General features: G+C 37.3%; 1 protein-coding gene across 1 annotated transcript; it reads left to right on the top strand.

The window, feature by feature from the left end:
• Nucleotides 1-28,107: 28,107 nt before the first annotated feature.
• On the top strand, nt 28,108-39,134 carry LOC134749074 (uncharacterized). Its single transcript, XM_063683980.1, has 3 exons — nt 28,108-28,415; nt 38,137-38,573; nt 39,001-39,134. The coding sequence occupies exons 1-3, from the start codon at nt 28,108-28,110 to the stop codon at nt 39,132-39,134; spliced, it is 879 nt and encodes a 292-aa protein (XP_063540050.1).
• Nucleotides 39,135-72,089: the final 32,955 nt, after the last annotated feature.

Here is a 72,089-nt window from a genome sequence, read left to right as displayed (position 1 = left end):
TTTCCAAACCTCGCGTGATAAATCTTACGGGGCACGTTGTCTCCTGATTTATTCCGGCGATAATCTTCCCTTGTCATCGAAATTATTTTAAGAAGTCTCTTTCTTTAGTGTTGGACAAGCGTTTTGATATATAGGAAAGAAATCAAATTATTTTATGAGAATATTTTGATTTGTGTTATTTTAAGTATGCCTTGGTCACTTTTTCTTTCGAGTATGTTATATTTCAGTTTATAAACGTTTTGGTGTTTGTATATATATTATTATGTGTTGAATGGAACATGGGAAGGAAATAATTATAGCTTACTGTTAAGGCCCCGTGGGCTCAGGTTCTTCTCTTTCACTGAGAGTGAGCGAGATAGTTGTGCGTGCCCGGGAATGCGGATGTCATGTTTGTGAATTTTATTTTTGTATATTTGATAAAAAAGTGGGTTTGATCGAATTGATGAGTTTGACTAAAAATGAAATTGTGCATTTATTGTTTTTTTTTTAATTTTTTTTAGAGGCAATTTTCATATTTTAAGATTTGTGCAAACCAAATGACAAATTGTTAAGGTGCGTTTTAGAACTGTTCGTGTTTTTTTTTCTATCGAGTAAAAGTCAAGTAAAAGTCGAGTTTTGTCTACCTTATTGTGATCTAAAAAAGCGAAAACGCGCTACGGTTTCTCAATAACCCATGTTCAAACAGGCTACGATATTTAGGACAAAAGTCCTTACAGTTGTAGATAGCGGTTTAAAAGTGTGACATTTTTGCTGCATAAATAAACAATTTGTAAACAATTTTTAATATAAATTTTAAAGGGTGGCCACCACAAAATACGTTGACAATAAAATTAAGAAATATTTTTAGTACTTACACGTCTATTATAACATTTAATTAAAAATTAAAACTACAATCATTACTGAAACAAGACGTATTATAAAATATTTATCAGTACGGTTTTTACTCACTATTATTTTTAGTCGCTTTTGGCGACATGTTTCGGATTCTTTGGGAATCCATCCTCAGGCACGAGTGTCCGCGGCGGTTGTTCGTCGTGCACTGCCCGCGCCGCCCGCCTCGTCGCTCGTTGCGCACGCGCTGATGGGGCGGGGGCGGGGGGCGCGGGGCAGTCCGCAGATGGAGTCGTCAAGTGCACGACGAACAACCGCCGCGGACACTCGTGCCTGAGGATGGATTCCCAAAGAATCCGAAACATGTCGCCAAAAGCGACTAAAAATAATAGTGAGTAAAAACCGTACTGATAAATATTTTGAAATATGTCTCACGATAGTTTAAGTGCGAAGACGTATTATCTTTAAAATATTCTCTTATGGCTTTGATACACAATAAAACGCAAACGTCTGTTACAATTATCAACAAAATGTATGTTAAATAAAAATCGTCCTACGTAATTTTGGTCCGCCGTGTAAAAGACATGTCTCTTACTCTAATAACCAAAATTAAGGCCTATGGATAGTGGTATTTAAAACAGCTTGGATATTACATTATTTAACGGTTCATCATCATCACATCATCATGTCAGCCGATAGACGTCCACTGCTGGACATAAGCCTCCCCCAAGGCTCGCCACTTCGACCGATCCTGTGCCGCTCGCAACCACCGAATTCCCGCGACCTTCACCAGGTCGTCGCTCCATCTCGTCTCGTATTTAGCGGTTACATATTTTATAATTGAATGATTTTATTATCACTACACCTTATAAAACAAAGTCCCCCGCCGCGTCTGTCTATTTGTGTGTACGTACGAGTATGTTCGCGATAAACTTAAAAACTACTGAACAGATTTTCATGTGGTATTCACCAATCAATAGAGTGATTCTTGAGTAAGGTTTAGGTGTATAATTTAGTTTTGTGTAACCCCTGCGAAGCCGGGGCGGATCGCTGGTACTATTATAAAAATATGTTGTACTTAATACCAAAGACGCGATTGTTAAAGATGGGTAACACCTAAAACAATTTATTTATTTACGAACTTTATTGTGTAGCCTAAATAATTGTTCGCAGATAATAACGTAACTTTTATTGGCACTAAAGAGTCGAGTCATAAAGAAAGCATAAATCGTTCGGAAGTCACGTTCATCCCACAGTCAAGCTCTTTAACTGCCTCCGTACGGACCGCAGAGTGCCCGTTAATAATTTCGATGTTGTACCAAGTTCCCGACAAACACGAACTTCGTCAAAGGGATACGGTTAATTCAATTTCTATGTTCGGCCACCGCTACAGTAAGTACGTACAAGAAAATTCACAACATTTAATTCCAACGGCACCTTACGGATTGGAAGTTTCAGACCGCTAAGTTTGAGAGTTACGAATGGATTTGAAACTAAAACTGTCTCGTGGCAGATTTATTACGTAATAATATTGATTATGATTGGATAAAATAAAGTGTCAGGACTGTCAGGGATTTGGCTTAGTGGAACTAAGTCCACTTTGACTGCAATTTAGTTATATAGTATAGTTATTTAGTAATTTAGTAACATAGTTTGAATAGTGAAATTAGTTTTTGCTGGATTAATGTCGTTTGCATAAATTGTGCTTTCAGCGAACTTAGTCCAAAGTAAATCAAATTTCCCAATCATTGGGACTGGCAAATGAACTTAGAAGTGCAAGTATGTCCTTTCTAAGATAACGCTACCATATCACAGCTAGCTTATGTGGTAAATAATCATGTCCAGGACTTCCTAACTTAACATCAAATTGATATCTAAGTGATGTTAAGTTATCATTAACGCTTGCATTTCACTCGTACTTATCCGTACATGTATTTGGCGTAAGCGAAACTCAACCTCTCGCCGAATAGTAACAAAATTTTATCATTTAGATATCATTTTGATGTCCAAATGTAAACTTGAATTGGCCCCTTGGTCAAAGAATTTACAATTCACAATTTTTGATAGTTTGGATGACTATTTAACAAATCTAGTCACAGAAAATCTACATGGTAACCACATAATTTCATAATTGTGAAGCATAATAACTTCAAACTCGAATAAATCCTATAGACCCTCGTTGGTAATATCTACCCTATTTAACTATTCATAATACCAAAATCGCTAAATCTGACAGTTGGATTTATCCGAGTTTAAAGTTAAGCGACCATTCAAAAACAGCTTTGTTTCTTTAACTAGTTAGTTAGACTATGAATTTAGAATAGAATAGAATAGAATAATATTTATTCAGGCAACACATCATTATTACATTACAAAGATACATTAACAACAACAAGAAAGAAAAAAAACAAAGGTGAAAAATACAAAACTAACAGATAAGGATGTGAGGCTGAAATGGTCTCCACTCAGCAATGCAGTTGGCACGACTAAGCGTTGTCAACGGCGCTGGTTTTCTGTGGAGCCAGGAATTTAATGATTTTCTTTCACTCCAACAAAATTCGGTACTTAAATGTAGATATTTTACATAATAGTATGTACCTAGACCAAACTACGCTCGAACAATTAACAAGTTACGCGCCTATCCCTATTTAATTGTATGATTCTGAATATTATAGAGATCAATATTCCATTCAAACGAGCAGGCTGAGGTAAATAAAAGCTCGCTATGGCGTGTTTACTCGTAGGCAAAGGGGCCTTGGCAATGCGAACAAAAATCTCTCACATCGTTCAAAAAATCGATGACTCATATATTATACCTGCTCACATAGTGCGTAAACTAATCTAAACTTAAGTTTATTCTGATACATTTCAAAGACATAATACCAGTAACAATTATACAATTCTAAGATGTAAACCCCGGAGGTCCGAGCGGTATTATAGAGCTTGTCCTGGCATAATTAATGTATTGTTATCACATTACGGGGGTGACTAATGAAACGGAGTATTAAGTATCCTCATCTGCGAGATAATCCCTGAGGGTTACGTTTTACTTCTATAAAAAGTCGTATGATTTACATTCAAATGTGGCAGTTACACCCTTTTTCTGAACGGAAAGCGCTATTGTTTTGTCGTTGGTGCGGTAACTGTTTACCGCTGCGGCGGTGTGGTTATCTACATACAACCTACCTTATTATACAATTGTGGTGTATTTAATTGGAAATGTTTGCGGGGTCTAGCCAAGATGATAATCATATATCGACAAACACCAAACGAAAAGTAATTGAATCGTGATAACCCATGCTACGAAAAGTCACGTGAATGTTTCCATGCATTATTCAAGTCTCTATTGGCGTTTTTAGAAAATCGATTGTCATTTTGGCTAGGTCGTTTATCGTTAAACGCCGAAAAGTAAGAATATATCGCAATGACAGATGGGAAAAAATAGGTAATTGTTGTACATGGGGGCAAAGTTGTTGTTTAACATCTCGTGCTAATATTGATACCCAAGCAAGCGACAGATTCCAAAACTGAACCACGAGCGAGTAGCGAGTGGTTCGAAAAGTGGAATCTTGAGCGTTGTGATGATTTCAAGGCACGAAGGTTAAACAAATTTTGCAAACGTGTGAACACAAAATCAAACCAAATCAATTCAAAGTGAACATTAATCATTTAAAATCATCATTTAAAAGTCAATTCTACCAGCCAACATAAGGAAACAACTCAAAATTTGCATTAGATTTAGAGAATTAGTAATTTGGTTTCTTAATTTTTAAACAAATCTGCTTTTAAATCCATCCTTCTTTTCACCCCCAAATTGGTCCACTCTATAATTTTCCACCCCATTTTTTAACACCCTTAAAGGATGATTTCGGGAATAAAAATTATTCTATATCCTTCCCCACAGCTCAAACTATCCGCATACCAAGTTTTTATCTAAATCGGTTCAGCGGTTAATCAATAACCGCTGAACCCATACAAATTTCCACCCCCTTTTCACCCTCTTGAGTGGTGAGTTCATGGATAAAAAGTATCCTATATCCTTCCCCGGGACTCCAACTATCTCTATGCCAAATTTCAACAAAATCGGTTCAGCGGTTTAAGCGTGAAAAGGTAACAGACAGACAGACAGACAGACAGACTTTCGCATTTATAATATTAATATGGATATATAAATAAATAAAAATAAAAATAAAATAAATAAATATTATAGGACATTCTTACACAGATTGACCAAGTCCCACGGTAAGCCCAAGGAGGCTTGTGTTATGGGTACTCAGACAACGATATATATAATATATAAATACTTAAATACATAGAAAACACCCATGACTCGATATATATGGATTCATGATTAGATTCATCAGATTACCATCAAGAAATGTTGTGACTGCTACGGACCCGGCGCAATAGAAGTACCTATATATTAAGCTTCCTCAGATAACATCATGTTTACTTATGTAGGTATGTACCAGTATAAGACTATAAGAAAAAAAAGGGAAAATGGGATAAAGTACACTAAAAAGTATTTTCACTGCCGGTTTACCATTTTACGCCAGACTGGAAGGCCGGTTAGCTAATCCTTTAACTCTAAAAAGCCTTGTTTTTGCTGCAATCCCACTATTCCCACTGCATATTTTATGAGTGATTCTCAAAAGAGTGGCATCGACTAGTTAAAGTTAACGAAAAACTTTTTTTGTGCTTTTTTTTACTTTTAAGAATGAAAAATATGTTTTACTACTTCAAGTACCGCAAAATTTTAAAAGGGAAACGGAAAAAATTTCCGATTCCCTTTTGAAACGCCCTCGCCGTAAATATGTCATTTTGCTCCCTTGTGACACAATCTTATACTGACAGGCAAAATACTGGCGCGCCTTCAATGGAACTGAAATATTTAACAAAAGTTTTTTAATTTGTTTTGATTGTTAAAGGATAGGTACTTTTACTTTCCAAATTTAATATCTTGTACACAAGATGGCACTGCAGTGCTCCAAAGCAATACAAAAACGTTATCAACATTTTTCTCAGAATGGTGACCGCATTTGGCAATTGTTATTTATTTTTATTGAACCAAGCTGTAACTAATTGCATTAAAGCAATAAAAAAGTCAGAAATGATAGTCAAAGTCCGAGTAAACGTGACGACGTAGAGGTCACTGAGAGCCTATCTTGAAGTATGGACAAAACAAGAAAATTGCGTTTTTGTCGGTGAAATTTCGTTTATGTATTATCAGATTTGGTCAATACATTAGAATATAAATAAATTAGAAATTAAACAGAATTGAATAAGTGTTATATATTTAATAATTTGTAGATAATTCAAAATTAAAATTGCAATTAAATTGTCCAATGCCTTTATCACTAACTATCATAATTAACGAAGCTGGAGTGCAGACCGATCCATCTACGCGTCATCGATGAGTCCCACCCCCCAGCAAACACACTCAGGATGCTGCTCGGACTCCGAATCATCCTATCGAGCAGAGAGGCACAGCGTTTCCTTATAATCGCATGGAAGCCATCAACGCTTGCCTCCACAAACATGCCCGAGGCACTGCACCTCCGTCGAAGGCCGAGCAACATCCTGAAGGCATCATTATATTGAACACGAAGAGCGCTGTACGTCCTCTGCGTATAATTGACCCATAGGTTACAGGTGTAAAAGCACTGACAGTATGCCCTAAAGAGAGTTACTTTAACTTCCTTAGTGCACCCCGTAAACCTACGTGCCAACATGTTGCAGCGGACGGACAGCGCCCTTCTCTCCCTCTCGATGTCCATGTTGTCACAGAGATCATCAGTTACCCAGTGACCCAGATATTTGAAATTCTTGACTCTGCTCAGGTTTGTGCCACATAAGGTAATTGGTGGCAGGGTCTCATATGTTTTAGCTCCATCTCATTATCTGTCTCATTATAGTTGGAGAGTTGGGAGTTAGTAGTTTTTTTGGATAAAATGTAAGGAATCTAATGGTACCCTTACTTTTTTCCTTATTGGAAGTTAAAAAAAAAACATAAATTTTGAAACTTTCAGGTCCTGTGTTTATGTATTATATCAATATATTATTTTAATATCCACATTATTGTGATAAATTGCTCACTTGCTATCTATTTTACTATATTTTGTTATAAAATTCAACATGTGTCATCATCCCTATATTGTATAAACATAGGTTGCGTTTCTAGAAGGTTCCGCGTCGTCTTCGCAGCTTAACCCGCAAAGCCACACGAACTCGTCTTGTTAATTTTATGCGAAAACAGTTTGAAGTGACATCACAAATTGAACAATCTGCCTGTTGTTGATTTATTCAGATTGTGAATTACGTCCTATTCAAGCCTTATGTGGTTATCTAATGAAGCATTATGTTGATTAGAATTATACGGTTTATGCTAAAGAGTTTTGCTTGATATAAGTTGTGTGATTTAATTTTAATCAGGAACGTGCATGTCTGTATTCAAGTTGTATCGCGTTTTTATAGGATCCTTTATGTCCACTATGCAGCACATATTTATTGTGAAAAGCAGGCAAGATATTCGATGAGCTGTAGATAAAAGCTATTAGCTAGGACGAGCTATAAGGTGCTGCGGAAGAGTGCTCCAGTGTTCCTGTGGCCTCGCCTTATAGCCCTGAGGCGGTCAAGAGGGGTTTTTAGTGGGTAAACCGTGGGTCTCATGTATTGTATTAACTGTCCACTCAACAGAAGTCCATTCAACGTCTCTGCACAGATATTAAAATTCATAGCATTGAAAAGGCTCTGTATAAATCGCAATTTTTCCTCGCCACAAGTTTCCTAGAAACCTCCACTAATGTCCGGTTATCAGCTTCCCTAAATCTCTTTCATTGAGTTGAGCACGACGAATTTATTGCTCATAGGCGTACGGGGCCTATTTCTTCGTAGGCACACTTTATATAAACTGCTTTATATAAACTGTCAGATCTGGTTCCGTCGGGTCGCTGAGATTTGTGATAATGTTCGTGAAGAAAAAACTGCTTAGAGAGCGCTGGTGGCCTACTTAGCGGTAAGAGCGGGCGACTTTCAATCCGGAGGTCGCGAGTTCAAACCCCGGCTCGTACTAATGAGTTTTTTGGAACTTATGTACGAAATATCATTTGATATTTACCAGTAATATAACTCACAGTTTTAGGGGTCCAGGCACAGGCATGGGTCAGGTTCGCGTTGACAGACTGACTTTATCTAATTCATCAATAATTTATTACCTAATTCATAGTCATACTACACAAAAAATGCTGCAAAAATTGGGGCACCAACATCGACATTTGCGGCAGGAATGCATTCAGCAGTAATGTCGCGCTGCAATACTGCTGCAGTCTTGCTGGTGCAGTCTTATTCCGAACGGCGGTACCTTAAATCCGAATATTGTAGCCCTTTTCCAAATATTAGCTACGAGATAAAAATAACTCGCTCATTGAAGATAAACACAAATAATGAACACGCTTCGAATCGCAAATATTTGCTTTGGCATTTGACAGTTTAGCGTGGCTGCTCCCAATAATAACAGCATGCGTGGACTAATAGGAACGTTTGTCTGCATTATTAAGCATTAGTTGTTGTTTAAGTGACTTTTGTCGCGCCTATAACAGTGCAGTGTTTAATTTTGTAGCAGTTGGCACAATAGGGTATTTGTCAATTTTCAATTAATGTTATCAGTCGATCAGGTTTGTTTTGAGATTAAATGTCTATATGGGACCCATTGTCTTAAAGCAATACAAAAGTCACAAATGATGGTCATTCTGGCATCCGCACTTTACTGATGAAACGCTTCTAACAAAATGGCAATATTTACATCGTGACGTCACCATGGACCATGTAACGTCGCTATTGCTTAGAATCCGTATGGAAAACAAGGAAATTGCGATTGTGTCGGTAAAATATTGAGGTAATGTATATTGTTGCTGTACAATATTTTTTTTATAAAATGTAAGGAATCGAATGATACCATTATTTTTTCCCTATTTGAGAGGACAAATTTTTTTTTTAAACGTCTTGTAATTTTTTTTTTTATTCACATATATGATATTAGTTTCCAATTTATTGTAATAAATTGCTCATTTTCTATTTATTTGAGTAGATTTAGTTATAAAATTCGACATGTGTCAACAAACCTATTACGGGCTTCCTCGCGTTTGTCCCGGCTTTTCACCACGGCTCATGGGAGCCTGAAGTCCGCTTGGCAACTAATCCCAAGAATTGGCGTAGGCACTCGTTTTTACTAAAGCGACTACCATCTGATCTTTTAACCCAGAGGGCAAATTAGACCTTATTGAGATTAGTCCGATTCCCTCACGATTTTTAGGGTTCCGTATCTCAAAAGGAAAAACCGGCCAAGTGCGAGTCGGACTCGGGTTCAAAGGGTTCCGTATATTACACAATTTTTAACAATGTATTTTTTTATGTGAAACGTGAGTGAAATGTCTTTAAAAACCCGTAGGGGTCGGATCAAAAACTAAGTAATTAAGTCCGACACGCTTCCAAAGGATTTCCTGTCATCTATAGGTAAAGAACTATATTGCGTATTTTGTTCATAATTTAGACCCAGTAGTTTCGGAGATAAAGGGGGGATGGTAATTTTTTGTCTCTTTATGCTGTTTATTTTACGTAAAAAACTTAGTAAACTAAAATATTTAAGTAATTTTTTAAATATCTACAAGCGTTTATTAGTTATTATAGATCATGAGCCCGTGTAAAAAAACTAAATGGAACGGAATAGATAAATAACAATGTTCCACTAAATACGTAGAGGACTTAACATTAAGTAATAGTTTTAACATCATCTGAATAAACGACTTGGTTCTTAGTCAGAACTGTCAGAAGTCGACAAAGTTTGGATCCGCGTATTAATAGTGTGATCAAGAGAATTCATCACAAAGTGCAGAAATTATGCAAATGAGACTTAAACTTTAGTATCGCGGCAATTAATCAGCACGACGCAAACAACACTAACTTTGAAAGTTTCTGCTAAAGGAAATCGCGGGATTAAATTGTTAGGGAATGACTATTGTGTTTTAATTTCTTTTTGTGACAAATTGAGCAACGCTATTATACCACGTATCGAGTGCTTGGGCATTATAAAAATTGCATTATTATATGCCAAGTAGCAATGGCATGTTAAAATATTTAAAGTATATTTACTTATTTGTGTAGTTACAGTATTCCGACGTCAGGTACGAATTTCAGCGTAAAAAAAGGCTAGACTAAGTTAGAAATGAAATGTAGGTATCATTGTCTAATTACTTAACAAATATGATATGTTTCTATATGTAGTATAATTAGACTACATTTGAAAGCAAACTGTAGAGATATTTCTCTATTTGGAAAGCTATTATAGGATCGCAGATACTTTTGGCGCGTTGTTTCATCCGCTACAGTGATGTTGACTGTACGTTGTCATGCGCAAATATGCTAAAGCAGGGATAAGACGCTTTTCACATAGATTTTTGTACATTGACCCGCCTGTTGTTATATATTCTCACGCGCATAATTACATTGTATGAAAATCTATCTGGAAAGCGTCGCTTCTTTAGAGTTGTCGATGGAAGAGATGATTATTGTCTTAGGATGTAGGCTATATGTACTTTTTTAATACAGTTGCTCAAAAAGTGCTACTTTCAGAGCTGTTTAGCGTGCGGAAAATTGGTTTTTCGCGAACTATTGCTTTTTACTTTTCCAATTTTTTTAAATTTATTCTTGTTCAAATTCATGATTACTTATTGATGAGTGTTAATATTAGTTTTCTTTAAACCTCGTAATCGACATAAAAACCTATTGTTAATGTAAGAATACGAAAAATATACATATTTCATATTTTATTACTTACCTCTTCATCATTATAACACGTCTATTTTTTTGTATATTGAATATTGAAAAACCGTTTTTAATAAGTTGTCTGAATGGAACGGAACGCCTGTCAAAAAAGAGGCGTTTTTTCTTTCTGCTTTAAGTTTCCAAAGGCAACATTCGATATTGTTTTTATAAATGTACGATACACAGATAATCGTAATTAACGATATTTGGATAATAATAGTACAGTGTTTTATATTTACAATTGTTTCTGTCTTATAGAACATGCATTTAAAAAAAAACATTGAAGTGGGTTCAATAATAATAACACCCAGCTAAAAAAACACCTCTTCATAATGACAATGTCAATGATGTCACAGAATTAATAATATAAAAGTTTCGAATTCCTTACTTGTTATTTTTCTTATTTTTTCGCAACTGTATTAAAAAACGTCGTTCGATACACGTGCGGAAATGTGATTCTTCACTCGTCCCGAGTCTCGTGGAGTACTGACATACTTTCCGCACTAGCATCGAAATGTACTATTATAACTTTGCCTGTAAATCTTATTGGCCTGTATCTGTTCTTTTCCCCAATAAAGAAAATAAATAAATATTAATCGGCTGTTAATTAAGTAGGTATAATTGCCTAACAACTAATATTGGCATATTTGGTTATTTCGTTTATTATAATTAGATAAATAAATACCTACCACTAAAATATAAATAGGCTGGAGGGCCTACCAACAAGCCTGTCCTCTCGGGGTCGGGGTGATCTGAGAAGCGGGTCCTTATTTGACATTTTAAATTTATATTTAATTATTGTGTTTGTATACGTCTTAGTTTAATTTAATCATATTTTATTATGTAATTAGTTTTAATCTCATATGAAAATATTTTCTGGAATAAATTAATTTCATTCATTAATTAATTTTTGCAACAAGAAAACAAAGTTCGATATTATTTCGAGTAAATAATCATTTTGAGCCCTAACAAGCGGAAAATTCTTATTTAGAATATTATTTCTGAAACTATAAAAGGTACACAAAATTGGCATAAAGTAAAAGTCGTAAACCTAACAACGTGAAGGTAATTTCTCAAAGGCAGAGAAAATGTTTCAAGTTTGATATAAGTACATAGAGAAATGAGTTATTTGGCGATTATACTTAGAATTTAAGATTTAGGCAAATATTTATAATAATCCAGCACTAAACTTATCAATATTTACAAATACGGAGATAAATCTTACGAAATTAATAATTAATTTGTAAATTTATTGAACTAAAATTATTAGTTCATACATTCATAAAAAATAACTTCAAGGTATAAACTATAATTCTAAATAAAATATCTTATTCCAAAAGACCTCCGCGAGCTGTACCAAGTGCAAAGATGCCCATCACACCTGCCGGGTTACGACATTGGATAGCGATGTCTAAACTTTGCACCCTTTGCCCGCTCGGGCTTCAGCGAACCCACGACGCGGCATTATTGATTATTAAATTTGTAATATTAAGATGAATTATTAGGTAATACGTTTTCACTAAGCTGAACTTTTATGACGAATAAAATATTAGTAAATAAATATTATTTTGGAAAAGTGCACTATGGAAGTTCGCAACGTGAATGGTGTAGGTATATCGGCAATATACGTTTTTGGAACAATGGTAATTTGGGTCTCCAGTTTTATGAGGAGTGAATTTTGGGCTAAATGCGGGGCCACTTAAAGGATGACACGTTAGAACGGGCAGGGTCCGGGCCGAGGTGTCCCACATTCGTTTTCTATGATGAATGATCGGTGATCACGTGATCATTTCATTATATCTTGGATCACTTACGATTTAGATTCATCTTAGCTAGGAGAATGACATTGATTGAACTTTCATTGGAAGATTCATAAAATTCAAGTTTTATTGACAATTACTTATTTTTATAAAACCAATTTTGGAAGGAGAAATGTTGTAGTAGATACACATTTTGTATTAATCGTATTTAAAGCTTAAATTGGTAGCTAAAATCACCATGGCACGTTCTCCTAAACCACTAACTGCCACAGTTCCACATCTATACATATTAATATCTTGTTTACTAAATCCTCTTTAGGAACATAACAGCTATCTTAATGCCAAAGTAAACTGGAAGAGGAACCATTACGGCATTATACTAAATTTCAGACTAAAACGACGTAATCGCAATGTTATTTTATATTCAAGTAAGACATTTTAGTAAGTAATTATTCTCATCGCCTTAAGACCGCAAACTAGAGTTTGTCTCCGATGAACGTAAGTGAGACACGTGGTTCCATGAAGTTTTATACACCGTAGTCAGAGTTCCGTACCGTAAATAAAAAACCGGCCAAGTGCGAGTCGGAATCGCGCACGCAGGGTTCCGTACCATTACGCAAAAAACGGCAATTAAATCACGTTTGTGGTATGGGAGCCCCACTTAAATATTTGTTTTATTCCGTTTTTAGTATTTGTTGTTATAGCGGCAACTACAGCGTGCCTGATGACAGACGGGCAGACGGAAGGACAGCGCAGCGGAGCCTTAGTAATAGGGTCCCGTTCATACCCTTTGGGTACGGAATCCTAAAAAAAACAGAATCATGGATCGTGAAGCCTTTACTGAGCCACATCCTCGTACCGACTTGGTGGCTGCTGTGAGAATAACTGCCGTAGAATATACATACAGGCTAACGCACAAAGGATTCAATAATGCGTTGGATGCAGGCTAAATCGCTTGGAAACTGGCGCAAGGAGCGGTATATTTAGATGAAGGTGTTTTTAGACATGTAACAAGCGAACGCCTTGTATGGGATCTAGGTCATGCACGGAATTAGGCACTTATATTCCAATTCCACGGCAATTGTTCTAACACTATTTTATAAGTTAATGTAATATGTAAGTGTAACTAACAACTATGGATTTATGTCCGAAATAAAATTCTTTTATTATTATTTTTTTATTTATTATTATTATATTATCCTTGAGAAAAAATCAGAAAAAGGAGGTTTAAATCCTGGTTCTCGTACTACTTAGGGACTAATCACTTATTCCAAAATATATGAAATAATTCCTGTTGGCGGCGAAAATCCCGCATTTGCAAAAAAAATATGGCTTGGGAACTTTAAATAATTTGTTCCATATTTGCATCGCATATTTGCAGCTATGTATAGTACAATCGTTCCTCGCCCAAGAGAAGAGAACTGTATCCACCAGTGAAACTGATGGAAAAAATCCTGTAAATAATTTAAAACAGATTTTTTTACGATACTCTAAGCTACCCGACCGCAAAATATAGTTAACTGATTTATTTTTGTACAGGTTTATAAAATAATAGCTCTCAAAATAAGCACATAAGAGAAAAAATATCAAAGAAAATTCAGAAAAAAATCTAATAACTAAGATGGTAACTGTAACGAATAAAAGCTTAGAACTTAACTCTAAGCACTAAATACAATCATATAGTTGCAAACGTATTTATGTTACTATGCGATAGTAACAACAATCGTGTATGTCGCATCCGCATGAAGCGTCTCGTTGTTGTATGTTCAATCAACACATAAAAATAGAAATATAAATTGGTTATTTCGTGAAAGTTAGTCAGAAGAATAGTCTTTGGAAAGAGTTTTAAATGATTCACGGTTAGTTTCACTAGACTTATATTGACCGGGATATAGACCGTGATTACCTTTTGTATTATTTGTGAGCTCCCGATATTTCGACGCAGTTACATGCATCATGTTCACGGGTGACTGAAGATAGCGGGTGGGTGTCAAAGTTGTGTAGACAGCGCTCTGTCTACCCTCATTCTTGCGCGTCGGCTGCGTTCACTCAACGTTACCAACGGTCGCATTCACACTTGTTGGTCCGGTCGCGTTCACACTCGTTGGTCTGTCCAAACACACTACACTCACGGTGTCACTACGCGTGTTTGATTCGGATATCACTGGTTTTTTACACAAACAAATCACAGGATTCCACACATTCCAACAAGTGTGAATGCGACCGTTGGTAACGTTGAAAGTGAACGCAGCCGACGCGCAAGAATGAGGGTAGACAGAGCGCTGTCTACACAACTTTGACACCCACCCGCTATCTTCAGTCACCCGTGAACATGATGCATGTAACTGCGTCGAAATATCGGGAGCTCACAAATAATACAAAAGGTAATCACGGTCTATATCCCGGTCAATATAAGTCTAGTCTTTGGAAAGGTCAAGATATAGCAGCGCGGAAAATCCAAATATCACAAAGTCGATTTTTTGCTCGCCAGTTTACATTCCTAGTTGGGGAGCTACCGCTTAATTGAATAAAACGCTTCGTTTGGCAGCAAATTCGTTCCTAACGAGATGATTCAGTGAAACTACCTCTACGAAATGTACATAGAACAGGCGCGACATACTGAAATATATAGTATTCCATGCTTTGCTATGTACATATGCTATACCTACAGAGAAACGTTCAATCCGCCACTCAGTTTATCAAGGAAATAACTTTCACCTAACACATAACAAATGTCACCATTACCATAGAGTAACTTATACTAGAGCGGTACTGTCATAGTAAATTTTGTAACCCCAGTAAATTCACTGCCATCTGTCGACACACTTTAAAACTAAAAATAAATATTTATAAAAATACGATAAAATGTATTTAAATATGGATAAATGATTTTTTTATTTGCATTAATTATTTTTATATGATTTTGACCTATGTTCTTTCACTGGTATGCGTTAAAATTATAAATAACAAACGAAACAGTCAACGCCCTCTATACGAGTGTAGGCCAAAACTAGTGGCGCCATCTGATCGAAAATCAAATTTTCGTGATTTTCGAGGCACGTTTTTTCCTTAGACTGTATCAATCTATTACGGAGTTATATCTATCTTTGCCATTACGAATGCAGCACGCAACGCAAGAGATGTATTCTGCATTCTTATCATACTACTTCTTCATGTTATAACAACACACAATTTTCTTTAGAACTACAAAACACGCAAAGTTCTGCTGTGAATAATGAAACTGCAATTTACATGTAAAGTTCGTAGTTTTAGTACTACAGACAGTCGCCATCAGATATATCGGAGCGGCCAAGGTGCTCAAAATATCTGAACAAGCACTCTAACACTTAATAATAGAGGCGTGTTCAGATATTTGTGAGCGCCTTGGCCGCTCCGATATATCTGACGGCGACCGTACAATCACAATGTTTATTTGCAAAAAATAATACTTATAAATACCTACCTACTTATGCAATATTTTTTTTTATGTGCTTATCGGGCCCTAGACAACCTAAAATCTTGTCCGAATTGTCTTATCCATTATGAAAGTACTAAAATCTGGTTTGAATCGAAATTCTATTAGCGCCACTTGCACCATTCCACTAACCCGGGGTTAACCGGTTAAACCTGAAGTTACTATGGTTACCAGTACAATTAAAATATGGCACTGGGTTAACGGTTTAACCGCTTAACGCTGGGTTAGTGAGATGGTGCAAGTAGGCCTTAGTAACCACAGTTTTGAGGAATAACTGTTAGTTTCACAATAATTCTCGAGTTACGGCGGTCATCATTGTCTTTCATTAAACAATACATTTATTAGTCTGCTGCATAGACTCCTAACTCCAAACAATAAGCCCTTACAAGAAGTTTTCAGACGGGTAAGATAATAATTATATCAAGAAGCTAATCAGATACACAGGCACAATCGTCCTACCTATTTGAGTCGCTTAACTTCAAACTCGGGTAAATCCATCTGAAAGATTATGCGGTTTTGGTATTAAGAAAAGGTAAATAATAGGGTAGATATTTGCTGAGAGGGTCAAATGGATTTACCTGAGTTTGAAGTTAAGCGACACATTTATTTTAGCATAGGTATGTTTGGACGGTGGTTTCCATTTTCAATTTACCTAATTGTAAACACGGCCTATAAATGGGTAGCAAGACCTTGTCACATCAAAGCAAACCCATTTCAGATTTAAATTCGAAGACCGACGGGCTAACTTCCCTTTAAATAACGTTCCGGGCACAAAGGTATATAAGCGTATTTTTCGTCTGGAGAACATATTTGGGGCAGAATTGAAATCCTTAGACATTTCGCTAAATCCCGAATGGTCGCTTATCCAAGACTACGTAACATTCCTGACCTAAATAAAATCCTAGAAGGATTTGTAACTAAATATTCCGGAGGCATTTTGTAGGAGCTCGTTACTTCGCTACTTTTTTTCTCTTTTTTTCACAATATGATATTTTTTCCATTCCGTTATAATTTTAACCGACTTCAAAAAAATTAGGTTATCATTTTTTTTGTATGTTTGTTACCTCAGAACTCCGTCATGTGTGAATCGAATAGGAAACTTCTTTTTTGTTCAAAAATAGGGTTCCAAGTTGGTCCTATTTTTGACAAATCTAGTTCTGATGATGTATTATACGAAGAATTGAGGAAACTCTTCAAATCTTACTGGTATACATATAGCGTTTTCGGAGTGGCACCGACTTCAAACCTATCGGTTGCTAGCGCATATAAAAGGGTTTCGTTATCATATTTTTTTGTATGTTTGTTACCTCAGAACTCCGTCATGTGTGAATCGAATAGGAAACTTCTTTTTTGTTCAAAAATAGGGTTCCAAGTTGGTCCTATTTTTGTCAAATCTAGTTCTGATGATGTATTATACGATGAATTGAGGGAACTCTTCAAATCTTATTGGCATACATATAGCGTTTTCGGAGTGGCACCGACTTCAAACCTATCAGTTGCTAGCGCATATAAAAGGGTTTCGTTATGTTTTTTTTTACTTTTTTTAATGTACATATATATTTCATACATGAAGGTACAAAAAATACATTTTATTCTACATAATATATGTATAATATGGGGTCCCATAACTGCAGAATCAATCGCTATATCAAGATAAGAATTCCGATTTTGGCCAAAAGATAACAGACGTTAACTTCAACGTTTTAGACACATATATTTTCTTATGAACCAGAACCCTTAAAAGTAAAAACTAAAACGAGACTTTAACCCCCTCTGCTGGGGCTGCCTGCGACCAAGAACGTATCACGTTCAAAACGTCAGGACAAATAACAATTAAAGTTAGTGGACGCGATAAAGTTCCATTTTAGTTTTAAATATTTAAAAACTCGTTTTAAGCTCCAACATACGCCTTTGTTAACATCTAATTTGTATCGAATAAATGTACAGCCGTCACACAAAACACAACGGAACACCAACTGAAAGGCTTAAAATAAATTACACCCCCTAAAGCTTTCGGATTGCCTACTTTAGGTGCGGCACATGGTCGTGGTCGTGGCGACCGCCTGATGCGAGTAAGTACTACATTAGGTTTCAGGGGTCCAATATTACCCCATTCTACACATTGATTACTTAGTTCTGTTTGTTTGTACAATCTAGTGATAGTGTTATTAGTTCCCAGTTTCTACTTTTTAGTCGTGAGCATCTTAAAAGAAGCAAGCAGTAGCAGGAAATTATAGTTTTATGTATGTACATTAACAAAATGATTCAAATATTATTCTGATGTTAGTGTACAAATGAATTGGCCTGTATGCCACGTTACGTCCGTTAGGAGGTAAAAATTGCATGCCTACAAGTATTATAGATGTAGTGCATAATTATTTTCCATCGTATTTTTACGGAAACTTCCGAACGTGTCAGTTTCGGTACAAAAAGTACTGACATTGACTGAACTAAACCACATATTATTATTAAGTATGGCTAAAAAATAATTCTTCCTCTTCTTCAATATACATGGTGGCCGAAAAATATGTGTATTCCCTTTGCCGGGGAGGTTTTGGGATTATATTCAGAAATTGGGACCAACCACGAAATCGCGAAAAAAAATTTACCCTCCCATAGAAAATGGACCAGCCATAATGTATGAAACACCCAATTTTTTTGCGATTTCGGGGTTGGTCCAATACTAAAAGTTGCTCAGTATAATCCTAAAATCGACCTGGCAACGGGAATGCACATATTTTTTGGCCACGCTGTATAGTGCGACATAAAATAGTAGAAATTAAATTAAATAGTACAAATAAATTTCCATACTAAATTGTTGCTATATTTAAGCATTTTACGTCAAAAGCGTGACAGGAAGTGGCGCCCTCAATAACTTTTCTACAATTTCTTGTCGGACTATAAGTGGGTACTTATGACATTAAATTGCACTACTGAACAAACCTTCCCCCATCTTGAAGGGTGACAAAAACAACCTGACATTTGTCAGGCAATTGTACCGACCCAAACACATCCATTTGAATTACGTAACGGAGTGCTAAGCCGCAACCTAGAGTAGCGTAGTAGCGTGCACTAAATTAAGAGCACAAGAGGCGAAATTAAAATCCGCGGTTGCCTACACGAGTGCTCCCGCCGCTAATAAACTTATGCGAATGCCCACGAATAATTTTTGTGTAAAAAAGACATGCGGTAAAAATTCACACTCCTCTGTTGGCGTCTAAAGGGAACATTGTAACGCCAGGTGTAATTGGAGGACTCGGTTCAGCTTTTCATTTAGTTTTCGCGAGCAGGAATTTTTTGCTGTTTAGACTTTGCATCTAAATCACGTTGTGAATCTGAACTCAGGGTACAGGGCGGACACGCTATACATCAAAAATCACTTGCGTTTCTATGTGTGAACGGCACGTCTGTACACTCGGCATACGTCATTGTGTAAGTTGCTTAAAAATAGTACTGAGCGGCCGGCAAACGACCGTCAATCTGCTGTCACGGGGCGAGGTAATTCAAGTCGGGGCGGGGCGGTGCGTGGTCGTTCTGTATTACTTATTCTGTGCTCAGGGCTACACAAGAGTTTTCCATTTAATACACAGTCATGCAGACGAATTGCAAGATCATGTACGAGTATAGCCAACGAATATTGGCTGGAGTAAAAGGAAATAAGGTTTGTCAGATGGAGCACGACATTGCTGCCACGTAAAGTCCGGAGGTGACAGGTAAAGATTTCACAGTTCGAACCGGTATTTTAACCTTTGGCACTGAATACTATTATTAACAACAATTTAATTATTTGTAGTAATTGGAGTAGTTAAAAACCGGCCAAGTGCGAGTCGGACTCGCGCACCGAGGGTTCCATACTTTTTAGTATTTGTTGTTAAAGCGGCAACAGAAATACATCATCTGTGAAAATTTCATCACGGTTCATGAGATACAGCCTGGTGACAGACAGACGGACAGACGGACAAACGGACAGACGAACAGCGGAGTCTTAGTAATAGGGTCCCGTTTTTACCCTTTGGGTACGGAACCCTAAAAACGAAAACTTTAATTTAACACGTTTGCGGTCGTCATGTGTTTATAGGCCAAAGGGAACAAAAGACCTCGCGACTGCTATAGCACTCATGTTCGCGGAAGTATTAAAAAGTAAGCACACAGTTCTTACATTAATTCTCAACAGTCCTGCGAATTTAAAATTACGAAGCGTTTAATTTTAGTTCACATGAAAATGCAGTTGCTTATTGTTAAACATTATCATAAGTGCTTGCTTATTGCGTTATTTGTAAATAATTACTTTAAGTTAGCTATTTATAAGTTGTCTTATAAGTGAAATTTCTGTAATTTCTTAGACAATAAATTTCTTTAAACCGAAACCGAAGCGTAAAATTTCAGTAAGTACTGAGAATAAAGGAAACATTTACCGTTGCGTTTTAGCGTGGAACTCCAAATCTCGTTGCATAGCAAATGCCTGACAAGTGCAAAACAGTGCCATTTTAGTAAAATGAGAGCGGAAAGTGGTCGGGTGAAACGTTAAGCCGGTAGGCAAGCGTTAAGAGGAAAGTAAACCACCCGCTTCTCCATGCAAACGTAGTCCCCATTTACCTCTGCATATGGAAACTGTTTTTAAGCGATTTGATGTATTTTAACCCTAATTAGAGTTATATTCCGTGACCGTGATTAACTTTTGTATTGTTTATGAAACCGTGTTTGTTTTGTTTGTTTTTGAATTATTTGATATATCCAGTGAAACTAACCGTGAACCATTCAAAACTCTTATAGCTATAAGAGTCATTTGCTTCTAAAATTCTATATGGAATTCTATTTTTGCTCCTAATTCTTATGATAAACAAAAACATCAAACGAAGAGGCAGTGTAAAGATGTTTGTGGCCGAAAACCGTCTGAACGCCCTAGGTACCGCTGGAGAGACGAAGTGCAGAAAGACCTCAGCGAACTCGGCGCCGTCGACTGGACAGAAACGGCTTTGGACAGAGTAGCGTGGCGGTCTTTGGTGTCGGAGGCCAAGATCCACTTCGGGTCGTCGCGCCACAGCAGTAAGTAAGTCAAGATGTCATATACATATAACGTCAATATCCAAAGAGGAATTCCTACTAATATTTTTATTTTATTTACGCTTAAACCGCTGAACCGATTTAGTTGAAATTTGGTACAGAGATAGCTTGAGTTTCTCAGAGATTTATAATATGATCTATACGGATTTTCGCGCAGTGCGGCGCGCAGCTTCGAGGCGTTTCAATAATAAAAATGGCGCGGCCGCCGCATGCACCGTTGTCGGAGAGCGTATATTTCGAAGCATCTTGAAGCACGAGGGGATAATCTCGATGATTTAAGTGCCTAGGTAAGGCTAGGCACTTAAACCATCGAGAATATAGTCTGTGCTAGGCACAGGAGCGAGATAGACACCCGTCCCTCTCTTATTAATAAAGTTAAAAAAGACGGGCAATTTATCTCGAGCGCGTGATACTGTCACGGCGCCTACAGCAAAAAATTCCAATTAGTGAAATCGCTTCATTTAATTCTTCTCTTGACAAAGCAAACGTCATTTTTATCAGTTTCAAGAAGAATTTAATTAATCCATCAATTCGACGGTATTTAATGCATTGACGAAATGGAGAGCTTAAACAATAATTTCAGAGTCTCATCATTCCTCTCTCTTCATGTAGGTACGTGAAGTCTGAGTGATAAATCCACTTAGTAAGTAGGTACTTACTAAGTGGATTTATTAACGAATGTATAAGTGTTGTTATCAACATTAACAACAAAATTAAAACCAGAAAATATTTTTGGTAAATTAAAAGCAAAATGGATTAATTACACTATTTTTAATTAAGACCTTTTTTGCAATCAAATTTTTATCCTGTCTACTCTTAATGAGGAAAGGTGATGAAAGCTAATTGCAAATGGTGCTCTTCATAGAATAAGAAAGAAAGAGAGAGAGAGCGAGAGAGATAATAATATATGGAAGTGTAACTTTTTCCATTTTTTCCTTTAATATAAAATTTGGAGTAGCGCTCGCAGACGTATCTGCATGTTAAAAAATTGAATATATAATAACCATCCATTTCTTTACTATCTAAAGAAACCATATACTATATTAGAAAGCAGTTGTCATCTCCATTGTGATTATGTTGAGTTTGTGAAAATGTAGGGGAGAGGAGCCTAAAGCGGGTAAGCTAAATGTAAAGGCGTAAAAGTTTTAGATTTTCTTTCATTAAAGATTGAATTTCATTGCACTCGACAGAAGTATTATCGAACTTGAATAAAAGACAAAAAAAATATCATGTTGAACCTAATCATTCTTTATTAAATAACGGCGGCGTTTGTCTCACGGAAGTTTTGTAATCATTCTTTATTAAAAAAAATATGATTATAACTTCCAGCAGGGCAAAGCGGGTTTGTTGGTGAACCTTTTTTGGTAAAGGTACCCTAGCCTAAAGCGGATAAGTACTACAAACGAGGAGAATTTAATCACAAAACTATTATGACTTTAGGTGTGTATCTGACTGTCATAACAAAATGATATTCAGGTAACATGTGCTTACGAAGCAAGAGGTCCCGAGTTCGAATCCCGGTAAGGGCATTTATTTGTGTGTTCATCAGAAATATGTGTTCCTTTATATAAAGAGAATAGCCTTCTAAACACTTCTGAATAGACTGGAGACAACCTGGAAAAACTCATTGGTCACTAGTTCGGTGGAAGGAAAGAGAAGGGGCCGCAGTCCTACGCAGTGGTCCGACCAGGCCGCGTAGCCAAGATGCAAATCGCTTACGCTACGTAGCGATCGAAACGCAACTGTCACTGTCGCACTAATATAGAAGAGTGATAGAGAGACAAAAAGCGTTTCGTTGTCGAAGCGATAGCGATTGTCACCTTGGCTAGGCCGGCAGGTTAGCAAATCGCTATCCATCAAGTCAAGGTCCATGATGCCTGGAAATCTGCCATGCGGAATCATATGCTACACGTAGGAGGTCACGACCCTCAGCACTGAGGATAACGAGGCAAGGAGGAGGAGGATATAAAGAGAATGACCTGTCTACATCAACAGATATATTATAAGTGGCATGTAACTTCATAATCATTATAGAAATGTTAAAACCTCGATAATAAAATTGCATAACTTTTAAGTAGAATCATGTCAATGTAATACTTCCGTCTAAAAATTTGCTACCGGTCACCGATAACTGATTATATCATAACTCTGATGGCCGATGGGAACAGGACAGCGCCGAGTAGGCGGGTGCTTTAGGCTCCCCTCCCCTACTAATAATAAAACATTAAACGGACACAGACGGCAAGCGGCCTGATGGCCTAACTTTGGTGCCGTGGGAGAGAGGACGATGCTTGGTCTGGGACGCCACGTGCGTCAGCACCTTCGCCGCCTCTCACATCAGTCGCACAGCACGCGCGGCCGGGGCGGCGGCTGAGTCTCAGGCGGCGGTGAAGCGCCAAAAGTATGCTCCATTGGACTCGGGGTATATTATCGTCCCTTTTGCGGTGGAAACAGCGGGCTGCTGGGGTGCTGACGCGAAACAATTTGTGCGTGACATAGGCCGTCGACTTAGACAAAAGGGAGAGGACCCCCGCTCCGAATCGTTCCTGGTGCAGAGGCTGTCCATAGCCATCCAGCGGGGTAATGCCGTGAGCATTATGGGCACTTTTGCACCGGGAGCGATAACCAACGGGGTTGACTAATAGTTACCTGATGTAATTATTTGTATTCATAGATTTAAGATTTCATAGACTGTATATAACAACTTCATCTTAATTGTTGTCTTAAATAAATAAATAAAACATTAAACATTTAAAACTTTCGCGTTTTGAACACATATTAAATCACATTTACAATCGGGTCTATCAAATAAATAATAAATTCGCGATAGACCCGCCGAATTGTAAATATGATTTAATATGAATAAAACATTAAGTTTGATAAAGTGCCCGATCGTTTTAAAAGTCGCGTTCAAACGCTTTGCCTTAGACTGTACAAAATGCTTCAATTAATTTTCAAAGTTAGCTTTGCACTAATCGATTTTCCTGACTTTCTTATTAGTGAAGTTAAACTTTCGCTTTGACAATTCAGCGTTAGTTTTAAACGAGTCTCGGTTATTATTATTTTTTAATACAGACTAGTGATTTGACCTAAGATGAAGCTCATTGGTCCAGTGACTGACTTGCTATTAAGAGGCCTAGAGCCCAATTCCGATTTAACAACTTGTTATGCTGAAATAAAACTATGAAATCGGATTATATTAGAGGTCAGAGGTGTAGTTTTTACATGAAAATAGTTGTAATGTATAACCAGCCTTATGAACCGATTTTGCATGTATAACCAGCCTTAAAGTTTATAATTCATTATGATTCATTATTTTTGTATGTAGGTACTTTTGCACATTGTAGTTTTTCCTTAGTCACCCGTTGACCACGAACGCTGTACAGGGTTCGAAACGTCGGGATGTATTATAAATTCAATATACGCGATATAATCCGATTTCATAGTTTTATTTCATGAGTAACTATCGCGGTAACTGAAGACAATATTATTATATGGTTTTAAACTGGTTTTGACAGGACCTTAGTGATTGGCGTGCAACTCACACACAACTTTCACCCCATGTCGCATGCGCCAATCAGCGTGAGTGATCTTCAAGGTCTATCAAAATAAGATCAAAACCGTAACATGTTGTTAAATCTGGATCGTGCTCCAGATTTGTATAATTTGTTAGGAATAAGATTACAGACGTAGGAAGCGAATGCCATTAGCAGTGTACATACATTACGAAAGACGAAGCAAGTCGTTCAGTTAAATAAATGATACCTGTTTATGTTGACTACGTACGGTTGCATTCACTTCCAGGCGTGTGTTTGATGATAGAAAAAGAAACGTGAAATGTTTTCGTGCGATTTCAGCGAATATTGACGAAAATAGTTTTTTCTCAAACATGTACATGGTATGTAATATTGATATTACGTTCTTTATATTAGGCTGGGAAGTATCACGTTTCAGGCGCGGCTAGACGAGAGGTAGTAGTAGTAGTAGTAGTAATCACTTTATTGTACACAACACAGGTTTACAAAAATAAATTATAGTAATGGAAGTACAAAGGCGAAAGGCTTTTTGGTTCGTTTATGACATTCTCCCAATACGCTATTTTTTTTTTAACCTGACGGGCTCTATGCCACTAGGGCCATTAGAGCGGTAGGACTGTGTGGGGGATGGTAGCCTGGGGAAAATCCAGGACCCTTCCGCATCACACGAGACGGTTTTGCTATGCTGGAATACTCCTAGAGTAAAAAAAAAAACAATAAACGATATTTGATTTATATATATAGTTGGTCAAGCAAATCTTGTCAGTAAATAAGAACAAAAAAAACTATACTCATCCTTTTCTTTTGGGTGTTAGTACTAGTGTAAGACAAAGATAGTATGATTCTCTCTGTCTATGTTTGAAATAAGACAGTCCTTTGACAAACTATATACCTATATTAAACGTATGAGAAAAGCACTATACATACATCGGCGTGAAAACGGGTTGTCGGCCTCATAACTATACGGCCTCACTACGTTCGGCCGTATATTCTATTCGGCCGGCAACCCCTTCCTTCCCGGCCTCTGTAGTAATGTACTAAAACATATCCAAGTACGAAGAGACTAGACGTTGGTGTTTTAAAGGCTTCGTGATTTGATTTTGACAGCTGGATCATTACCAAAAAGCTTGGCGCTCTACTGAATCCAAATCTGCTAATTGATAGGTATCTACTTGACGGAGCTGGTAGGCAAGCATATTCTTTGCACAAGCTTTCTTGTTCTTGGTATAGATAGGTAAAAATAGGGCGTGCATGTACCGCTTTACTAAGATAAATTTAGATTTTTTGCTTACATTTTTAGCCTAGGTTCAATAGTGTTACAACCTTGTGTTGTATATTTGAATACTCACCATTGATGATTCACCAAGTAACTGGTTGGTCACTGTTATAAGAATATTTTCAAAAATTTAACCAACGGGAAACACACATAGACTACATCCGCAATATAGGTGAAAATCTTCTATTTTTGTGTGTCATAGTTTTCTGCAAGTGGTAATACTTTTGGCAAAATGCTTCGAGAAAGTGAATAGGTCACATTACGAGCACTTTTTCGCTGAAGTCAAAGTTGGAAAATTCTTTCTTATAGAATCGTTTTATCTCTCAGTACTAGATGCAAGCAAGCATATTCTGCGTCGGCAAAACCGTGCCAAATTTCTTACGAAAATAGTTTAGTAGGTAGCCAGTCGGCAAGACAAATTGCTGCTAAACTTTGTACATTACAGACTGCTATAGAAGCTGGGACATGGAGACCATTTTCGAAATAGTGTACTGCGCTTTTTATAATTATGTATTACTAGCTTCTACCCGAGACTTCGTCGGCGTGGGATGATGATGATTATTAGTAAAAATTCCTGCGTTCCCCGGACTTCAAACCATCTTCTTACCAAATACCAAATTTCATTTGAATCTTTTCCACGATGCGTGGCAGACAGACAGACAGACAGACTTTCGCATTTATTATTTTAGTAGAGATGATCGGATTATTTACAAACTGCTGCAAACTAAATGGGACTGTTTTAGGAAATGAATTGTCAAATCAAATGTTCGCAAATCTCTTTACCGCATAATGTAGGGCGGCAGACGTATCTACTGTCCCCCTGCATTCATTCCTCAGCCGTGCACGGAATTCGCGCGCGGACAGTAGTTGAACTGTTATATCTGCGGATACTGCGGTTAGAAAGCACAGTACACTATTTCGAAATGGTTCATAATTCATAATTCATTTATGATATCCCATGTCGAGTGTCGTGCTTGGCGTCCTGACCTCCTGACTATAGAGGTAGTTGCTGTTAACCTGTAACCTCTTACTAATCGGCTGAACCTAAGCCAAGATAGGTCTAGATTAAGAGAAGAAACTATAGCAATATTTTTTGTGTGACCGTTTATTTCATATTTAAATAAATAAATAAAATTTAGTTCAAAAACTAAAGGGGTCCACTGACTATCAGTCCGCTGGACGATATCGGCCTGTCAGTTGTTCGGAACTGTCAAATTTTTGTTCTAACTGACATGCCGATATCGTCCGGCGGACTGATAGTCAGTGGGCCCCTTTAAACCCAGCTACTGAAAAATTGTGCTCTAAAAAGTATGAAACAAGTAAAAAAATTCATCTCAAAATCGCATAATTATAGAAAATATTTTATATTTACTATTTTTTAAATAAGAGATAATTCAGAGGATAGCCGTGGTCGTATGCGACTTACCCATTTAACAACACAATAGGTACAGTAAGTACATAACTATTTAAGAACTATACGACATTATACATATATTACACAATTTGACTCAGTCCCACATTAAGCTCAATAAGGTTTGTATTGTGGGTACTCAGACAACGATATAATTATGTAATATATATGATATATAATGACTTCTTTAGCATGAGGGCACCTTCGGTGCCCCGCATTGTACCGTGCTCCATAAGTCGGGCTATGCCTGACTCTTTTAGTATGCCCGCCATTGTAGCGAAATCAAAACCCTCCTTTTGCTTTGCGGGTAAAGTAATCGGGTAATAAAGTTAATATCAGTAACGGATTCAACGTTCTAATAGCGACAGTAATGTGGCAACGACATCAAGAGCATTCCATGGGGCTGTCCCGTACAAACGCATTTTATGTCATGTATTACAACTTTTTAATCGGCGTTTAAAGCCGACGATTATTTTTATGTGCATATTTCTGAACATTTGTCACAGAAACAGAAACTCCTAGAAAATTCGCGTTTGTACGGGACAACGGTAGACAATTTCATGGAATGCTCCATCAACTCAATTTTTCAAGGAAATTGACAGTAATATCGCCATGCTATAATGTTGCAGCCAGTGTTGGCCGAACGTTAATTGCAATTAACCATTAACCAGTACAAATTGAACCGTAACCCGTAACGGACGGTTACAATTAGCGGTTCAATTTGTACTGGTAATGGTTAATTGCATTAACGTTTCGGCCAACACTGGTTGCAGCCGTAAAGTTGCATTAAGGTGACTGTCCATTTCCGACCGCAGCTGCACTAGCGTCGCGACGTTACTGGTGCGACATTACTGCTGCGGCGAAAGCCGCGGTGACTGCTGCTGTTGCAGCGTGCAGTTGACATAACCAACGTTCGTCAGTTGCTTGTCATCATCATGTCGGATATATACAATAATAATTTTTTGTTATATCTTCTAAATGAAGAAGCGTCTGATGATCTAGTGATGCTTCGTGCGAGACGCAAAAGAAACCCAGTACGTCCATTCTACAGGTGCCGTCCCACCGAGGGAGCGTACACAATATTAATAAAAAACCAGCTGTCAAGCGACGATTATTTATTTCGCCAATATTGCCGTCTAAATAAACAGCAATTTAACTTTGTGTTAGGCCAAATAATTGACGAAATTCAACCAAAATACCAGAGAGCAATCAATGCCGAGGAAAAATTATTTTTAACGTTAAGGTAAGTTTACATTTTGAAACCTTCCCTATCCTCTTGAATAAATGCATGACCACTACCACTACCCGATATGCCAGCGGGAATCGTTGAATTTGTGACGCATACGGAGTGCGCGGTCACGAAAGTATCACGTACTTACCTAATCGGCCGTAAGAAAGCCTAATACGGCATCGCGCAGCGTCAACGATACGTGGACACTGCCAGCGGAGTTTTTAAGTCTGCGACGATCGTCCCCTCAAAACTATAGGCCAGGCCGCATCTTCACAGCCCGTTTACTTCATGCGCAGTGCGAAACTGGACGGGACGCTGACAGCACTGAAGGTGGTTGTCTGACGCCCTCATAGTCACCCTGTTACCATTATTCATTTCAGTGTATGGCGCTGACGTGGCATTTCATTGATTTCTGCGAAGTGGTTCACGAACCTACGGGTTCCGGAAATGGCGATGTGTCACGGAAATAGTACATTTCGATTCTAGTGCGGAAAGTGTGTCACTACCTTACGAATACCGAGATATCTTGCCACGAGCCGAGCTCGGGACGAGTGAAGAATGACATTTCCGCACGTGTATCGAACGACGTTTTTTTTAATACAGTTGCGAAAAAATAAGGAAAACAAAAGTAAGGAATAAAAAAAATATCGAATTTTGCCTTTGGAAACTTAGCTTGCAGCAAGAAAAAACCGCCTCTTCTTTGACAGGCGTTTCGGCAGCTATTCCTACCTCTACCTTCCATAGCTATTCCGTTCCATTCAAACAACTTATTAAGAACGGTTTTTCAATATTCAATATTAAAAATTAACGTGTTATAATGATGAAGAGGTAAGTAATAAAATATGAAATATGTATATTTTTCGTATTCTTACATTACTTATTATTTTGATTACGACGTTTAAAGGAAACTAATATTAACCCTCATCAATAAGTAGTCATGAATTGGAACAAGTATAAATTAAAAAAAAATGGAAAGTAAAAAGCACTATTATTTACAACGACGGGACTTAATCGCGTAAAATAAGTATTAAACCCACCTCCGACGTTTCGAGGACGGCGTTGTCCCCGTGGTGGGTTTAATACTTATTTTACGCGATTAAGTCCCGTCGTTGTAAATAATAATGAGTAAAAATCGTGAAAGTTTAAATCAGTGTAAAAAGCACTAGTTCGCGAATACCAACTTTCCGTACGCTAAACAGCTACGTAAAGTAGCACTTTTTGAGCAACTGTATTAAAAATATATTGCCGATGATGGGCAGGCCCTGATAGATATTCGTTCGGTGTTAGCACTACTTTATTACAGATTTATCTTTCTCAGTTACCAAACACATATGTGTTATTATTATTAGCATTACTGTGTCTAAAATACATCAAATTGTGCGAACATATTTTCTATAATGTCAATATACAATCATGGTTGAAATGTATTTGAAACACAATAAAATATACACAATTCTCATCTACTTTGAAAGAGCAGGTAATGTCAATATCCAAGGAAGAAAAATGAGGTCTACATTTGTATGGAGAAGTGATCATTCCCTTTCCTCTTAAAAACATTTCATCTACCTGATTCGGTCAAGTTATAAGGGAACACAAACAAATTATAGCCAGCATGACCTAAATGTAGTATGGTGCTTTACGCACACTAGCGTCCCCTCCTTTCCCACAGACGCAACCCCCCCTTTTAGCATGACATATCTGATGACGGTTTTATTAATTTTTGAGAAAAGTATTAGAGTTAGGAATAAAGTGTCTAGGTACGAAATAATCCTTCATAAATTTTAAATAAAAAAGGTTATATGCAACTTTTGGTTAGATAAGACTCGAATACTTTAATAAAACTTGTATTTTTCAAAAGTGAGTTTTACATAATAAACTGATTATTACTAAAATATTTCATTTTAAATAAAAGTGAGCCTCATATGCTTCAATGAACCTTATAAAATATGGTAAATGTCGCTTTAGGTAAATACTGAAAAACAGAATAACTGAAAATAACAATTTAATTGAAAATTGAAACAATTAGGTACATCCTTACTCACTTTAAAATAAAATATTAAACCTCTTATTTTACAAAATAACCAACAGAATTCGACTTAATTTAGTTTATATTTAAATACCTAAAAATAAAATATTACTTTACATAATACATAGGTAACAACAACAAACATAATACTGATATTCCTCTTAGTTTTAGTATAAAGCGCGCGTTAGCCGAAGCGGTCGGACGTGTCGTTGTGCATAAGTTGGTCTACGGTTCGCAATTTGTGTTAATTAGTCTCCAAAAAAATGTCAACAAAGTGTAACGGTTGTGGTGAACCTATATTTACGATACAGTTTATGGAGTGTTCAAATCAAAAGTGTAATAAAATGTATGATTTGAAATGTCTCGCTATTCAGCCGGAGAACTTTGACAATTTCACCGAAGACTACAAGGATTCATGGGTCTGCCCGGAGTGTTCGTGTTTAAAGCCGAAAGGCGATAATTCCAACACTCCCATCCGGAACCCTGGAGCTTTGAACCAGACATATATCACCAGCGCATTTGTAAATACACAGCGCGGTAGTCGTCCGACATCACGAACAGCAAGTCCAATGCCAGTTCAAAATAATGATACTGAGCTACTTACAGAACTACGGGGCCTTCGGCAAGAAATAGTGGTGCGTCTGGAGGAACAGGATAATCAATTTAAACAGCTTGAATCACTTTTTATCGACACTAAAAACGAATTACTAAATCAAATGAAAGTACTCGAAGAAAAAATCTCAAACATGAGTAGGCTGCAGACAGTAACACAGTGTGTGGAACAACAGTATCCAGGACCACCGTTAGACACTGCCAATAAGGATAACAATAATGCATTATCATTCGCCGACGCGGTAACTCGCAACAAAAAACAAGGTAGGCGGCGTAAGATCTCCCCGGCAACAGCGGCACCGGACAGCGGCGATAAGTGTGTGGCCATGAAATCAGCGGTTGAACCGCTCATCGTGTGTAACAGCGTGGATACTCTGTTGGATGGGGTGGAGTCTCAGCCTACTAATATTGAGTCAAAGGATACCAGTGGCGATAATAAGTCAAAGAAGGCAGTTAGTAGGAAAAAGACTTTTATGACGGGCGAAAACACATCATCTGGAATTCGGGCCTCGGAACGCAAGAAACATTTACATGTATGGAGGTTAGCGCTCGACACAACATTGGAACAAGTCGAGACACTTGTAATGAATGAGTGTGGATCAGGAATAAGTGTTAAAGTTCAGAAAATCAAACACAAACATGAAAGGGACTACGCTTCATTTATTATAGGAGTGCCGGAAAATATGTTCCAAGTTATAAATCAACCGACGGTATGGCCCCACGGATCCCAGTTTAGTGAATGGTTGTGGTTTCGCGGATCAAAGTATGAAACGGAAGGAAAGTAGATCGCTTGATTTTTTTTACCAAAATGTGAGAGGGTTAAGGACAAAAACATCAAATTTTCTATGTTTTTTGGAATCTTCCTCGTTTGATTTCTATGCGATAACGGAAACTGGCTGCAACGATTCGATTTACGACGCCGAAATAATTCCACCTACTTTTCATGTTGTGCGGTGTGACCGGACCGATGGCCGCAAGCAAGGCGGGGTACTTTTCGTGGCCACACCACGATATGAACTACGAGAAGTTAAAAATGATGTTAACTTAAGTAATTATCAGTTTGAAATGGTGTGTGTAACCGTTCATTTGCGATGTAATTTTATGTTTGCTTGCTGTGTGGTTTATATCCCTCCTCAAGCGGATGAGAACGAATATTTTACTATGTTTAGACTCATAGAAAATATATGTAAAAAATATAAGGGTAATCTCATCGTACTCGGTGATTTTAACTTGTACTCTTGTAACAGTAATGTTGCATCATATTATGAATATTTATTGGCTTTTTGTGAGTTCGAACAGAGTAATCAGATACCTAATTGCAACGACAGACAACTCGATCTCGTGCTCGTGGGCGCGGGCGTGCGCGGCGCCGTGCGCGTGCGCGCGGCCGGCGACGACGAGTGTATGCAGCCCGTGGACGCGTACCACCCGCCGCTTGTCGCCGGCATCGCCGCGCCCGCGCCTGCTGCCGGGGCCGGCGCCCGCGCGCCAGAGTCCGACTCAGGTTTGGACTCTAATTTAGACTGGCTTTGCAATAGCTGGAATTTTTATAAGGCTAATTTCCCTATGCTATATCATTCGTTGGCAAACTTAGAATGGAGTAATTTATATATTATCGACGACCCTAATGAAGTAGTGGATTATTTCTATAACAAGATTAATAAAGTTATGGATGAATGTGTTCCTATCAAAAAGCGAAAGCATGTAAATTCTAGGTATTCTTACCCAGAGTGGTACACGGCTGAGCTCATTCGCGACATTAAACGTAAACACACATTGCATAAACAATATAAAATGAGTAAAACCGATTACAATTATGAGTTATTTTCAAAGTGTAGGGCTGCTGTAAAGAATGCAATAAAAGCAGCACATGAAGCTTACATGGACCGCGTTCAGAAACATTTAGCAAGGGAACCTAAAGCTTTTTGGGATTTTATAAGAAGTAAGAGGGGGAACGTAATAAAAAGAAAGCTGGTAGTGAACGGACGCCAACTATCGGATCAGGAATGTGCTAGGGAATTTGCCACTTTCTTTGAATCAGTTTACAATCCAAACCCGGCTCGGTTGGAAGTTGAGGCGGCGGACGCCTCCTCAACGGCGAGCAGCGCGAGGGTGCACGTCGCGAGCCTGGAGCTGGCGGAGGTGCAGCGGGCCCTGGCAGCGCTCCAACCCAAGCGGTCCGCGGGTCCAGATGGTATCCCACCTTACATTTTTAAGGACTGTCGTATTGTTCTGGCTGAGCCTTTGCATTATATTTTTAATACTTGCCTTCAATCTAAAATGTTTCCTGACAGGTGGAAGTTAACCAGGGTGGTACCTGTACCGAAAGGTCGCGGCGGACCGAATACCAGCGATTACCGACCGATAGCAGTATTGTGTACGGTCGCTAAGGTATTTGAGTCTGCGATTTACCAATCGGTTCAGGCCCAAGCTAGCTGCATAATGTCTGATGCGCAATATGGCTTCCGGAAGGCGCGCAGTACCACAGGTAACCTATTGCATCTCATGGTCAATATAGTGCCGGCAGTGGATGCAGGAGACCAGGTGGATGTGGCATACTTCGACTTCCGGAAGGCATTCGATACCGTCGACCATGATGTTTTACTCGTGAAATTGGCAAGCGCGGGTTTCACTCCACATACTCTTACTTTCCTTGCCAGCTATATAAGTAACAGGCGCCAGTATGTGGACTGTGCTGGTCACGTGTCAGAACCATATTTCACGAAGTCTGGCGTAAGTCAGGGGAGCAATTTGGGCCCCTTAGAGTTCATTTTAATGATAAATGACCTTCCTGACGTTGTTAAAGATTCCATTTGTCTACTCTTTGCTGATGACCTCAAGCTTGTCCGCAGAGTTAATGACAGCTCTGATTGTATTAAATTACAAGAGGACATACACCGAGTGGTCAAATGGAGTCAAACGTATAGGTTAAATTTTAACGTGTCAAAGTGCGCCATTGTCTCATTCACCAGATCTCGGAATCCACTTTGCTACCAATATGTGTTAGGAGAGTCACCGATGCAGCGCGTCGGCGAAGTGAAGGACTTAGGGGTGCTGCTGAAGTCCGATCTCACCTTTCGAGACCATATTGTTTCAGTATGTAAGAAGGCTTTCCGAAATCTGGGGTTTGTAATGAGGCAGGCTCATGGGTTTACTAATATTAACGCGATACGTGTCTTGTACGAGGCAATAGTCAGGAGTCACTTGGAGGGTAATGCGGCAATCTGGAGTCCACACGAGTCAAAATATAGGTTAATGTTGGAACGCATCCAAAATAAATTTATTAGATTTATATATTTAAAATTATACGGAGTATACCCTTTTTATCCGTTAAAGTATCCTACGTTGTTCGTGTTAGGAATGGTAGGATACAATAAACTAGAAGTTAGAAGGGAGCTGGAGCTAGCTTCATATATATTTAAGTTGGTGCGGGGCAAGTTGTGCAACCCTGGAGTCCTGGCAGAGGTGCGTTTGAACGTACCAGATCGGTATGTGTGGCGGCGGCGGCGGCCGAGCCTGCTGGCCGAGCCGCTCGCTCGAACGCAACTCCTTCGCCAGGCCCCCTTTACGCGCGCAATTCGGACCCTTAATAGAGTAGCGATCGAGTTAGATTTGTTCTCTTGTTCTTTGAACGAACTCACAAGGGCTACGCTTTACGTATTGTGCTACTGTAATCTGTAAGCTAATGTATTGTACCTATTTTTTTTGTGTCAATTTCCATACTGTCGAATTAGGATTTCCTGTAATTGATGGTTGTGTGTATGTAAATAAATAAAAAAAAAAAAAAAAAAAAATATTTGAAAATTAAGCCTATGACAAGTAAATTCATTCTTTAAAAAGTTTTATCATCGTCAATCTGCAGATTGATGAAAATATTATGGGATATAAATCTGAAAGTAACAACCATTGTAACAGAATCTGAAGAGTTGTTCCGTGAAAATAAAATTATAATACCTAGCAATTGAATGAATGTTAGTACCTACTATGGCTCTTAGGGCTCTTACACGTGGTGAAGCTGGTGGGGCAGATATCCTTTATCGCTAAAATTATAACCATAATATTATATTCTTAGGATTTCTCCTACTCTTTATATTAGATTATCAAAATATTCGTTACATTCTCATATTTCGCCTGACAAATTAGTTTGCCAGAAGTGTAGATGTAGGTCTTACATAACTACAATTTTCCGTCTATGAGTTTCTGAATTTACCACTATGCAATACTGGTGATAACGTTTGCGGTACATTGCTGGAGCTCGAAAATCTGTCTGGGTTATCAGAAAATGATGAGCTACAAATGTCTGTAGGTATTGTTGAATGAAAACCGGTTGAGTAATTGGAGATGGATGAGAATCTCGGTGTTTCCAGTGAACTAGTCGCAGCCATAATTTCGTATTTCGCCAGGATATTACTTATGTCCAGCTTTGCTTTTGCCTTCGTTATTGTAGGTAGACTCCTCAACACTTCCCCAAGATGACTGCAAAACATATCAACGTCGTCAGTCTTCTTCATTGTAATGGACTTAATTAAGGCACTGCGTTCCTTTTCCCTTTCTTGTAAAATACTCATTAGGTCATCATTATTGGATCGTCTTTTACTTGGTTTGGATGTTTTGTTGACATTGCTTTTTGTTGGCAATGTAGTGGGCTCTGTTGCATTCGACGCATTATAATTCTGTTTTATAATTCTTATATTCGACTCACTGCATTGTTCAGCATTGTGCATGAGCATGGTTTCTTGCGAACCATTAATTTCTTCTATCACTACATCGGGTAAAATATAATCCTGGCTTACTTCAGTCAATGTACCGTGTTGAATATCCTCTTCCACTCTTGTATCGTATTCTTCTTCCGATTTATTTTGTGTCGGTGTAACACTTGAACCTCCAACTCGATGTTGGGGAATGCTGTCCAAGAATGATAGTAAAATGTGTCTCCTATCCTTATTGGGTCTTGAAGCAGCAGACCCTGTAGTGCCTTTACGTTTTTTTTTAAATCGTTGGTAGCTATCCCGTATGCATTTCCATTTTTTTTTACAATCTTCAGCTGCAAATAAGAAATAATTTAGCGGAGTAGAGTAGTAAAGTATAAAAAGGAACAGTCTCCACATAATCGCGTCACTCATCATTGTTGTCACAATCATGATAGCTTTGAGTAATTACACCTGTTAATAATTTAATGTAATTTAATATAATACTCGTTAGAATAGTAATTATTCGGCTTGGCACCGACTTCAAACGTTTCAGTTGCTAGCGCATATAAAAAGGGATAATATTTTATTTTATCCTTTTTTTTAAGTTTGTATTACTTTTTTAAGATTAATTTTTGACGTCCTGTCTGGTCTAGTGGATATGGTCCTGGGTTCGAATCCCGGTAAGGGCATTTATTTGTAAGTCATGGATGTTTTCTATGTATTTAAGTATTTGTATATTATAACAGCTTTGAATGATTCACGATTATTTTCACTAGACTTATATTGACTGGGATATGACAATACAAAAGGTAATCACGGTTCATATCCCGGTCAATATAAGTTCTTGTATTATATATATATATTGTTGTCTGATTACCCACATCTCAATAGTGGAAGCCGCTCGACCCCAATTTCAAAGAAAAACCGCAAATCGATGTACAGGTTAGCCGTTTGGCACACGTATACTAGAGGTCAATACAAAATTTTTGACCCACAGTTTCTAAAAAAAATCCCTTAGGAGGGGAATGCTGAAACATTATTTTTTTTGTATGGAAAAACATTTTTTTTTAAACCTATCGTGTGTGGTATCATACGAAAGGGCTTCTTGAGGCGATTCTAAAAATATATCACATCATTACATTTCAGCCATTTGTTTAAAATTAAAACAAAAAGAATTTAAAAAACATACCAAGTTTGGGTTTCTCCAGATACGATATGGCTGATTTTTTTTGTACAATATATCACAAATGATACGTGATATTCCCATATCCAACCCCTAAAAAAGGAATTTTGAAAACAATATAATTAACAATATTTTTTTTAATTTTTCAATTTTATAAAGTGACACAGTTCTACTTCAATAGCTATTTAACGAGACTTATGGAACTGTACTGCAGATGCGGTACATATTAATCATAAAATGATACGTAATATCCATATATCCAACGGGAAATACCTCTTTAACCCTTTAACTACGGCTTTTCATCAGTTGTGTCAAAAACTAAACAAACTATACCAACTGATGAAAAGGCGCAGTTAAAGGGTTAAAGAGGTATTTCCCGTTTAATATATGGATATTACGTATCATTTAATGATTAATATGTACCGTATCTGCAGTACAGCTCCATAAGTCTCGTAAAACAGGTATTGAAGTAGAACTGTGTCACTTTGTAAAATTGAAAAAAAAATATGTTAATGATATTATTTTCAAAATTGCTTTCTTGGGGTTAGATATGAGGATATCACGTATCATTTGTACAAAAAAAATCTACCCCATCGTATCTGGAGGAGTCCAAACTTGTTATGTTTTGAAAATTATTTTTGTTTTAATAAAAAAAAATGGCTGAAATGTAATGATGAGGTATATTTTTAGAATCGCCTCAAAAAGCCCTTTCGTATGATACCACACACGATAGGTTAAAAAAATATATTTTTTTAATAAAAAAATAAATGTTTCAGCACTACCCTCCTTAGGGAATTTTTTTTAGGAACTGCAGGTCAAAAATTTTGTTTTGACCTCTAGTATGCGTGTGCCAAACCGCTAACCTGTACATCGATTTGCGGTTTTTATATGGGATCGGCTTTCACTACAAGCCTTATTGAGTTTACTATGGGACTTAGTCAATTTGTGTAAGAATGTCCTTATAATATTTATATTTATTTATTTTTAAGTACCAAATATACCTATGCAATAAAGAAATAATGTACCTATCGATGCATAATTTACAAGTTATTTTGGCAAGTAGAAGTTACATATTTTAATTATTTATCTATGACTGACTTATCGATAATAGAGCTATCAATATTTCATTTTCTCAAGCACTTGTTTTTGTCACAAAAACATAGGTATTATGTGTGAAAAGTTTTTCAAATGTATACCTACCTAACTAATTATTTGTTACAGATTTTTGGCTTCAGGAGAAACATTCAGGTCATTGTCACTGGCATATCGGATATCAGAATCCTACATAGCGCGTATAGTAAAACATGTGCTGAACGTCATGAGACAAAAACTAGTTCCACTTTTAATGAAGCCTCCTTCACCCAACGATTTCAAAAGGATTGAACAAGAGTTTTGGCACAGGTGGAACGTACCTAATTGCGCTGGAGGAATAGACGGAAAGCACTGTCGAATTAGAGCCCCTAAAAACTCTGGATCGTTATTTTTTAATTATAAAAATTACTACTCGATTGTGCTGCTGGCTATTGTTGACGCAAATTGCAAGTTTGTAGCAGTTGATGTTGGGGCATACGGAAAGGAATCGGATAATGGCATATTCCAAAAATCATCAATGGGGAAAAAAATAATGACCAGTACGTTCGGTATACCCCCACCGAAATGTTTGCCGGGAACTGACACATTATTGCCACATTTTTTGGTTGGGGACGAAGCTTTCGCTCTTTCTACTTATATGATGAAACCCTACGCTAGAACAGCGGCAAGACTCGATAGGGATAAAGAAATCTATAACTATAGAATATGCAGAGCCCGAAGGGTGACGGAAAATGCGTTTGGATTGTTAAGTCAGGTATTCAGGGTATTTTATACACCTGTAGCTGTGGCTCCAGATGTAGTGGACGATTTGATATTTACAGCGTGTTATTTACACAATCTATTACGGGATGGGCACCTGGAAAACAATAATTTGCCATACCACATCTACAACCCAAATGATAATACGGAAGAAAACATGTTAAATTTGGCCCGTATCGATAGTAGAATCTGTGCATTTGAAGCCCGAGATAAACTAAAAGATTTCTTTTGCAGCCCAATTGGCGCAGTTTCCTGGCAAGATACTATTGACCAAATATAACGGACAAAATTATTATTACCTCACGGACCTGAGTACTCCCGAGAGTCGCTCAGGGTCTACGACTCCGGCGTGTCTTCGTCGGTCGTAGTGGACCCCCAGGGGACCCCACAGGACTCTCAACTCTGGCATGCCTTCGTTGGCCGTCCAGTTAGAGCCGTTAGAGCTATATGCTCCAAGTGTGGAAGTGAAACATGCATAAGACGCGAGTTTGCACAGTGGCTGTTATCAGCCACTGGGTAGAAAGCGGCGTACACCTCTCGACACCCCTGAGCCTCGCACACCATTTTTTCCCCTGGTCGTCTTTATGACGGCATCGGCAGTTTTACGGGCCCATCTAGTCAACGGCAAGTCAACGCCTGCCTCGATAACGTGTGTTAGCATTTTGTTACAATATGCCTGCCTGCTGAGGCCGGTTTACGGATATCTATTGCTGTACCTAACCCGTGAATGGGTTCCAACAGGACAGGACAGGACATGACATCAAAGTTGTCTAAAAGGGCTTCTCCGATCGATATTGGCTAGGGGCCCACGCACGCCTCCCAAATGTCGGGGACCCCATTGTACCGAGATATGGAGAGGCATATAAATATAAATAATGATTGGGCATTCTTACACAAATTAATTATTATTTAATTTTACCTTTCAATTTGCAGATAAATAAATTGAAGCAAAATAATGATGTACTCACCATTTTTGTTAATCTCACGACCGATATCATTCCACACATTATCCTTAATAATATTACTTTTATAATATCTATGAGATGGATTATACAATATATCGTGAGAAATTACAATATTTATCAATTTTTCTTCTTCAGTGTCTGTAAAAACACTCATGTTTTTCAAGTAGCTAATGTATCATAATTACATTCCATATATATGCATTTTAACCATAAGCAGTACGTCTAATTAGAAAACAAGTTTATAAATTGCTTAATACATACTGAGCAGAATATTCGTAATTTAGTCGGTTATTATTGTTGCTCACAGGACTTCACAGGGTTTGACAACTGTTTTGACTTTGTTCTGGCAGCAAGAAGACATTATTATTACACAAATGATTTTAGATGTTTATTAATTCTCTACATGTAAAAAGTGCAATAAGCTAGGTAAGAATAATAAGTAGTATATTAATTAATTGGACCATCCAGTGAAAAAGTTAAAAATTAAATGTATTACTATTTGTGTACAGTTTTTATTTTCGCTTAACAAGTAGGAAAGAGGTGAAACATGCCGAGCGAGAACCATGACATAGACATCTGTAATTTTTTTAAATTTCTATAAGTTACGGCAAAAAAGAGTAGAAATTAAAAAGTGGCAACACTGTAGTATCGTCCCGTTTTTCTTAGATTGATTTGAAAGGGACGACACTACAGCCACTTGCTACTTTTTAATTTCTACTCTTTGCCACTTTTTAATTTCTACTCTTTTTTTGCCAGACTGTATGCTGGAATAAAAGCAGCTTTGGCAGTATAATTTTAAAAATCTGGGAAATCTTGGCGGGCGATTACTATATTTACTATGGTAAACGAAATCTAGACAAATGATACTCCTTGAAATAAAGATATTATTCCTCACCTTGGCTGGAGAACTTACAGTACATTTGGTGCTTCTTTACTGCACTAGTGCGGTAATTAGCTTATTACGTGACAATTTCAAAATTTTAAGGGCCATAGTATGTGCTGTAAAACGTTATACCATACACATGCGAATAGGTAATTCGGAACTTGTGTCTCGTGTGTTTCGGAACTCCCTTTGGTCGTGTTTTAATTTTTCGCCACTCGTTGTGAATTTCCTACTTTTCGCACTTCTATCGTAATGTACAAATATAGTGCATAATTGTTTTCCATCGTATTTTCTCGGAAACGTTCGTTTTTATCATGCTACTTCAGTCAACCTCAGTACCTTTTGTACTGAGGTTGACTGAAATAGCAAGACACATTCGCACGTTTCCGTGAAAATACTATGGAAAATAATTATGCACAACATCTGTACCTACTACATATTAAGCGATGATGGTAAATGTTTTGGCCCTGGTGCTGTGTATATGTATGCTCTACAGCAGCTTCGCATTCGAGCGATGGAAAGACAAATAAAGGAACAAACGTAAGAAGTGCTTCGCGTTTGAAGCTGACCTTACTAGTCAGTTCGTAGTTTTGTAAGGTCAGCTTTTTGTCATAAGAAATTTATCAAGAAATCGGAGTAGTTGGTTAAAAAAATAAGGAAGCCACAGAATACAGAAATGAGGGCTATCGTTTTTTTGCTCACCAGTTGGCGCCTCTGTTGATGGTGGTCCAAAAGACTATAGAACAGCTGTCAGTCATTGAAGTGACAAGTGACATTTGACATTTCGAACTATGGAAAAGACCACCATCTACACTAGCGCCTCTAGCGGCGAATTCATACGCGTTAGCCCTCATTGATAACGTATAGTGTGACATAAAATAGTAGAAATTAATTAAAATGGAACAAAAAAATTCCATACTACTTGTTGCCATGTTTAAGCATTTTACGTCAAAAATGTGACAGTTACGTAGGAAGTGGCGCCCTCAATAATTTTCTACAATTTCTTGTTGGACTATAGTAAAATTATAGATTGGCCAGGGACTGTCTCATTTGAAACATAAACAGAGAGAATTATACTATCTTTGTCTTAGGCTAGTACTAGCACTCAAAATGTTTTTATTTACTGACAAATTAGGTTTGCCAGGCTAAAGTTATCTCTCCGGATTTGACGCTCTCTTATTCAGACCTATCATTCTCTGTGATACGGCTCAATATAGGTTAGCAATAAAATTAACAGATAAACAATCCCGATAGTACCTACTCATATACTTACTTTACTCTTTGACCTACTCGATCGGGGTTGTTTATCCGTGGGTGTAAACTCCTTACAACGTAGCGGTTATATCCTCCTTGCTAGAACTAGTAATATCTGTGACCAAAGACATTTCAGTGCAGGTGACAGATTTGACGTGCGGTCTGCAGCCGCAGTTGCATAATACACCAAATACGCAAAAATCACCATGCTACGTGCAGTCGGTATCGTCATTCATTTTACTATGGAAATTGACAATAAGACCGACGCGTTCAGGCCGCTGCAGTAGTGTCGGAGCAGTAGTGGAGCTGCGGTTCCAAAATACGTTAAAATCACCATATTACGTGCAGTCGATATCGTCATTCATTTTACTATGGAAATTGACAATAAGACCGACGCGTTCAGGCCGCTGCAGTAGTGTCGGAGCAGTAGTGGAGCTGCGGTTCCAAAATACGTTAAAATCACCATATTACGTGCAGTCGATATCGTCATTCATTTTACTATGGAAATTGACAATAACACCGACGCGTTTAGGCCGCTGCAGTAGTGTCGGTGCAGTCGCGCAGCTGCGGTCGGAAATGGACAGTCACCTTTAGTACTGCTGCCACAGTCGCCATCCAAATGTCACTTTGGCACTCATTATGACTAAAAGCATTGTTTGTAATCGCTCTCTTGCCGTTGTTACACTTGACTTTTACAACATTCAGTAATCACATTTACTAGATCATGGGTCCGTCTGGAATACTACCAAGTACCTACGAGCTAGTACATATGAAAATAAATAAAAATATGGTTATAGAAATTTTTGCAACCCCACATTTTTCAATTCAAGGCGTAGACGAATGGATGCGTGGAATAAAATTTGCGGCGGAGGAGCGTGCTCTTTGAGGCACAGATGCCGAGAAATGTCGTGACTCGTCGCTGCAGTTCACTCGCCTCGGTACTACCCTTCCCATTTACAACGTCTTAACTCTATTGGACTATTATGACGCTTACGACCTTTTTAGTAAAGCAATGCGAGGACGTTCTGGAAATTTATAACAAGATCAGATCTTAGCTGCCAGTTCAAATGATGAAATGGTGTTCGCTTCTATTTAAATGCAAGAATTTCGAATTGCTACATGCTGTTATAGGATTCGATCATGCAAAAAAATACCTAGTTTTTTATAAGGGGCTTTCAAATTTATTCGGAATATTGATAGGTATTTCCCAACCTCATTAATTCTCCTAACCATTCGCTGTTTTTCCTCATCAACTCATGTGTAAGAAATTCTGAAATGATATTTGATATTTGAATTGTGGCGGGTGTGAATTAAGCAACCGTTTTGAGCTACTTTTGACCCCTTCACTACTTGAAACCTATTTAACCTACATACATGAAATTTGGCACATTTATTCAAGCCCCTTAGCTTGTCTAAAATACAAAATTTCATAAACGTAGCTCAAACAGTTATTGATAAACTAGCTAAGTCAAATCCTTTCTAATTTCAGGATTTTCCACACAGCACAGAACTTGGCACCCATATAGATCTCAATTATTTTGTCGGCGAGTCAAACACACATATTTTCTTGGCTTGGCTCTCAATTCACATTTATGTTTTTGTTAGGATTATCTAACCTACTGTATGCGGTTGTATTAAAAAGTGTCGTAAAGCTGTCTCGACACGATCGAAGCGGAGGTAAATGTGAGTTTAAGTCAACGGCTTAGTTCCAAGCGAAGATAAAGCTCGGGCACACGTTCCTTCTTAAATCTTTTATTTATTGAACCTGCCGCAGTATGCAATAGTTATAGAGCAATGGGTGAAATGCAATACAAAAAAGTACTGGGACAAAATCGCTAAATTGAGATCGTTAACATTATATAAAGCTGAGATTACACGATCATGTAAAAATTTAATCTACTTACAATAGGCGCTAAGTATTTCGGCGCTCGCCAATCCGGTACGCCCAGTAATACGGCCATTAGTGACTCAGGTACTTCTCTATAATCCGGCAGTTTACAAAGCTGAACGCTGTATTATTACACAGCTGTAGAATTTATTTTCTTTGTAAAGTTTTAATTTCCCATACAAATCCAATAATCCAGCAGTTCCAACAACCCGCATAGGGGGAAATTTTCAGGTGCTGGGTTACCGAGTGCCTAGTACTCATACTGTTTTAGTTTTAGTATCAGTATGTAGTGAGTAGCAAACTTTTTTTTTGTAATAAAATTTTCTTTTTGGATTAAAAAAAAAGTAGGAAAACTCACTCACGTCTTTCACTCAGCATGAGCGATCTTCAAGGTCGTATCAAAATAAGATCGAAACCGTAACAAATTGTTAAATCTGAATCAGGCTCCAGGTACCTAAATGGTTAATAATAGGTAAGTGTTTCGTATGAGCCTGTGTTTGAACCCACGATATTTAGTTAGAATTCCACGAAATTTACTGCTCGTCTACAAGACCGAAATCCTAGATATGCTCATTATAATTCCCGAATCTCAAATATTCTAACAGTCTTCACTTACCCCAACCAGCTACTAGATAAATCTCGTACAAACGCGCAGTAACTACACGAGCATAGTATTGTTTACATTTGAAATTGGATATCAGGCTAATATTATACGGGGATACTGGAGGCGAAAATTTAATTATATGTACCACGCTGTACCTGCCCTGACCCGCCTCAGTTTATTTTGTGACCTTTCCTGTAGAGCGCTGTTTCTAATAAGTACAGTAAATTTAGGAATCTAATTTCATGCGCCAAGACGCTACTAAAGATGTATTACATGTTTTTGCAGGCTGCTAATTAGTTTTGGAGGCAAAACAAATGCCCCAAGTAAAAAAATAAATGATTAACACGGGCAACGGCGTCACGGAGCCGAAACCAACAAGTAGAAGCCTTTTCGACAATTTCATGAAATATATGGGGTACACTGAGATAATGTTAGCATGGTCCAAGCGCAACATCAGTGTAGAGAGCCAGTGACAAACGCCATCGAGAACGTAATTTACTTTCTATTCATCTCGCTCGTACTCGCATATTAGTGCGAGCTAGATACATAGAAAGTAAATTACGTTCTCGATGACGTACGCAGCTCCTACGATTCCACTTTGCATGGCCGGGGCAAGCCAGAGGCAGAGGGTCCTAACCTAACCACCTGTTGGATGACAGAGCTCCTCTTCAGGAGCACTCTGGTACCTAAAGTCGCTACTCCCAACAGTTCGCCACTAGCTGCCCTGCCACTAGTTGACCAATTGCGAACAATTTTGTCGTCACTTTCCTACGACTTAAGAGCCTTATCACATCATAATATATAAGCAATTTCACTAATAATCAAACATGAGTTCTGTATTGGAAATTCTTGTACCTATTGCTTCAAAGATGGATATATTAATGTTTTCCTAAAGCTTTCAATGGCATAATAAAAATGTTATTGGGTTCTAAAATGAAAGCAAAAGATATTCCAAATTTCAATATACCTTACGCTTGAAGTCAACGTTTGTAGCATCACGATACTGAAACTGAACAGACATATTGGCAATAAAATGAAGAATATCACTTAAGAGAAAGTTAAAGTTTCCCAGCTAAGAACATTATTAAAGATGTTAACGTAGTTTAAATCTTTACTGCCGGCTTAGGGTGCATCGTGAAGTTAATGATGTTTCTATAAGGTCGCGAATGTTCACCCTTTGGCCGGGGCCAGTAGAAGCAATAAAAGGCTCTGAAAGGCTGGGTACGTTTCATGGGGATTTTACGATCGAAAGTATATCACTATCGCGCAGTTGGAGTCAAACATTATAAAATAGTTAACTATAAACCAAGCAATGTAACGTAAATAACTTCTTAGCTTACAGCGATCTCCAAATACCTACTGTTAAAGTTTGTGAAAGCGGAGAACATAAATGAAAATGTGACGTAAATATTGCCAGTAAACTGATTTCTGAGCACCCGTTTTGTTAAGACATGGTTGTTCGATGGATAAAACGAAGAACACTCGGTGTCAAAAGTAAGACAATGCGTCTAGCCCCTACATCTGACTTGGTATTAGGTATCATACCTTAGAATACTACGGCCAAAGATGACGACAATTCTTGACGCGCTTGCTGCAAAGCAACACACATATTTATGAAAACAAGTCGCAAGTCACGACGACGTTCGCGACGGAAAAAGACTATGCACACACATACACTCCTTTTTTGGGCAGTCGTGTAAAAAAGGCAGCCTGTCGCGTTACGAATTATCTGTACTCAAAATAAATTACCTGCCAAGGCATGAAGAGTGTAACCACGTAGCCACATCGGCTACAGATACGCTGCCGATAAAAACTGATACAAAATAAAACTAAAATACATCTAAAACTTATAAAATTCTGTTCAAAAATAAAAACTGAAAGTTTCGTTGGAAGCATGGAGACTGTATAAAGGAGCCCAATCTCTATGTATGAAAAGTGTCCATCAAAAAACAGTAATTAGGCGGCGCCACCATACACCGAAATACTACCAAAAACAACCTACGTAATTTGGTCGGGTTATTTGTTGCCTTATATGGTTCATGTTATACTCATGTCCCAGAGCCTAACTAGCGCCACCGGAGAGATTAGGAACTATTATTTAAAGCTTAACGCGGTCACTTTTACAACAATTCTGCCATAAGAGATTGCGATCCTTTCTATACCATCCATAGTTACCCGCACGAATCTATTAGGCGACATTATACGAGCCCCGAGTGTTCGTCTAGTAAGAAACAAAAATCATATTCAATTTAATATTTTTTCCACGTGTAGATCAAACGGTTCAGTAATGTGATTCATAACAGTAATGTATAATGTCGTTTATTTTGATAAAAGGACTTTTTTAAATGTTTCCGAATCATAAATATATTATTGTCCTCCCCTGATGCACTTCTGCATTCATTTTCTCGAAGCAAACTTGTCAATATATTGGCCCTTTCTACATACATCTGTTTAATTCCTACTTGGAATAATTTGGTTTTTTATTTTCCTTCATCAAATCATTACACAATTGCTATTTATTTTAAAAATTTGTTACTGTCGTATATTTCTATACAAAATTAAACTTAATAAGTATTAATCTTATACCTATACATTGTCGATTGTTTTATCTAAAACATTATTATTGTACAACCATTATTTTGTACAATGAACCTGAGATAATGGTCTGACTAGACGAGGCATCGGGGCTTATACAACGTAAACAAGAAGGTGAACTGGAGCGGTATTCGACATGCGTTAAGTGACGTTTCGTGTTGAACTTCAGTTGAATGGAAGAAATCGTGTGTTGTCAAATAGGTAAATTTGACATTAGCAATCCACAGTTAGGTGACAACGAAACCAAACCGAACCACGCAGAGTTCAGAGCCATTTTAAACCGTATAGTAGTAAGAAAACAAAGTTGATTTTTGTTGCATAATTTTTTCAATGAATGAGTTTTGGTGTACAACCAAATGATACTTTCCACAGTTGATGAACAAATGATTCATTCCACTGTTGAACTGATGTTGAAGCCGAAACTGACAGTTGTGCATCTCGAATAGGGCCCCAGTATCCATAAATCGTTGGTGCATGTTTTCCCAAAACTTTAATATAAAATGTCGCTCTGACAATGTATTACCTACACTCATATTATTTTTAGGAAAGAGACTGAAAGATTACCACATTCATATCATAACACATCGGTTTTAATATTTCTATCGTATACCCACTTGTGTAGTGTAGTAAATGCGAAATAATGGGCGCCATGTTGTCTACCCTACAGCGCACTCGTGGACAGACGCGGTGGTGGACGGTCAGACAACAGTTGTTATACTTATGTGCCATGCCATAACAACTGTTGTCTTATTTCACTACTCTGTGTCCCAGAGAGCATACGCTACATGTAGGTAGGTACTTACTAGAATAACTGTACTTACTTTAATTGCATTTTTTACCGTTATATAAGTAAATTATCCTAATCCTCTCTCGCATAGGACTATACAGCCACGAACGCAAGTCAACACTTGGTGACGACCTACCAGGATGCTGCTTGAAACATCTGGCACGGATGAAAAGGCCTTCTATTTATATTTATAAGTAAATTAACATTCTATAGTCGCTACGAATCATACTTAGAACAAATAATATTATTCATTGCTGCAGTTTACCAAATACCTTTTGTAGGATAGTTTCACAGTCCTTACTTTCTGAGAGTTCTGAGAATAAATGTATTGAAGACAGGTATATAACAAAATTTCATTCAATATTCCTTAGCAACTGGGAAATCATTTTCTTAAAGGACAATGATCCGGGCTTAAATACTACATCGGCAATTACGATTTATCTTAATAAGTAGAAGCTGTCAACATATTCGCAGAGGATTAATTATATAAAGATAATGATAGATGATTAAGTACGCTTTCATAAAAACATTAATGTTTGCTTTAATATCCTCTCACTGGACGGAATCGGATTTCTTTTTCTAGTCATTCTGCATCATGCGCTTATGAAAAAGTTGCTCAAGTAAAAAAAGTAATAATGTTTGATCTATGACAAAATACCATTGAACTTAAAAAAACCTTTATAGGTATATATTTCTGTTTATATGGATATGTATTGTATATATATATATATATATATATATATATATATATGTTTATTTTATATTCTAGATTACAGGTTTCAATTATTTACGTCTGTAATAATTGAACCATAATTTACTTTCTTTTCATAGTGTTCGTTTGTCTATCTTGATCTGTTTATTGTTTCATTCTCAATTGTTCAAAGGTTGACTGGAAGAGATCCCTTATAGGGATAAGTCCGCCTTTGTACATTGTATATATTTCTGTTATTTTATTGTGTTTGTAATTTGTCTTATGTACAATAAAGTGTTTTCATACATACATACATACATACATACATAAAAACGGTTTTTACCATTTTTAATTATTACCGATATAATATGGATTACTCTTGGATTATACAGAACATATGACATTAACTATTCTTCTTTCAAACACTAACGGTTATTTTACCTACGGTAGCCAAGCAAGTTCATTGCAACGATGATGATGATGGAATACATTCCATATCAAACTATTTATTCCACAAATCATAATTATGTGGAATAAACAATTTGACGTGCTCAACTGCTCAAGTGCTCATAGTGGTACAAGCACGATTTTCCCGTTAAAGTCGAGTGGATGATTCTTTTATTATCCAAAATATACTTGATCCAAATGGCCCTCGCGGGCTCTTGTCACAAAATGGGGACGTTCTGAACGCAAATAAAACGTGCTCCATTCGCTTCGCCGAGCTCTTAGGGTAGCTCTATAATTCTATTATATTAATTCTATTCTTTTCTGTATAAAAATATTTCTATCAAATACCATTGAACAATGTATTTTTCGAGTTTTATTTATATTTTTAAATAATTGAGTCCCTTTATCTGTATGTACTGAATAAGGTTCAAAAGGGGAACAAACGGAGTTCTCGAGGTCCCTACTCGCACGATTGAATTTTTCGGAGTACGATATAACATTTGATATGTTACCTGTCGTTTTTCGGTAAGGAAAATATCGTAAATCAACTATACTAGTCCAAATAAGACCTACTAGGCCTTACTAGGTTTTTACTATGACAGGTCAGATATGGTGCCGGAGCAAATTCTGGATCAGTGTGGCTACCACCAGTTTGGGACTGACATAAAAGCTATCGAGAACGTAACTTACTTTCTATGCATCTCTCTCGTACTCTTATATTAGTGCGAGCGTGATGTATAGAAAGTAAATTACGTAGATGTTAGCGTATGTCAGTTTTGAGTTTTGACACTGTCAGTGATTCATGGTACGGGTACAGGGTACAGGTGCCGATTAGACCCGAGCATAGACATAGTATAGTAGTTATAGTCATGAAACCGAGCGACCAGAGGTAAGAGAAAGACATATTCATGTATTGACAGATTAATGTATGGCAGCATAACCCTTTTTCCCTTTCACTCTTATAAATTTCGGTATTTCGCCATCGCCTCCTACCTATGCTGCCATAACCCGATGATGAAAAAAACCTCGGTCGGTGATAAGGACAAAGCATGGCACTATTTTCTCTTTCCTCTTATAGGAATCGCAATAAGACTATCTTTCTCTATCAAAGAATGTCAGGCCCTTGGACCCGAGGCTCAGTAAGTGATTCTAGTCTAGTACTATGTTAAGAGGATTCGGGGCTGTATATACTCAGTTATAACAACATTATACATATTTTGTTGTTGTTGTTGTATGTTGCAACATAATATGTTACCTTATAACGGAACTATACATAAGCAACCTCTTATGGACAGAAAACTTTGATCTTTTTCAGGTGTGTATGGGTTTTTCTCGAGGTACTGAAATCCTTGATTGGTAAATAAATAAAAGAGCATTCGATAAACCTTTACATAGTGAATTCGATAAAAAAAATGCCTTAATTTTTTTGTGGGACACCTTAAACAGAAGTGGTAAGTGGGTATCCACCTAACCCATTTGATGTGGTTAACAAAAACGAGTGGATAAAGAAAGCCCGGCGTAAAATTCGATGTATATAGTCGTCCATGTCGTGTCCGACAACGGCGACCTTTACAAACTCCTCTGATGAGCACGTACGTGGCACGCAAAACCCAACTTTGTTTTAAATATCCGGTCGCACTGTGTACAATAAAGCTTCCCTTGTTCATTATAAGTATATGCGTAGGACGGCTTAGGTCGAGACTTCCGTTGAAGGCGCTTTTGGTCCAGGTGTTCAAGTCGAGCTTCTTCGAAAGTAGCTACACCTTCTCTTACCTTATTGCGCCATTCCGGTCTCTTAACCGCAAGCTCCTCCCAACGCTCAGATGGGATGTCGCAAGCTTTGAGATGGCGCTTGAGAACGTCTTTATACCGCAGAAACTGCCCCCCGTGGCTACGTTTCCCATCCTTGAGTTCCGAATAGAAAACGGATTTAGGGAGTCTACAGTCATCCATGCGACAGACGTGGCCACTCCATCTTAGTTGGTTTTTCATTCGAATGGCCTCCATACCGGACATATATTGGCTCGACGTAATACCTCCGTGTTAGTCACACGATCTTGCCATTTAATTCTATGCTGCGTAAACAACGCATGTGGAAAGTGTCAAGCTTTCTGATCTCTCCCTTGTATGTAAAGACATCGTGAACTCAAACAATTATCAACCTTTACAGGCAACAATTAATTTACACATGTACCTATTTCCCATTGTACCGGCATTAGTGCAGCCTTACCGCCACACATTTGTTCATTTTGCACATTCATCAATGTCACGTGGCTTCGTAGATAACTAGGTTAGTGATGTATGGAGTGAAACCACTGTGAAACAGCCCGATGAGAGCCAGAAAAGTCATTAAAAACTTTTAACTAGTGGGACACTGGGGATTCTACGTGATTCCAAAATTGTCATAGGTACATTATTATTAGTTTTGTTTGTTACTAACATTTCTATGGACTAATTATGTCTGATACAAATAAATTGAATTGAATTGAATTATTGACGCTTTAGATTCTTCTATGTATACCTTCACAGTGACTGTCTACGTTGTATCTTATTCCTATTGTTTTTCCCGACATTGCCACGGCTCATTGAAGCCTTGGGTCCGCTTGGCAACTTTACTAATCCCAAGAATTGGAGTAGCCATTAGTTTTTAAGAAACCGATTGACATTTGACCTTCCAACCCAGAGGGGAAATTGCAATTAGTCCGGCTTCCTCACGATTCCTTCCTTCGCTTACTTCACCGAAAAGCAACTGGCAAATATTAAATTATATATAGTACATAAGTTCCGAAAAACTCATTAGAACTGCGCATGCAAAGACCGACGACGTTGTATAGAATAGACTATGTAAGAACAGAATCGAAAAAATCAACGCTTTGTTGGTAGGTACGCTCAATAATTGCGATGATTATATTCTTAGATTTAGTACTTTTTCTATCGCTTGTACGAACTATAAGCGAGGCGGCTTTTTATAGTTGGGCACCTCTCATTAACTGAAATACAGCAAGTAGCCTCAAATTCATTGGAAATTTATACCTAGTAGTTCATTTTATTACCAATCCTTTCCCTGAAATTTCAAGCATCACTGCAGCAAATAACGACCTCCGATACTGTAGCCATTAGTACACATGAAAAAGTAACATATATGCCTACCCCCAATATCACATAATAAACAATAGTACTACGTACAGAAAGCTCACTGTCTAACAAAACCCCTGTTTAGGTATACCGAGAGTATTGGGCAGTAATGTCGCGCTGCAATATTGCCGAAGTAATGCAGCTGCGGTCGGAATCCAAACGCCTTTAGTTATGATTGCTGAGTGTGTCAAACTACGTTATACAAAATATAATAATAGGTGATGGTGGTACGGTGCCAACCCTAGTGGTAACCACGCCCATGCCACGCCTTTCGAAAGAGCTCGGGCCAATCGGCAATGTTTAGGCAAGTTCGGTATACCTAAACAGGGGTTTGGTTAGACAGTGAAACTTCTGTACGTAGTACTATTAATTATTCTGTGGTATTAGTCTCAATTGAGTATATTTCTTCAAATGGAATTAAATAATAAGTTTGCGCCAAAGTTTTCAGTAGCAATTATTTGAAGGCAATGTGTCGAAAATTAATCATTTCACAATCAGAGCCGAAGCGATCAGTGCGCCATGTGGCGCGTTCCAGATTACGACCCAAAGTGGTATTCATATTTTACAATTTGTTAAAATTTTGATATTGTTATGATACGCCCTTGACACAACTCGCAGTCTCACACTAACCAATAACCTCCTAATAAGGCCCAAGGTCCTACCTATAGGACTTCTTTATCATATTCAATCGGATCAGTTGCATTTACTGTTTCGTTCGATTTTTAAACAAATCAAAATCAACTATTCCCTGCGCTATTCAAATTTCAGTGGCAAATTTTTGATTTTCATTTGTATGGCTGGGCCTTAGGAGGATAAGTGCGTGCTATCGTATTATATCAATATCAAAACCTTAATAGATTTTAGAATGAGAATACCACTCGCTCCTGGCCTTTAATAAAGTCCAGACTAAAAAGCCTCATTGATTTAACATACTACTTAGAATTGAGATTGATCTCGAATAGAAGCTGATAAAAATGACAGCCAAGATATGCGTTTTTCTTTCTAAATTGTCTTTTTGTATCTGCAAATTTTTGTTCCTTCAAATGGAGTTAACTAGGGGCTAGACCAGGATAAGTCTGCATCGATTTTGATAGCACACGCAGTGCGAGTGTTATTTTAAATTTATCAAAATAGTTACAGACTTACTTAGGTACCTTTACTCTAGCTGCCTTTGTAGTTGAGCAGGCGACGTTTGACGGGGGTTGTTTTTACACGAAATGCTCATCGCCCCACAGTATGACCATCTTATCAGTACGTCCGATTCTCTAATTCAGCTTTAAAAGGCTTTTGACAGTAAAAATGAGAAACCTGAGGTCGAAAAATCGTAGGATGTCGTACTACGTTCGCTGCAATTAATCATATTGAATAAATTCCAATGATTGTTTACGACATGGCGATAAAAAATATTATAATTTATGAATGTTACCAAAAAAGGCAAATTAGCCGACATCATTAAATATCTTCCATAGCTAAATGTTTAGCTAGTATGGTGATTCTTCTCGTTTGACTCGCAAAAAGATAGTAGAACAAAATATACGTAATAAACATAAATATGTACTTAAATCTATAAATTTTATATACAGATGTCAATCACAATGAAAAAAATCAACGATGATCATGATCATGATGATGATGATGATGATGATAAAGAAGATGATGAGGTGGTCAAGGTTATGAACCTTAATATGCAGATGTCGCTAGTGACGTCGTCACAGTTGCAATGACTAAATTCGCGTTGATTGACGGATGGTCAGCTGGCGCAATTGGTAACGCATTGGACCGGCAATCCGAGTCCCACGTTGACCAGAGTTTGATCATCGTTGATTTTTTCATTGTAATTGACATCTGTATATACAATTTATAGATTGTAATAATAAATGTGGTACGTCCCACAATAAAAAAGGAAAAAATATATTAACATGAACTTGAATAGTATTATTTATATCACACATCAATCATAGTCAGATCGTCTTCGCAAACTAAAGTAAGCAAAGTCTTTGCTACAAATGCTAGGTTTCGATACTATTTCCTATGTATTATAGAAATGCCCTTCACACTAATACGATGGGGTTCTTTCCAAGGTAAAGCTGGAGGAGCTTTACAGGCAGTGTCCCTGCCGACTAGAAATGAGCAGTGCGCTACTGATTATCTTATTTCCACTGTGGCTAAGCTTACACCTACCCTACCGATATACCTATGGCTAGTGGTATGACAGCGGTGACACTTTATTGGGCCACTCCCTTAAATAATTTATCGACATAATCTGAAGCGAGAAACGGGGTTTGTGTTCTTTGTATTAATGGGATTCTGATACACCGAAAATGTGAAGGAGTGTAGATTTTCATACGAGATGCAGTAGAAATAAAACGGCACGTAACTTTTTTTTTATTTCTTTGGGAGAACACAGAAATAAAACCACAAAAAAATGTTAGCACACTTGTTGGACAAATCGTGACAGAAAAGCAAATTTCCATTAACCAATAACCGAGTATAAAACTCGGTTAATTAAGTTTTAAAGTCACATTTCGCTTTCAATTTTGTGATGAAACATTTAACATTTGAATTGTCAGTCTTGTGACGATTACCCGGCCGTCTGCAACCTTTTTCTAAAAGAAAACACTCGTTTACACTAAGCTGCTTTAAACTTTCAAGTTTTTCAATGTATGCTGAATAGCTAAACAACGAGAACAAGACCAGCGTACCCTGCGTCAACATAAGCGTAACAACGTCAATAAAATAAATTCGTGATATATCCGAAAAAATATAATTTAATAGTTGTGTTTTATTTACATTTCCTACCATTCCTTTGAGCTTCGTGACCTGTAAAAATAACAGTTTCAATTATTTCACTGAACGTGTTGAAGATAATCGAAAGTAAAAACATTCAGTAAAATATAATAACACAAATTACAATGTAACTCTATATACCAACAATTTCAGCAAATTGTTATAACGTGAAATCGATACGCTGGGATATAACATTCAAGGTGAGATAGGCATTAAAAGAAATGTCATGTTACATTTGCCGTTTTATCCCAAATAAGCTTATTCCTCAAATACCTTGATCTTGTTTCACTGAGGCGTAGCAAGTGTTTTACCTTTGAAATTGAATGACACGTATTGTATCACGTGTAGGAAAAAATACTGGCAGTATAAGAGAACACATTGTAATACTTCCACGTGTATGTTTTAGACATATCGTTTTAGTTGCTAATTCGTTTTGCTGTCTTAGGTATAGTAATTATTATTTAAGTTATTGTCATGTTCTTAGCATTTTTATTTATTATGGCAACAAACAGTCATTACATCGAAAGATGGACTACAGTGAAGACAAACAGTGCTGAAAATTTTTATATGTGATATTGTAGAAACATTATAAGAGGAAAAAATAAACTGATACTGAGTGGTAGAGAGAGATTCATCGTGCAACCCAACAGACGGGTTAAAAACATTTCAACTGATAATCTACTACTTTGTATACATTGCAGCATTGTCCCGGCAACCTACTACAACTAGTTATGAAAGCAAATGCCATCTGACTGCAACCCAGTGGGGAGAAACTAGGGGCCAATCAGAGATTAGTCAGGTTTCATACCAAAATTTATTTTGCTAAAAAGCGACTAACTGATGACTGCGAACGATATTTCGTTCAGCGGCTACCAACTTTTACCACTGAAAGTATTAGGTGCCTTTAGTCACTCTTAATTTATTTATTTATCGTATGGCTTCGTTACATGTCACTGGATACATAAGAGTAGGGGGAGTTTCAGGTCCGCGCGCTGGGAAAAGGAATACAATCCCGACCTGGTCTTGGACCCGGACCTTCACCACAAAAGATGCTCTAGACAACCCAGTTCCAATTCGCAGAACTGTCCTTGGAGAATTTTCCCATAGCCCGCATTGACCAGTCTTACTCGACATTGGTCTTAAAGTTTCCATCGTGCCATCCAGCCCCCAGATGGAACTTCCAGAAGGCGAGCTGGGAAAAGTTCAAAAATAAACTGGACAGTAGGGTCAGATGGATCCCACCAATTCCGGATAACTACGACCGTCTCAGAAAACTCATCCTAGCTACTGCGAAGAATTTATACGAACGATAGAACGATAGAATGAGAATACGGAAGCACTTTGGCAAGACTTCCAAGCTACTGGAAACCGCGACACAGCACACGAAGTCAACGCATCACTCGACCGGGCACGAAGAGCTAAATGGGAAGAAACCGTCCAGAAAACGAACTTCACGCACTGTAGCAAAAAAGCATGGCACGTGGTGAGAAAGCTGACCTATGGCTCTCCCACGATGAAGGCCTAAACCTACCGTACGTCCCAACACTGTCGCTGACAGGATGATCAAGCTGTCAAGGCACCTAGCCACAAGGCCCACTCCAGGAAGATACGGCTAGAACTCTTAATTGGCACTTAAATCCAGTGCCGCGGCTGAGAGTGATTACAGTAGACCTTTCTCCGCAGATGAAGCGGGTGTGCGAGTGTGGACACCCAAACCAGACCATCGAACACATTGTGCTGGAATGTCCCCTCACAAAAAATATATGGGCCATGTGAATGACTTCAATATCCTGGGTGAAGAAGCGGCTGCTCACCTGAGTAGGGCGAAATTTAAATTTTAAGTTGTTAGTTATATTATTCTCTTAAGTTTTGTATCCAGTGACTTAATTAATGTATTTTTCCTAATGACAATATGTAAACTGCGCAGGTATGTCTTCTTCTACTACTGGATGGATAAACACAATTATTCAATCAATTGATTCTAGACATGAGTCCATCTCGACTTGCTCGTTTACCACAAAACATAGACTACCTTAAACAGGCTCGGCATTACAGAGGACACAAATCAAATTATTTCCTATGAAAATATTTTAACGTTTTATTTTTTAAGTAGAAACACTACTATATACTAATGTATATAGTAGTGTTTCTAACACTAAACACTACTATATACTAATGTATATAGTAGTGTTTCTACACCGATTATAAATTAATTGATGAAGCTTCGTGTTAATCGCGGCAGTAGAACATAAGCTCTTTTTTCATTTGTGGTATATGAAACCGAAGTCCACACAACCTACACCTTGGTTTTTAGGGTTCCGTACCCAAAGGGTAAAAACGGGACCCTATTACTAAGACTCCGTTCAATTTTTTAACATGCAGATACGTCTGCGAGCGATACTCCAAATTTTATATTAAAGGAAAAAAAAATGGAAAAAAAGTTACACTTCCGGCACTTGCGGAGGTTGCGGGTTCAAATCCTGCCGGAAGTGTAACTTTTTCCATTTTTTCCTTTAATATAAAATTTAAGACTCCCTTGTCCATCTGTCCGTCTGTCCGTCTGTCTGTCCGTCACCATGCTGTATCTCATGAACCGTGATAGCTAGACAGTTGAAATTTTCACAGATGATGTATTTCTGTTGCCGCTATAACAACAAATACTAAAAAGTACGGAACCCTCGGTGCGCGAGTCCCTCTCGCACTCGGCCGGTTTTTTATATCCCAGCTCATGGAGACTGTATAAAGGAGCCAAATCTCTATGTATGAAAAGTGACCATCAAAAAACAGTAATTAGGCGGCGCCACCATGCACCGAAATACTACCAAAAACAACCTACGTAATTTGGTCGGGTTATTTGTTGCCTTATATGGTTCATGTTATACTCATGTCCCAGAGCCTAACTAGCGCCACCGGAGAGATTAGGAACTATTATTTAAAGCTTAACGCGGTCACTTTTACAACAATTCTGCCATAAGAGATTGCGATCCTTTCTATACCATCCATATCCCAGCTTACTAAAATGACAAAAGTTTGGCAAAATTTATTACCCTGTCATCTGGCTATTGTGAAAGGTAATATATACTAGATCGATTGATTAAATTGGCGCAATGAACTGTAATTTTAGTCCGGAATTTAAAAAAAAACCTTACATCATTTTATACTACACTAGCGACCCGCCCCGGCTTCGCACGGGTAGTTCAACTAATTTACACAAAACCTTTACAAATTATACATATAAACCTTCCTCTTGAATCACTCTATCTATTTAAATAAAACACATCAAAATCCGTTGCGTATTGGTTTTAATGATCTAAGCATACATAGGGACAGACGGACAGACAGCGCAAAAGCGACTTTGTTTTATACTAACCGGTCAATTCTAACAACGTGATAATTACTAGATACGAGAACAATAAGAGATCAAATAGATACGTTATAGTTTAGTTCTCAGCTAGTTACCTTTTGCAGTTCGATTCGAGTAACCAATTTTCATTTCACGCTACAATTATTGTGACGTTTTGGGATATCCATTGGATATCTAAGTATGTACTTAATAATATCTTAAGCAAATCTTAAAGAGATCGTTCAAGAGGTCATTCGGAATCGCGGAAATGTCAAATTTGACATGGCTTTCTTGAATATCTCGTTATCGTTTATGTCTGATATCGTTGTTCGAATTGGCCCGTATGTAGTGATTAGCTTATAACTTGTAACAAGTTGTAACAAGCGGAAGCCCCTTTCTTGTCTTGATTAGGAAGTGTTCTCTTCCATGGGAGTAATATAGTTGGTACCGAACTAAATATTATATTTGCGTGTATTTATTGCCTGAAATAAAATGAGGGTCCCTAATAAACCACAGGGACAATATTAGAAATCACTGATCCTACAAGTGATCTGTGCCACAAACTAAGGATCCCGCGGTCTACCTTCGCAATTAGAGCGTGCATTCGACCGTGTCGCGAACTTCGGTGTATTGGGCCGGTGGCTTGTTTCGACTAACGTTTGTTTGAGTTAAGGAAGTCAAAAAAAATACATTTAGTTTTAATGTTTAGTGTTATTTGCTACCCAAACGCAATTAGGTTGCACGAGGCCAATGTCGTCGTCGAAACGTTGAAAGCTAAACATTTTCAAGGAAAAGAGGTGATAAATTGGTTGTTAACTATTGGAATTAGCCTGTCAAGTACTACGACGTTTATTATAATCGGACCAAGCTAACTCTGCATGCCATTGGCAATGACAAAGTGTGCATGGTAGGGTGCGTTGGGGTAAGATTGAACGGATTTTTCATAAGGGGTAAGACAAACAATCGTCCGTATGTCGAAGCTTTACGGGCGACTTTTCATCTTACCCCGAATGAAAAACCCGTTCAATTTTATCCCAACGCACCCTAATATCATCATTAAATTTCAAATGATGACGTTTAATATGACACTTTTTCACTTTGTTATATACAAGTCGTTGCAAAGTTAGCGTAGACAGACTCTGCCTTATTTGCCTTTGAAAACACCCAGGCATGTAGTATCAATTTCATGCTAAAATTATAAATTTATAAGCCATTGAATAAAAACCTGGACTAAAAACATTTCAATGTAGCCTTCAATAAATAGGACTGAGTTAACCTTTTTATAATGCCAAGAGGTGCCGCTATTCTTTAAAAGCTATTCCGTGTACGTTTAAATACGAATATACAACTAAATGGAAACTGTCAGGTTAAATAACGCAGGATGCCTTAAAGTAAAGAGAATATTAGACAAATAAACTTTTGTAACAATAAGTGCCACTTGCACCATCCCACTAACCCGGGGTAACCGGTTAAACCGTTAACCCAGTGTCAAATTGTACTGGTAACCATGGCAACTCCAGGTTTAACCAGTTAACCTCGGTGAGATTATATAAGGACTTTAAAAATCCTTTACAGTAGCATTCCACGGGCTGTCCCGTAGTACAAACGCATTTTATTTCCTGTGTTGCGACTTTTTTTTCGGCGTTTAAAGCAGATGATTATTTTTCTGTCCATATTTTTGACCATTTGTCACAGAAAAGGAAACTATTATACCTGCAAATCCTGAGAAAATTCGCGTTCGTACGGGACAACGGTAGACAGTTTCGTGGAATGCTCCTACATCGTCACACGTCACGTATACATAAGAAGCGATAGCTACTGCTTAGACATAATTTAAAGATTCTCTTTCTTCTTTACCTAGGTCTCTGATTTTTTCATTGTAAAATAAACGAAACTGACACGTACTGTGTCGGGAACTATGTCTAAGGAGAGACTTTGCCTCCTTGTGTATTCTACCGCTTGTACAATGGGCTGTGATCTAAAGAATTGTTTTATAATGTACAACTAAATAAAATAGTCCAACTGCCAAGTCATCAGAACATTCAAACAATTGAGCAGCTGAGCAGCCTCCTTACTTCTTAATAGGTAGTCCCTTAGCTAAGTGCTCTTAACTTACGTTATTGTAACGGTTTTTCCTGAACCGTAATAAAACGTTTCACATGTCGGACGCAGTCCCGCTAACCGCTGCGGCCGGCATCGGACCAAATTGATGGGTCACTCCATCGGCTATGTAATGGTCCTTCAAAATGTACGACCTCTGGCCAGTAAGTGAAGTTCACGTTTGATTAACTTTCTTTCCCTTAGTGCGGTGTTTTAGCGAAAGTGCTGGGCCTTGGCACTTTTGTTTCTAAATATCGAAACGTCGGCCAGATGTGCAACATGAGAAGTTTTATTTATATTAAGGATGGACTTCGTGAGCATTTTTTTCTTTTTAGGGTTCATTTTGTTCGCAAAATAATGTACATCATATAAAATTAAAGCTGCTACTAAAGTTTTGTAACAAAACAGGAAATATACTTATAAAATACAGGCATATCATATTTATATTAAATCACATTTACAAACGGGTCTATCGCGAATTTATTTTGTTACCTTTATTTAGCGACGTTTCGACACAGGTTTCACTGGTCGTGGTCGCGGCTAACTGACGTCCCAGCAAAATGACAAAACAGAGAATTGTGTGACTACCCCACGAAAAGTGGGGCGCCAGAAAATGTGATTTAATATGTGTTCAAACCGCGAAAGTTTAAAATGTTATATATCATATTTATGTCTGAAAATGATGAGTTGTCGAAAAATACATCAAATTCTCAACCGATTTGTATTTCGACACGAACACACTCAATGAAGTTAGGTTAACTTGATTTCCCGAAGCGCCTTATTTGCCTTGAGACTTGGCTCGATACCAGATGTATTCGTCTATCGAATCGCTAGATGTTTAATCCTGTTTTGTTGTATTAAGCGCACACTCTGTACATGTGCAGTTCGTAATAGTCGCTCGACCTATTCCTAGACCTATTATTTTGATCCTAAGGTGTAATTTTGGTCAAGGTTAACTGTGTCTCACGTTAGAATTCCTAACCCTCATCCCTCCTTATCCTCAGTCACGTATCAACTTTCAATCCCCCCCTTAGAGGATTTCTAGGCATGAAAAAACAGTATGGCATGTCTTATAATATATTTTTGACCAAAATTATTAAAGTACCACATCCAGATCCGCTCAACCGTTTTTGCGATAAACATTTATAAAAAACATCCTTTTGCATTTAATTATATTCTTGTCTCCGCTATAAGACCTGTACCTATAAGGACACATTTCTCTAAACCGTATTAAAAAATACTTAGTTTAGAAAAAATTGTATTCTAAAAAGGAGCAATGAAAACTACAGTAAACTTTAACAACGAAACTTCAACTCGTTGACTAAGGGTCACTTGCACTATTCAGTAACCCGGGGCTAACCGGTTAAACCTGGATTTACCATGGTTACCAGGACAATTTGACACTGGGTTAAAGGATTAACCGGTTAACCACGGGTTAGTGGGATGGTGCAAGTGGCGCTTAGTGGCATTTATTTAAATCGTTGTGTAAATATTGTACTCAAATTTGTACCTCGAACAATGCCTTTGACGACAGTTGTCATTAAAACTCAAGTTATCAATATTCTAGTATTTAATTAATAATATTTAAGTATTCCGCTTTGATTTCCCATTTGCTCTTTATTGCTACTGTTATTCAATCGGAAATATCAATACTTAAATGCAGCCGATTCTGTTTCAATTATTTGAAATAATTTTCATCTTATTTTGATGCGACCATGAGTCAGCGTGAGCCGCTATCGCTGATTGGTCCACACGAAATGCAATCAAGAGTCGTCTCATGTCATAAGGCATTTCGTTCGCACTTATTGCCGTGGACATGACTCAAAGTAGTCAAAGTACTATCAAAATACGATCGAAACCATATCAAATTATTAAAATAGAATTGGCATCCGTCTTTGTTTCTATTACAGAGCCAATAACATGTATTTTGTAAGTCAATTCGTCCATCGTCGTCGTTGTATTTTAGTCAATAAAGACAATTACTATCCCCGCTAGTAAACGCCCGATACGCGTAATAAATAAAGATTATTTGTACTTGTAAAAGAGAAGAAAGTCTGTATAATAAGTACATTATATCGGTCCAACGACCGCATCACTTCGCTGCCGGGCAATAACAATGGTATTGGAAATTTATAAAAGCTATTACGTCCAAATGTTGAGCTTTACGGACTGTGAATTCAGGGCTGTTGTTCCTTCGGCTCGACGAAAGACGGCGAGCATTTGACTAAGGCAAATTCAAACCATCTTAGATTACTTAGGTATAGTACAGTCGCGGCTCTCTAGTTCATAATAAGGTTATATAGGCATTGTAATGGCCTCAATCGAAATTGTTTTTAAACACGGAATCACAAATCTAAAATAAATTGTTTCAGGCACATAGTATGCTCCGTAGGCTTCGGCAGGTTGCCCCAAACCTTCGGAACACCCATGATGTCGTATATCGGCCTCAGTACGGACACCACGAATCAGCTGAAGGTTTCGTTTCGCAAGGAAAAATGTATTTACTAAGACTCAAAATTCGAAGCGCTACTAACAATAGCCGCACGTTCGTGGCCTCTAGACGTATGTTTGTAGGTACCTGAATTTATGAAAAAAGCAAACACTATTTTATTTGCGACATTTTGTTTAAGCACAAATACTTATACAACAGATATAGCAGATGTTAGTTCCAAATAAGTATGAGTATTTTTTATCTTGAAAATTATGAACAAGTATTGGAAAAACATGAAGTTTTCAATTCCTTTTATTTAAATAACAAATTGGCTTATTTTCTATACATTAATTAAACTATAATATTAACATTATTATAGTTAGTTTGTTAACATAGAACGCTTATACTGGTTAGCCAGAGCGAAATATGTGTTGGTCGGCCCGAGCAAGAACAATAGCTGCCAAGTACGTACGTCAAATATTCTTATTTTTATTCGCATTTTTTTTTCAATACGTGACTCCACGGCGTTGATTGATACGAAAACGGGCCACGCATAATGAAGACGTGTTTTTATAAAATATTCAAATATGAAAATATTCAATACGTAGGCAGAGAATTTAGGTTGCTGAGGTCGTTCAGGTTCGATCAAATGCAGAACTTATACGAAAAGTACTTAATAAACAACCTGACAAGACATGATGAATAAAAGCTTTCAACACTGTTAACTAATGTTATTACATCGAACACTGGGATTATTAGATTATTACCTAAATGTAATGGATAATATTGGTTACACAATGGAAATAACTTGATAAGTAATATTATGAGTAAGTAAAGCGGGCCTAACAAATATCTAACCTTAACAAACTGCCTTTACTACATAAAATTATGCAGTATTTTCTAAAGGTTCTTTATAATTAGGCCTGAATAAAAACATTCTTGAAAAGTTATATAAACACTTTTTATAATTTACTACAAGATACACTTTTTTATAACGAGTATTACTTATATCTAGGACGGTATGGCGCGCAACTGTTCATAAAAGTGTAGAGCAATACCTAATAATAAGAGCAGCGGCGTTTAGAAGACTTGGATGTTAAGCGCCATCTCCGTAAGACGCGGCCGAAGCCTTCGTTTACCTACACCTACAACTCAGCCGGCCAGCTCCATTGCGAACCATGTAATCGCATCTTCAAAACCAAGTTTGGCTTCGCAAGCCACATTAGAGCGTTCCATGTTCCCCATTAAAAACAGTTGGAGTCGCAGTCGTCGGACACGGCGAGGTGGACATTATTATTGTATCTAAAAAATAACTTTATTATTTGCACTTCAGCTCGTTAGTGGTGCTCGTACCGCATCCGCTGCTGAAAATAATTGCGAGCGCGGACTTCTGACCGAAGGGTGTTGAGTCGGCGGCTCTGTGACAATTTGCCGAATCCTACACCAGAACAGATAACGCAGCAAAAAAACTGTTGTGTCTCCAAAATTATATTTATATTTAATCGGTAAGGTATGTATGTTACGGCCTTTTGCTGCCTGACAAAAAAATATTTTCAATTTTTAATTTCATAACTTTTTCCAAAAACAATTACCGTCAACCGGGGTGAATAGGGACAAAACTAAAATAAAAATGTGATTTACCTGATATTTAGTTAATAACTACCCACACAAAATGTATCATACAAAACTACGTTTATTTTCAATCGAATGATACTATTACAGGCTTTAAGTTATGTTAATTAATTGTATAAACTCATTCGAGTCTGGGTTACCTACGACACAGGCTAAGCCTAGTGTAGGAACCAGAGCAACCTGACTAGTATATTTCTATGCCAGGTACATTTTGTCAGCTGTATTTAATTAGGTTAATCTTAACAACCTTGAAAATATTTTTGTGTAGCTACAATAAAAAATTTGAAATTTTTTGAAGTTTTGAATTTGTGTGGATATTTTTTAAGAAATTTTCAAGTAAATCACATTTTACTTTTTGTCCCTATTCACCCCAGCCCATCCTATGGGAATGGAACAAGTACATTTTCCAATACCCATTCTAGAAAATTATGTCCAGTCCAACTCTCGCAGATGGAATCAAATCCCAACGAAACATATTTTAAGGTAAATTGTTTTCTACTCGTAAATTGAAAACATTGTAATGGGTTCACCACAAGGCGATTCCCGGACGTGATCGGAAACGCCGATTCGGCTGGAGCAATGAATCTGCAACCGAGATGGATAGTGCCTGCGGCTGTCGCAAAAATGTAAGCCAATTTATATTTTTATATTATTTTACCTAAGAGCGCTACCAGACTGACATTTTTGTTCGTATTCACTTGGTATTCACTCTGTGCTTGACTGTGCACCGCCCTAGCGCCCTATTATTCCAACATTAACTATCTGACAGTTGTTCACAGTGGTCAAATAGTATAAATGTATGCCATTAGAGTTCTCATTTTGCGTTTCCATGCTATTTGTTGCTATTTGTTGTCAATCATCTCCCATCACGCATTTCACACGGTGTTTTTTTAAAGTTCGTTAATTTTAGAGGCGCATTCCTTAGTTTAAATTAAGTAGGTAACTTTCTCAAAGAAACCGGTATTCTAATTAACTCCATTTTGGAGATAATCAATGATTTATTTTTATCTGTATAAGTACTTAGCTATATGTATCCTGAAGTTAACGGAAATTAAAAAAAAAACACCGTGTATATTATAGCCAATAAGCTAATGTGTGAAGTTGTGTTTGACGGTGTGGCCATTGCATAAAGAGTCCATCTAAGCTAACTATGCACCGAAATTTACTGAACAAATTGTGCAAATGTTATCATTAACGTCATTTTCGTCTTGACGACCGGTCTGGCCTAGTGGGTAGTGACCCTGCCTGTGAAGCCGATGGTCCTGGGTTCGAATCCCGGTAAGGGCATTTATTTGTGTGATGAGCACAGATATTTGCTCCTGAGTCATGGGTGTTTTCTATGTATTTAAGTATTTAGATATTATATATATCGTTGTCTGAGTGCCCATAACACAAGCCTCCTTGGGCTTACCGTGGGACTTAGTCAATCTGTGTAAGAATGTCCTATAATATTATTATTATATTATTATTATTTATTTTTGTAGGAATATGACATTCTGTGCTGCATAGTTAGCTTGGCTTGACTTCGTGTAATTTCAGCGTTTTCCGTTTTTCTCCAAATGCTTTTTTGAGTACCTAATACTTTTGAAGTATGATATACACCAACCACCAACATTACTTCTCGATCCATTTCTGGAACCGCATGTGCTTTGTCACGCTCGAGCGTTATGAACATGTCTAAACTCGCCGCTCGGTCAGCAACATAGTTTCTGCTCGCTATATCGCTCCTATAAAGTATGTTAGAGCAACGTAGCATCTCCAAATGTTAGACTTTGTACGGGAGATATGCTGCCTTGGTACAGTAGCCCAATTTTCAGTGCAACTAGACATTCATAACTATTTCAAATTTCAAAGCTTAGCTTCAGTAGTTCTCGAGATATTTAGCAATGTGACAGACAGACAGACAGACGGGCAGAGTCGCACCATAAGGGTTCCTTTTGTACCTTTTTGGTACGGAACCCTAAAAAGGAAGAGTAAAACCGTAACATTAACATAATGTTCTTTTGCCATTATAAAGTCCTGAAATCAAAACTTATATCGGTAATACATGTTCGTAACAAACACGATTAGGTCACAAATCCGTGGACAAAACTGGATTACCTACTATACCACCGGATTACATGCAGCCATTAATGTTCCTAGAATCGGAAATGATGGCATCAGTATCCTTATTCATGAGCATGAGGTACAATCGTATTGCAGTTATTGATACTGCTTTGTAGATTTCATCGTATAAGGGTGTAACTTCATGGACGTTCCATGTCTTTTAAGCCTTTTTGAAGCTGCGTGTTGCTGTGGGTACAGTACCGAATATCTCGGGACCAAAATCTGCAATAGGCATTATTCTAGAAGATTTATCGCCGGCACGCATGCGGCATCCTTGGTATTTCATTATTATTGGATTGAATAGTTTGTACTAATTTTGGAAGTAATTGCATTATGTTTATTTTCAAGCCTATTGTCTAAATAATTATGGTTATAGTGCTTTCTTTATAAAGGTAATAAAACTTAATATGTGTAATTTTATCATTAATTTAAAGATTTAACCAATGATTCTCTTTTAATTTCGAAATCATAAGACCTCGGTAGAGATTCATTAATAAGGGCTGCGGTCTATTTTTTTCTCATGAATATTTAATTTTATACAATAATGTGTGTGTGAAAAATTTAACGAGCATCGGTGAAACGATAATGTGTCCTCTTTTTTTACCAAAACTTAATATCACTTATCAGATCTGACGTCGTTACAGTCCGACAACCGACGGAAAAGAATAAAAGATATTATTTTAATTTATTTTATTTAAGAAACAAACAGTCGTTTACAAACAAGTTTACAAATATTTCTTAAATTAAGACCTGGAGTTTCATTATTGTATATAAATTGCAGTCTATAAAACAACAAAAACATAAAGTAGGTAGGTACTAGGTAGTAATAGTTTGAAGGTAGGTATAGGTAAAACTCACGAGAGCCGGCGGAAGATTTGTACTGAAACTGTAAATTATATCTAAAAGAAAATCCTCGCCGATTCTCGTGAATCGACCCATGAGTAGGTACAGGTAATAAAGTTAATAAGTAATGTAGGAATTAATAAGTAATGACATGATTTCCGGAAAGTGACATAAGTATACATAAGAAAAATTTACATAATTAATTAACTACCGAAAAACACATTTTAATGAATTAATGGAACAGTTAAACAAATCCAAATTATTAAGTTTTTCATTTTCGTTAAAAAGTTTACAAACACGTCTTATAAATACATTTCGTGCATAGCATGTTCTACTATAGGGAATGGAAAACATTTTTTTCTTCTGACAGTGGCGCTGACGTCTGCGAGGAACTCTCAAACGTATTTGATGTAGTAGTGAGGGGACATCTAATACATTGTTCATAATTTTGAAAAGTAGGACAGAATCTACACAGTCTCGTCGACTAGCAAGAGTTTGGAGCTTATGATGTATCAGCGACTCGTTATAGTTAAGGTGAGTATGACCAGTTCTAAAATCGAGGGTTCTAACAAACTTTTTTTGTATTCGCTCCACTCTTTCAATATGAACATTATGATAGGGTTTCCATACTGCGCAGGCAAATTCTAGGTGGCTGCGAACAAAACTGTTAAAAAGGATTTTGTAAGTGACACTATTTTTAAATGGCTTTCCCACGCGTAAAATGAAACCTAGTTGTTTGTACGCCCTTTTTATAACCGATTCTAAATGAGGTATAAACGTTAGTTTTGAGTCCATAATAACTCCAAGATCGCGGATTTGTGTTACTCTACTCAGATTATTGTTGCCTAATGTGAAATTATAGTTAAAATTATGTTTTTTCTTAGAAAAACTGATGACACAACATTTATTCAAGTTTAAAAATAAATTATTTTTAGTACAAAATGTCTCAAAATTTTTCAAATCATCTTGGAGCAAATAATAATCTTCAACAGAATTGATAATCTTATAAATTTTTGTATCATCTGCGTAGAGCAGCACTTTCGAGTTTTTAATATATTTATCTATGTCATTAATAAAAAGCGTAAACAGTAAAGGGCCTAAATGAGATCCCTGTGGTACTCCGGAACTAATAGACTTCCATTGAGAGGCGTAACCTGCTAGAACAACACATTGGCTCCGATTCTCTATATATGACTTTATCCAGCGATAAAGATGAGCGATGATGATGATATTATATTATATGTTCTATTAAATATGCTATATTTGACGTGGGTACTCTTTTCGAACAATAACTACAGCCGAAACAAACGTGGGTCATTACAGTACGATAATCACACGCAACAAATTCCAAAAACTGGGTTTTCAATGGACGTTTCGGCTGCTAAGCGTAGTGCCTGCGGTAGTCAGGTGTGGTATATAATTTAATGTTACTCGTATTTAATGTAACATCGACAATGAGGTTTAAACTACCTATCTACAATGCAATGCTGTTTGGATTCCTTTATTAACAATTTAATGCAAAACCGCAGCAAACTAGGTACCTAGATTTGCTCATTAATGTTGCAAGTCAGCTTAAAGTACGCCGCTAAAATGTCGGAAATGCAGCGACAAGCAACAGTTTCGTGGATACGGATGTCAACGACTTGATAAATAGAAACTGTTATTGAAACAGAATATAGCCAGGCGACGGGTAAACTGCAAACGTCATATTATAAATTTCAAATATGAAACGTCTATTTCAAACTGAACTGAACACTGGTGACCAGAAAGCTAGTGTGGCCACTATTTCGCACAGCGTATTAGTATCGCCATACAGCGAGGAAATACGGCCAGTCTCTGGGCACCTTGCCCGTTGACGGCGATCAGGGCCAAATTTTTTATCTGTAGGTTCTTTGTACTTAAATAGTAAGTTTTATTGTTTGTTTATTTCTTCTTTGTTTTTCAGTATTTGCGAATAAATAACAACCACTGAACACTTCACTGCTGCATATAAATTGAAGTTTTTTATTCAACAGTTGATTCTATTTATATTTATATTTCTAAAGCTATTTTATAAACATATATTTAATAATAAATTACCTACCTATTAATATTATTTATTTGGGTTTTTCGTTTGTAATAACATTGTACACAAAAAATGCCATACGTGAAATTTTCTTACATTCTTTATTGCTCAAAACAAAACAAATACCTAAGCTAACCAAGTCTTCGTAGCTTTGTCTCGTACAAAATATTTACACCTTTTTCCAACAAAACGGAATCGAGGAACCGAAAAAATATCAATAAGGCAGAACTTGCACCGCGATTATAGATTCAATATCGTAAACTTTGGTAACGTGACACGGTTTTTTCATGTTCTCCGAATTCAAGATGGAAATGAGGTAAAAACGGCGCGGAACCCATAGAATCTTAATTCAGAGTAACATTGTATTTGCATTGGCATCGGGAAGCAAATAGGGGCCGGGACGAGCGCGTATCCTCACTTTCATTTTAATATTTACATTATGAATCACGGATCTGGCATAATGTCAACTTTGCATAGTTCGATGTTATGGAATTTGAGAATAACTTGACGTAATAGGTTTTTCAATTTGTAAAGATATCTGTTAAAGATGATAAGACCTGTTCAAGTAGGTAGGTACTAACAGAAAAAATAGATACATTAAAATAATATCATGTTAAATCGTTTCGCTGTTTTTATTTGTGACCAATATACATCAGCTACCTATAACTAATTTTATTTATACCTATGAACCGCGAATTAAATTCAAATGCCTAACTACATATTATAGTTTTTCTGTCATTTACTTTACCTAAGTAATTATCACCCAAGGCAGTAATATTTCTACTTTTAAATTTATTCTAAGTAAGTAAGTATTTATTTGCAAAGAATAAAAAACTAAGATAAACTAAACTTAGTATAATTATATTATTATTATACGTACTATCAAGTGTAGATAAACAAGACTTAGGTATGCAACATTTAAAACCATCGCGCTTTGAACACATAAGGTAACAAAATAAATTCGCGTTAGACCCGATTATAAATGTGATTTAATATGAACACTTAGGAACAAATACAAGTGTCTGAATAATCAATTTCGAACAGTATTTTTGGTATTAATACCTAGGCATGGCTCATTCCTGACACAGCGTAGAGAACTAAGAGGAAACTCGGCTGGCAATCAAAAGAGATTCGGGTCGATATTGTTTGACTTGTCATTGATTTTTTGCGCTGCATGATTGGCTGATTCGAATAGTTTCCGCATATCGTTTTGCTGGGTACGGAGCTCAGCATTTGTATACTTATATCTGCAGAGATAATAAAATTGGGCCTGTGCATAAAAGTTTGTATGCTGGGAGGGTCAGCGTCAAATATTTCTGCAGTACTGTACATACCACTTAATACAATTACGTTAAATACGATTTTCGGCGTAATATGCCACTTTACATTGTTCCTCCGTGTTCTTGCAACATGTTTTCATCCATTTTTACCGTTCATATGCGTTCCCGCTTAAGGCGCGTTTAGTTGTACCTACTTGCTAAGTTGGCGCCCTAAAAAGTATGTAAGTAAATATAAAAATACCTATTACTTATAGGACTGTTTAGTAGTATAGTAAACGCACTCGCTAAAGTTTCAAAAATAATATGTAATCTAAGGTTTCACAACAAAAAATGGGCAATTTTACAATGCAAATTTTTTCTAAACTATTTTTTATCAAGCAAATTTAAATTAGCAAGCAAGCAAGCATTTAAATTAAAGGAAAACATTAAAAATTTATCGCTTCGCGCAACACTGAAACTTGCGATCTTTTGGAACACCAAAACAAAAGGAAGGAATGGAAAAGTCGCACGCTTCTGGCAAGCTTTGATAGCTGTGGTTAAGAGCGATTGGACCGTTATTCCAAAAGGTCACAATAATATCGAGTCTTGCCCCAAGTGGTGTTTTTTCCATTTTTCCTTTAATTTAATCCTTTTTTACTATCCGAGCGTAGCGCAATACTTGGCCACTGGCTCTCTGCCAACTCCACCATGACTGACTTTGGCGAGTAATTCTATCCTAGTATAAATATTTTAAAACGTGACTGTTGGATGAACAATAAATCTTGAGCAGCAATAGGTTCTCTTGCTGCACGGGTGAATTTTTCGGATCGTGAATCGTGACGCCTTAAGATCTAGTGCACTGCAACACGGAGTTATTGTTATTTTAGATCACTATTACATAATATATAACGTTATATTGACATTTTAAGGTTGAATTAAATTATCTACCACCATGACCGGTATTAAAACCTTACCCTCGTTAAAATTAAGTAATTATATTTATTAGTCCGGATAATATAATCATGTTTCTCACACTGTCTTTCTAGTTACAGTAGGTACTTACCTACTGTTTTTCTAACAAAGCAATTGCACGTAAAATAATTATCGAATCAGTTAAAAGCCGCGTAGATTTTAGGATAAAGATAATTACATTGACTGCTTCAGTAGCGTACGTGAGTATTATAATAATGACTTTCAACAAACCTTAAGGTTAACGCTCAATTTCCATTAATACCAAGGGGCGGGGGTAAAATTGAAAGCTTATGATCGGCGATAAAATAAATGACTGTTTTATTAAAGCAAATGTTACTTTGCGGAAGTCCATAGTAATACTATCATAATATTGCTTTCCGCCAAACAACGCGCCAGTCAATTAGTGCCAACTCGTTATATTTACATATTTAACACGTTTAAAAAAAGTCATAATTATGAATGATTAAATATTAGTTATGATTATTCTCTATGATCTATTCTCTGATATGATCCTAAATGATCGGAACGAGGTCACC

Source organism: Cydia strobilella, chromosome 17, assembly GCF_947568885.1.
Source record: "Cydia strobilella chromosome 17, ilCydStro3.1, whole genome shotgun sequence".
Taxonomy (NCBI): Eukaryota; Metazoa; Arthropoda; class Insecta; order Lepidoptera; family Tortricidae; genus Cydia; species Cydia strobilella.
Note: the sequence above shows the minus strand (reverse complement) of the source record. Positions and strands in the feature narration are given on the sequence as shown.

Bases quoted from the DNA above. Each gene is read 5' to 3' on its own strand.
- LOC134749074 (XM_063683980.1), top strand. From the start codon at position 28,108: ATGTCGGATATATACAATAATAATTTTTTGTTATATCTTCTAAATGAA. The intron at 28,416-38,136 runs GTAAGTTTACAT...TATTTGTTACAG, and splicing joins AAATTATTTTTAACGTTAAG to ATTTTTGGCTTCAGGAGAAA. The intron at 38,574-39,000 runs GTTTGCCGGGAA...TTTCTTTTGCAG, and splicing joins CGGTATACCCCCACCGAAAT to CCCAATTGGCGCAGTTTCCT.